The sequence below is a fragment of the Lytechinus variegatus genome, chromosome 12 (assembly GCF_018143015.1).
Source record: "Lytechinus variegatus isolate NC3 chromosome 12, Lvar_3.0, whole genome shotgun sequence".
Taxonomy (NCBI): domain Eukaryota; kingdom Metazoa; phylum Echinodermata; class Echinoidea; order Temnopleuroida; family Toxopneustidae; genus Lytechinus; species Lytechinus variegatus.
Window position 1 is genome coordinate 24,097,179 of NC_054751.1, and position 53,840 is coordinate 24,151,018.

The 53,840-nt window shown below is 37.5% G+C and overlaps 2 protein-coding genes across 3 annotated transcripts; one reads left to right on the forward strand and one right to left on the reverse strand.

Moving 5' to 3' along the window:
- Window positions 1-16,377: 16,377 nt before the first annotated feature.
- Window positions 16,378-37,868, forward strand: LOC121425655 (eukaryotic translation initiation factor 3 subunit A-like). 2 transcript variants are annotated; one of them, XM_041621799.1, is made up of 21 exons: window positions 16,378-16,566; window positions 18,936-19,126; window positions 19,850-19,989; window positions 20,366-20,529; window positions 21,331-21,389; window positions 21,887-22,027; window positions 22,553-22,761; window positions 23,054-23,225; window positions 24,205-24,307; window positions 24,618-24,712; window positions 25,307-25,423; window positions 25,869-26,057; window positions 26,545-26,682; window positions 30,294-30,503; window positions 31,547-31,651; window positions 32,128-32,241; window positions 32,595-32,717; window positions 33,070-33,223; window positions 33,653-33,740; window positions 34,672-34,761; window positions 35,569-37,868. In XM_041621799.1, exons 1-21 carry the CDS (start codon window positions 16,518-16,520, stop codon window positions 36,713-36,715), a joined length of 3,798 nt encoding a protein of 1,265 aa, XP_041477733.1. In that variant the 5' UTR covers window positions 16,378-16,517; the 3' UTR covers window positions 36,716-37,868. The 2 variants fall into 2 exon arrangements, with proteins under 2 accessions (XP_041477733.1, XP_041477732.1); XM_041621798.1 differs by lacking the exon at window positions 24,618-24,712 and having other exon boundaries at window positions 24,205-24,402.
- A 5,054-nt stretch (window positions 37,869-42,922) lies between these two features.
- LOC121424956 (grpE protein homolog 1, mitochondrial-like) lies at window positions 42,923-48,859 on the reverse strand. Its single transcript, XM_041620855.1, has 5 exons — window positions 48,738-48,859; window positions 45,037-45,172; window positions 44,282-44,521; window positions 43,186-43,398; window positions 42,923-43,026 (listed from the first exon to the last, which is right to left on the reverse strand). The coding sequence occupies exons 1-4, from the start codon at window positions 48,842-48,844 to the stop codon at window positions 43,201-43,203; spliced, it is 681 nt and encodes a 226-aa protein (XP_041476789.1). The 5' UTR covers window positions 48,845-48,859; the 3' UTR covers window positions 42,923-43,026; window positions 43,186-43,200.
- Between the last annotated feature and the right edge of the window lie 4,981 nt (window positions 48,860-53,840).

Below are 53,840 nucleotides of genomic sequence, written 5' to 3' on the forward strand. Positions count from 1 at the left end.
ATATCAGTCCATAAAACACGTCATCCCATCGCTTTAAGCAGATTAACGGTTCATTATGGTGAAAATAAGCGGTGTCCCTAAAGATACATCCATTTTTGATCCTTCTTGACTCTGCCCGATATATTTCTTCCCCGTTCACGCTTTATATAGAGCGTATAATGATTTTGTCCCAATGAATTAACCATCTCGGGGCGAAGATCCGACTAATTACAGGTTAATCGTATAGGATTTTCTTCTGTGCAATCGCTTCCTCGCAGTTCTGCTGCAGGATATTCTAGAGTCAAAGGATGACCATCGTACACAGCTATAAAATTACGCCATATTAGAAATAAAGGCCAAGGGGGGTATAATGCCCGATAACCACACTGAGATGCATATCGCAACCTCAAAATGTAACACTTATAAACAAGTATGTGTATGATGTATGCATATCTTTGTTTACAAGTCCATTTACTTTCTATGCATTCCAGTGGAATATTATATGCATACATCCCATGTCTATGTTGACCAACAATATCAAAAATAGTTTCTAACGCCATGTAATTTGAGGACAATTACGATAAATTCGTTTCGTGAAGAACCGAGATATGGAGTTGTGAAAAACTATTACAATTTTTTTTTAACAGAACTCTATTGATTGGCCAGTTATTCCCATAACCTATTTTTCCAAGCAATTCGAACTATTGATTATTTACTTTCATTTTTTTTTACCAGTTCTGATATTGTTACATCGTATATCCCGAGGTATATTTTCCCCCTTTATGTTCCATGAAACAGAAATACCTCTGTCCTTTTCTCCCAGGAGAATCATGCACGTATAACATGCATGGTTTGGTTTTTCTAAACAGCTATTAATAGAACCTGAAATACTCTGAAAAAATATATTTACTACAACTGAACTTAATTTTACTGAATTATGCCGAGCCTTTTAAAAGTGTCTTTGTATTAAAAAAATGAAATATTATCGCGTGGGTCTAATTATCCTTTCGTTGTAATTTTGTTTTTTTAATATTGCTATATTGATCGGTACGAGAAATTTCATTTACATCTCTTTTGAAATCATATAATTAAGGTACGAATGAAAATATAACAGTATATTTGCAAGGGCTTTTTAAAAGAAAGTCAAACCATTTGGGTTATGCATCAAATGCACATATTGTTAGGCCGGCCGATCGGTTTCTTCTCTACTTCAAATCCAAGATAATATCCAGAAAGGAATCATAAATCACCCCCATAAATTATATATTTCAGAATTTTGAGATATTTTGGTCACCTTTTCAATGGTGACTTGATTTGTCGTAAATCCCTATATTTGCATTATACATTTATATTTCGTAACGTCGTTTTGAGGGCATTATTTTTCATAGCCAATTAGTGGAAAACCCTTGTGATCCGTACGTCATAAGATTATCAATATCAAACGTTCTCTGCCTCCCATTCAAACTAGACCCCCTTTCAGACAAGTGAGTTCTAATATCGATAAATGACTTTTGGACATGATTACGAATATTAACATGCGACAAATTTATTTTCGCGTATGAATTTTCTCAAGTACGTTGTATCAATGTCGGACGCATATCGATACGATCGTTTGTCATGGCCCTGGGAAGTCGGGGTGCTAAAGCACCTCAAAACATTTTCCTCGGGTGTGCTTCGTGTGTTATTTTCAATAGGCAGCACACCTGGAAATCTGGTAGGTATGATAATTCTTCTTAACTGTTCATAACTTTTCATGCTCAAAAAGCGTGTTGTAACGTATTTAAATCATTTAATCCATTTTTCTTTTCAGGTTTTGTTTTCGTCGATACGCCGCTCCCCTCATTATATTTCTTCCTGAAAAACAGTGCTCACACTGCGAACATAATTATGTCTTTAAGCTCATAGCAACGCGGCGTTTAGTCACGGTAGATAGAGCGTTGGGATGAATCATGAAAATGGACATTAATTTGCGGAACATTCAATCTTCATTTCATGTCAGCATCACAGGATGACAATCGAACTAAAAAGTGATAAAGCACGAATTCTTCTAACGATTAACCCCTTCCCGACACCATTAAGGGGGTACGGTGTATAAAAAGCTGAAGATCACCGAACCATCCTCGTTTAATTCCTTATCACGAAGTGACACCCATTTTTCACTAAGGGTCAGAATGTAGTGCCTCGTAATGTATTTTCTTCCCCCTGACCTTTAAAGTCTAATCGTAACTCGTAAATCACGACTTTCTCGCCATTTTTCTTGATTTTGGAGAGCGAATCGGTGAGACGTTATAGGCAGTGGGGACGTATGAAAAATTCGCGAATTCAATCCTCAAACATGTTTGATAATTCCTTTTAATAATTTGCAGAGCGCCTTTGTAAAGCAGTATTTCAAAACTGAACAGGCCAAGCCTGCCGTATGAAACAAATTCAACAAAATAAATAAGTAAATCATGATAATGAAGTGACTAAGTGTCGAGAAAACGTAATTGCTGTTTCGCTCTGATAATGTTCCTAGCATCATGAGTATAGCAATAGTCATGTAAGAAAGCAGGATTTAAAGGAAAATAGTCAGCAGATCCCATGTGTTATTTCTCAGATATGTGTTTTCTTTATATCGAATTTTTCTTTGAAATATTGATTTGATTATGTAAATTTCATTAGTCTGTTTTAAATTGCAATGTTTAAGAATTACCAAAATGTTGACACTTCATGCAAACGAAATTAAACAACCCGGTTACTAATATGTTATTTACCAGTTAAAAAAGTTAACACATTTTTAAAAAAAGTTTAATCGGTTGTGAATATCATTAACTTTACCAACTTACTGTTCATATTTTAAAACATTTGTTTTCTATTTCAAACAACATCCGATCAGGGCGCCGTCACACAAATGTTAGCGATTAATCGTTAAATAAAAAAGCCTATCAAGATCATTGTTGCATGTGCATTTTGATCATGCAGTAGACTAACGATGAACCAATCAGAATCGTTGTTTCAATTAGCGATTAATCGCTAACGTTTGTGTTACGAGGCCCAGAAGATCCTAGCAGAAAGGGTTACGGTCAAACGCAACTCTTGAAAATAATTCGTAACTTGATATTCAACCAATCAAAAGGGGACATTTGGGGGCTTGCGCTCGGTTTTTTAACTTGCGTTTACACCCAAATAGTTCTGCAACGGACCTTTAGTCATAATAAACCTGGGCACCGTAACACATTGATCACTAATTTGAAAAAAAAAACAATTCTGATTGGTTCCTAGTAAGTCTACAGAGCAATTTCGCAAACAACGATAATCTTGATTGGCCAATTTCAATTAGCAATTAATCGCTAACCTTTGTGTAACGGGACCCGGGTTGTATTTGACAACCAGAACTTGCAAAGATCAATTATAAAGTTAAAAAAGTGGATATTTCGATAAAGCTTTTAAAAAGAACGGTAAAAAAGGGTAAATTACAATTTAGATATTAATTTTAATTGTATACAACGTTGTTTAGTTGTTTATAACTGTTTGAACAAATATGTTTAATTTATTGAGAATTAAGTATTAGAATTGTTTTTTTTTTAGATTTTATATAGTCTAATCTGTTTACACTGTTAAACATCTTCTGTGAGTTTTATAGAGTAAAAAATTTGTATAAAAATATTACTAGAGAATTCTCTGGTAAAGACAAAAAAAATTGTAGGACAACGAATTCTGATGGTTGCAGTTCTTTTAAAAGAAACTTCTTCCTTGAAAATATTAATGCCGCTCCACTATATTTCGTTATTAGTCTGTATGGATCCTTTTTTAAAAGGTATTCTTTACTTCTGGATTGTTTTTTGTATGTAGGTTCGTGGGCAAGCAGCCAGCTGCAAGTGTCTCTAAGCAAACAGGCATGACAATTGTACAGCATATCTAAATCAGTTATCAGTATCTTCATATTTACATAAAAAATCGATCTCAAATCATACACATGGTCTATTGTTAGTTAATATGAGATAATATGATTCATAAAAAAATGAATTACTATGGCAATGACTCCCGAGACAGTAGGTTTCAATTAAAGATGAGAAAATTCAGTTTCGTGAAAAGGGGGTACATGTGGATTTAAGTCAGTCAAGAAGATTATTACTATTTAAGGAATTGAGCGATTAAGAAACTGTTTTAAATAATCACGATATGACGATATAACGGAATGAAAAATAGTGGTCACAATCCACAGTTTAAGTTGTTAAAGATGTCTTTCAGAAACTCCTTTAAAACTACTTGATACAAAGTTGCACTTAAAAAATATAGATCCTATCAGGAATGCAAATGCATGTTCAGGTGTTTAAATGAAGCATTCATGATTTTATATGAAAACTGTATAAAATCACAAAAGTAGCAGGTGGTTTGTGCGATGCTTAATCGTACTCCTCTTGGAAGAAGTGATGTTATCACACAAAAAATATATATTTACACATTGGCAGACTAAATACGAGAACCGGTACGAATCGGAATGGTTGAACATTATTTTTTTCACTGGTGTCTTCTTTGGCATACTCTCTGTCAGAATAGTGATATTTCTTGCAGACACTAGTCAGAATACATGTATTTTGCAGGCATGTCAAGTGAGAGGGGAGGGGAGTTCAAGATCATAATTACCACTACACTCTAATAAAAGGTTTACTTATTATTGCATGGGTAAAATGGGAACATGCATGCTTGTTGGGTGAAAAGGTATCAAATATTTTGTAAAATTTACGCAATGTTGCGTTGAAATTACCCTTAAAACATGCATTTTGCCCAATATGGGGTAAAAAAAATACCCACTGAAAGATTCATGTTCCATTTCTACCCAATGTTGGGTAAATTTTCACTCAGTATTTTTAGAGTGTATGCAATGCCTTTGTTGTAGTTCAAACAATATATAGACTTGGCCAAATATGATATTCTAGGAGGATAAGATTCTCCCGTATGCTCACAAAGAAGCAGAAGATAAGAAGACCCCGTCTACACAGCATGCTATAGAAAGTATCATTCAAACAAGATATATAGAGACTATAGAAACTTGGGAACCAAGTGCCAATCTGCACCATCAACACCACCACCACGACCCTCGCTTCTAACACAACAACAGTAACTATATACTACTACTTCTACTTCTTCTTCTTCTTCTACTACTACTACTACTACTACTACTATTACTATTAACTTACTATTACCGCTGCTGCTGTTGCTACTACTACTACTACTACTACTTCTATTACTGCTGCTGCTACTGTGCTTCTACTACTTCTACACTAGCTACTACCACTGCTACCACCACTACTACTACCACCACCACCACCACTACCACTACTACTACTACTACGACTTCTACTATTACAAGTAGGGCCTACTACTTCTACTTACACATAAATTTTCCTAGTGGCCATCCGGTCATGGGATTGTAGGTTTCCACCAGTCCAGCAGGCACACAGATGAGGAGTACCAGCATATCAGCAATGCTCAGGTTCAGAAGAAAGTAATTGGTGGAATTTCGCATATCATGCTGGCGCCATATCACCAGGGCAACCAAGATGTTGCCCGTCACCCCTACGCAGAAGAGGGTAGTGAACGTAACGGTAGTAACTGCAAGGGCTGCTGGGGATAGGATGGCGTTGGTTGCATTGCAGGTTACGTTACTCGGATCGTAGAGGTATGAACTGTCATACGAAACTTCCATATTAGTTGTATTAACCCAAACTTCTTCTGTTTTATGGTTGGTCAGTGTATAGGTCCAAAACACGAATTACAACTTTTCTGGCCTGTGCGACAGTCACGCCAGTAACGGTGCAGAAAGTGCCTGCCGGCATGTCTTACCCAAATTTGGTCTGGAATGGTCTACCCCGTTATCGCTTAAATTCAACATTTTCTTTTCATTAAAAAAATATTTGTGATTATTATTTGTTAAATGAAATGGCTGGTAAAGATAAAGATTATCTCCAAGCAAGCATAATATGTACACTAAAGGTAATTTAATATCTAATTGTGACGAGATCGTCCAGTAATTCGGTTCACATATTCTCACGAACCACAGCATATGATACTGTCTTTATGAATAGATTCTCGGCAATGTCACTTTACTGCGTTGTCACTTGGCAGAATATCGAGACAAAATATATTGAGGTAGAAGAGCGGAGACGAGAGGGATGCGCGATATCGCCCAAATCATTGCATTTGTTCACTATATCCCAAAGATGGAGTTGCTGCTTGTTTTTATCGTTGATGTGAAGATCTAAAAAGAGTCAAGAAGCTCTCCTCTCCACTCCACTATCACTCAAAAGTTACACAGCCTCCATATTTACACACCCTGCATCCCACATCAATTTTACACGCCAAAATCAGATTATAACTCTCCATGTCGGGTGACCGTTTGGGGAAGTTTTTTATCTTTCCCGTTTGGAGACGATGAAGATAGCTGAGCAAACTCACTCGATCTCCAGTTGAAATGGAAAATAAAATGTTTGCGGGCAAAGAAGAGCATTGTTGCCTTACCGTCTGCGTTTGGTTGCTAGGATCCAGAGTAAATGATTGATGCTTGAGGATCGCTTTGCGACACAACCTAAAACTCGCAAGGCTCGACTTATCGTCGCGCACTTAACTTTAAGAACTCCTACCTTCCGTTGTTTCATTTCAAGTCCTTTTGGTCAGTTAATTTCCACCGATCTTGGACAGCGATGGTCGATATCCAAGCCAGCTGGATGTATCACCTGATACACGAACCCTGGATTGGGACCCTACCAGGATATATGTTTACGGACCGTAACCCACATAACAGACACACTCACCCTCACGCTCCCACAACACACACACACACACACTGAACCTCGTTGCGCACGCACGCACAAGAATACAATTTTTGTCAAAATTAATCTGAAATCCAAAGTAAGAAAACTGCACAATAGAATATTTGCGATGTGGTGCTGACAAGATTATTGATTTCGCATGTGAATTGATTCCCATTTCTTGAATTTTCGTTCGTGGCATAAAATGTCTGTCAAAATTAACACTCAAAGAATGATCTATTTTGAAAACAGCATGGGAAAAATAGATACGAATCGGAAGAAATTTGGTCGCCGCTTTTTAATGTTCTCATTATGCCGCGCTAACATGTATATCATAATAAAATATTTCTGCAATTGTTTTGAACTATTTAGATAAAATATACATTTCATTGTGCACTTTTAGTAATTTGAATCAATACAAATATAATACATACAAGATCCAAACAGTTACAGATAACCTAATGTGCTCCTGAATTTAAATTATTTTAAGCTCAATAAAGAATATAAAGATATAGGTCTATAAAGCTAAAATCAGTAGACAAAGATTGGAAAAGAGAGGAGGAGGAGTGTTCGAGATAAAGGATAAGGAAGGAGGGAAGAAGAGAGAGAGAGAGTGAGAGGGGGGGGGGGTGGTGGGGGAGAGAGTTTTAGAGACGGACTGGGACCTATATAACATGTATAGGGGGCGGACAAAAAATGTTTCCCCTGTCCCTACACCCACCTGAATTGAACATGCTTCTTCCAATCAAAGAGACGTTTTTAGAAAAATTCTGGATCCGCCCCTGATGTTAACAAACACGTCAACTCAAATTGTTGGTGAAGAAACTTTACATGATAAGCTCTTGCAATTTCAGTAACATTTAAGTGAGGAAGAATAAAGTCTTCGAAAAATAGATGAGAGCACTGTGCGAAGCTCGATTTCATGATAAGCTCTTGCAATTTCAGTAACATTTAAGTGAGGAAGAATAAAGTCTTCGAAAAATAGATGAGAGCACTGTGCGAAGCTCGATTTTGTTATAAGAAATTGTGTCATGCAAATGGGCCTCCGATTCTTTGCATTTGAATTCAATATTTGCGAAATGAATTGATGATCTATTATAGGCCTACTGAGCATCACCCGTGCATCTACGTTGATAATTCATAATTTCAAAAGGCATCTCGTATATTTGCATGTGATCACGAATAAACCATGTGATGAGTGCAAGCTCAGAGATAATGATGCAACATCAGTGACAGATTAACATTTGAATTTGTTTCCTTTACTTAATTGGCATCATTAGATTGATGGCCCAAAGTTCACATGGAAAGCGCGTGTTATACCTTGAAATGGACTTGATTGCCAACTGAGGTCGCTATTTCGCCAGAAATATTTCATATTTCAACTAATTATCTGATTAAGATGTGGAGTTTTCTAAAATATATATTATTATTATCATTATTATTATGGTGAAAATTGTCATTTATTTTGTTTTTCTTCTTGATGAGTTCTTCACCTATTTACAATTGCCTAACCATGCTAACTGTAAATGGGGGAGGGGTGGAAGGGGTGGGGTGTCCCGATTTCTGAGAGTTCAACTATGAACATGGATCCAATAGGCGAATTAGAAAAGTGATGGGAAATAACTATTTTAATACAAACATTACCCTGTGTTTTTTTTTTAATAATAATAATAATAATATATGTAATTTATAGTGCGCCAAATCCACTCATCAAATTTTTCAAATCACTCCCTTGCAAAATTGCTTTGGAGGAACATCATTTGGCAAATTTGTACCATTGATTGACCTCGATATCCTCCATGGAAAGCTCGTGATATCGGTCTTTCAGTCAAGATTCAAGAAATAAGGCTCTAAGCACCCATGGACCTATGAAGCAACAATGTCGACACATGTGTCATTGAGGAAGTCACTGAAATCACGTGAGCTAACAGTGCTCGTATATTATGAAGTATGCTACTTCTAAATATTCCAGTAATGGCTTAGGTAATTATCTTATTATCTCAAATGCCATTCACATCAAATTTTTGCCTCGTAATTGGGTAGAGTGGTAGAAAATAACTGTCTCCATTCTTCTTTTCTACATAAGAGCGACCGGCCCGATTACTTGTCTGACTTGAAACGTCTTTGGTCGCTTTGAAACTTTTTTATACGGAATAATTTGTGATTCAATGTAATATAAAATCATTCTTAAAGATTGTCGAAAGCTTCGATCTCTAAAGAATAAATATTATGTGGATCATATCACCTAAAGAACGACACAATAATTTGTGTTTTAAGAGAAAATATTTATTACGATATAACAATTAAATGAACGAAATTCATTTCGAATATAACCTAATTTTCATTATCATTGATATTTACAAAAATATATCTAATTTACTTTACAATTTTCAGGCTGAAGTGAAGTGTATTCATTTCAAATTTGATGTCTTCTATATTTTGTCGACTTAGTAATAATGTTTACAATTATTTCTTTTTCATTTTTAATGTTTAAGGACTACATCGTATAGGCTATCCAATGATTTATTTATTTATTTATTTATTTTGTTTTATTTATTTTATACTGCAGGGTAGGCCTGTTCTTAAAATTGCTTTACAAAGGCGCCTTGCAGTTTAAAATACATGTCAAGATAACTATAAAATATATCATCAAAAAAAAAACAATCAACGTCAAAAATACAAAATACAAACTATTTAACATCAGAAACAATTAACACCAAAAAATATAGAGTGGGAAGTGACAATTTAAACATACAAGTACATAGCATTGTAAATCAATGGAATATTATTTCGCTCTTTATCAATTCGTATGAAAGGCTTTGCATATTTTTTTTAAAAAACTAACAAGGAGGTACAGGCTTGTGAATTTGAAGGAAGTAAATAAAATGAAAAATAAAAAAATTAAATAATTTGGGTCCGAAATATGCGAAAGATTTTCTTTTATACTCAATTCTAACTTTGGGAAGCTGAAGGGGGCATCGCAAAGAAAACCGTGTCCTGTATTTCACGGGCCGTTTACATACTAAAGGTTTTAGATAATTTGGAACTATACTGATATTTTATACGCTGATCTACTGATTGCCACTTCAGTGACTGCAACAAAGAAATTTGTGACGTATTATAATCTTTTTTCAAAAGCATCCTGGCATATTTATTTTGAAGTTTTTGTATCTTATCTAAATGTATTTTTTCACTGCTTCCCCAAGATGTACTACAGTAATTAATGTAAGGTAAAATCATAGAAAAGTACAGCTTCTTCATGATATTAAAGGACAGTAAATGCTTAATCCGCCTTATACAACCAATGATGCAAATATTGTCTTGAAATTTGAAGTGAAACTCAAAACATCAGCAAATTAAGAAGGGCATTGTGAAAAAAAAGTAATCGCATAAGTCTTTTTTGGTGAAAGGTAGAAATTTCATTAATTTTTAGCATTCTTCCTTGGTACCTGTTTCATTTTTCTTTCAAACCTTACCGTTAGGAGACAAATTATTGGTCTGATACTACAGTCTTCATTAAAAAACAACAACCAAAATGTATATTCAGGAAAAATCGCAAGATGCATAAAATATAACGATTTTTTTTTTACAATACAATTATAATTTATGAAACAATCTAATATCATAATGATGTGATGATAATCATTGAAAACAATGCTGACATAATTTAATTTTTTTAATAATGATAGTAAAAATGATATATTGATCGTCCGTCTCTTTGGAATGTTAAAAACCCTGAATTATTTAACTTACATCTGACCAAATAAATAAGTAAATAAATTATTAGATTCAACCATTTAAATGTTTACTCTACTTTGACGGAATAAATATGCCTTACTGAAATTAAAGGTCGGAGCCGATGCGGATCACCGATTTTAAGACCGACGTCCCATGACAACGTATTCTTGTAGCTCTGTATGCACTCTTATTCTTGATCTATCTACGAACGTGCATTCTCAAAGTAATGGTTGATTACAACGAATTAAGCTGCCCACCCACTTTTTAAGTACTCCCCTTGGTAAATACAGTTGTTACAGCTTGCTTTTAAAGTCATACATTATTCGACTTGTCGCTTTTCATCGATCCATTTTACATGTCTTATAGTCGGAGTCTGGTCGGGATCAATTACAGGGGAGAAGGGGACGGGGAAGGGGGGGGGGCACGCTGGATAGCTTTGGTGATGATATATGATAAGATGGAATATAATTGTTATTTAAAGAAAACTTAGCCTGATATTTTGTTATGTCCTGTGCGAGTAAAATGATATTTTCTTTATATAAAACATGAATTTGAAATGTGTTTGAAATGAACAGGCCTACACTCTAAAAACAAATCAGTAAAAAATGACTAGTTAATAGGGTCAGGTTGGTTCAACTGTTATTCTAGTCATATTTTACTAGAACAGGGTTATTTCTGACTAGAATATATGTCAGAAATGTGAATATCATTGATTGCCATATCAGTTGCTCCCAGCTGACTACTGGTCTAGTCTATTTGACTGATTTGTTTTAAGAGTGTACATATCACTTTTTGATAACCAAAAATAAAGATGATTGATAATTGTATACCAAAAAGATCTTGTAAACACTATCAGGGACTATGCCCTCTTCTATATATTTTAGATGGAGGTTAAAGTAATTCAATTGAATTTCTATGTAGAAAGATGAAGTGTTGGGACTGTGTTTTGGTACCGGCATTAAGCATTAAGTGCATATGAATTATTAACGGACTAAGAGCGCCATATATGGACAAATTATTGAGAGGAAAGCCACATTGGAATCTCAGAGGCATTCATATTGACTTGAATATACAGAATGACTCCCTTCCTCACATACATGTGCATGCTCTACAGAGAAATGTTCAACACAATCGGATAAAGGGATTGATAAAGAAGATCGCTGGCTTTAAAAATGAATCTTTTATAAATACTATTCATATTGTGATTGCATGGGCCCTCAACTGCCTCAATATGCATACTTGGCTGTTGACCATGACTAAATAATTTGACCTCTTTTTCATTTTTTTTTCTGAAAAGGGTAACTTTTATTTGATTTTTATTTTATTTCTGCAATTCAACAAGTTTCATGTTCAGCATTGCATAGCAATAAACATAATGATAAACATATTCTACTGAGCCAAAATAAATTATACTGGGAAAATGTTCTCTTTATTTAAATGTTGAAACGTGTACATATAAACTTAAAATGTGTAGAGGTGGATTAAAGATTGCCCTTAAAATATCGTTAATTGGAATGTGGGAGAACGCCATCTTAAGCTTGAAGATTGAAATTGATGGAGGCCTCGGAATAATTATTTTTCCTAATTTTACATTCGAATTTTACTTTAAGAGTGGGCCTATACCGAGGTCAGATATCAAACTTGTATCCAAAGGTGATTGAATAGGAGGCATATATGACTACAGCGGCATTCCGAAAAGGCCTATTCATTAGTGAGATTGAAAGTGGTTAACTTGATAATTTCTCTGCAGAGGTTTTTCAGACGTGAAATTATACTTTAATAATCAATTTGAACCCGGTTAGTGGAGATTTCTGCAAATTAGTCACAAATTAAACCGGTTTTTAATCGTTTTATTCAACTTTTTACCGTGGCAGTGGGGAGAAAAGGAAAGAGAGAGGGAGAGGATGAGAGAGGGAAGGAGCCAGACAGTATTATAGGGGAAAGGGGGTAAGGAAATTAGGGGTGTGTAATGATTCATAATATGGTAAGCTGATTGGTCGGATAGGCATTGATTCTTGTGTCTGATCGATACACCTATGTAAACAGTCATGGTTGCAGAATGGAATACATTTTGAATAAAATGACATGACGTGGTTCCATAAACATCGTAATTTTGAGAGGTGATGATCCCTAATTGGAACATTTTTCCCGTTCAAAAGCAAAATATGCACACATGAGGCCTGTATTCATGTTTCATTCTAGGATTATACCATGCCTGCAACCAGTGGCGTACCGTGGGTCACGGCATTGGGGGGGCACCAGCAAAAATTTCGGGTCACTTAGGGAGCGCGCGAAGCGCGCTCAGTTGACAGGTATACTGACCTAATATAGATATTTTAAGGACATGCAGTGCCATCAAACGAATATGTATCTCACCGATTAAATAATGCGAGCGCGAAGCGCGAGCTGAAAATTGTTGATATTGAGGGCTAAAAATTGACATTATAAGGAAATTGTTTTGTAATCATGATACTTAACTGTCTCGTTAAACAAACAATGCGAGCGCGAAGCGCGAGCTAAAATTTTTGTATATACTGACCCTAACCTAGGAAATTTTAAGGATTATATTTTAGAATCCATGAAGAGTATAAATATCTCACCATAGTCATCTAATGCTAGTGCCATCCTTTGCTGATTTTGTTAGAATTACATCTAAACACAGTCATGAAGCACCTTTTGTAGTCATGTAATCATGATTATCATACGTATCTTACTAATCAAATACTGCAAGCGCAAAAGCGCGAGCTGAACATTTAGGAAATATAGACCTAAAGAGGGGCATTATATTCTAAGGGTTGTTTGTAGGAATTCTCTAAGACCGGTCTTAGAGAACTAACCAAATGATGCGAGCTCGAAGCGCGAGCTGAAATTTTTGTATATATTGACCTCAAAACATGGATATTTTAAGGACTATAGTTACGAATCCATTAAGTCAGAGTATACATATCTCACCATAGTCATCTAATGCGAGTGCCAAGCGCTTGCTGATTTTGTTAGAATTACATCTAAACACATGGAGCACTTTTTGAAATCATTGTAATCATGATTATCATATGCATCTCACTAATGAAATACTGCGAGCGCGAAGCGCGAGCTGAAAATCTAGGAAATTCAGACATGAAGAGGGGCATTCCAAGGCTTGTTGGTAGGAATTCACTAAGACCCCACGTATTTCACTAACCAAATGATCCGAGCGCGAAGCGCGAGCTAAAATTTGACATTTTAAGGACTGATTTTAGAAGTTCATGAAGAGCAGAAATCTCACCAATCCACTAATGCGAACGTTAGCACGGACAGGAAATGTTTTATATTAAGACCTTAAAATAGGTCAATAACTTTCAGTAGTCATGAAAAAGAAGAATATATCACTACTTAAAACAATAATTACTCTAATTGCGAGGAAATATATTATTTTGTTGTATATTGATTTGAAAACGGGAGGCTTTAGTACAGCAGTTTTATATGTCTCTATAAAAAGTCTATGCGAGCACCAGAAACAATGAAGACACAATTAAGCAAATAATGTTTCATAAAGTTGTGAAAAATGCTTCTTATGTTATATAACATAATATAACACTATGATAAACAACAATTTCTTCTTTCCCCCACTACGTTTCTCTTCCTTTTTCTCCTTTTCCCCGTTTTTTTTTTTGGCCATCCGATTGGGGGGGCACGTGCCCCCCATGCCCCCCGTAGTTACGCCACTGCCTGCAACTGAAAATAAATTCGGTTGCCATTTTGAACTCTTTTAATAGCTATATTAATATAATAGCATTGTGTAATACAGTGGCGTACCGTGGGTCACGGCATTGGGGGGGCACCAGCAAAAAATTTGAGTCACTTAGTAAGCGCGCGAAGCGCGCTGTTGCCAGGTATACTGACCTAGTAGAAACAAGGACAGTACTTGTCATTAAATGAATATGTATCTCACTGATCAAATAATGCGAGCGCGAAGCGCGAGCTGAAAATTTTTGATATTCAGACCTAAACAGGGACATTATAAGCAAGTTTTTGTAATCATGATACGTACCTGTCTCGCTAAACAAACAATGCGAGCGCGAAGCGCGAGCTGAAATTTTGTACATGTATATATTGACCCCAAACAGGGATATTTTAAGGACTATATTTCAGGAATCCATTAAGAGTATACATATCTCACCATAGTCATCTAATTCGAGTGCCAAGTGCTTGCTGATTTGTTCGAATTACATCTAAACACAATGAAGCAATTGTAGTCATTATAATCATGATTAACATACGCATCTCACTAATCAAATATTGCGAGCGCGAAGCGCGAGCTCAAAATTTAGGAAATTCGAACCTGAATTGCTCAAAATTTAGGAAATTCGGACCTGAATAGCGGCATTTTAAGGCTTGTTTTTAGGAATTCACGAAGACCATACGTATTTCACTAACCAAATGAGGCGTGCGCGAAGCGCGAGCTGAAAATTTTTTATATTCAGATTCGAAAAAGGGACATTTAACATGTTTAAGGACTGATTTTAGGAATTCGTGAAGAGCAGACATATCTCTCCAATTCACTAATGCGAACGTAATCACGGACAGTTGATGTTATATATGAAGACTTTAACATGGGGCAATCACTTTAAGTAATCATGAAAAAGATGCATATTTCACATAAAACAATAATAACTCGAAGTGCGAGGAAAAGTATTTGGTGTATATTGACTTGAAAATGGGAGGTTTTAGTACAACAGTAATATATGTCTCGTTAAACAGACAATGCGAGCACTAGGAACAATGAAGACATAGAAAATTATGAAATTGATTTTTATAAAGTTATGAAAAAATATTTCCTATGTAATAGAACATAACATAATTATAATATAATATAACATTATAATGAACAATAATTTCTTCTTTCCCACTACGTTTCTCTTCCTTTCTCCCTCCTTTTCTCCTTTTCCCCGTTTTTTTTTTGGCCAGACGATTGGGGGGGGCACGTGCCCCCCATGCCCCCCCCCCGTAGTTACGCCACTGAGTGTAATACATCGCCATTAATTGTCTATATTTCAGGGAAAAGGAGGGTGCACGGTGCTGGGAGCCTGTTGACCACGTACAAGTACATGAATGACCCTAACGACTGGATATAAGAGTGAAAAAAAGAGAAAAGTATGGAAACTATATCAGCAACATTCCTCTATATTATATCTGATTATCATCACTTAAAATCATTATTGTATCCCTCTTCCTCATTCTCGTCCCCTTTTTAATTACTGTTATGATTAATTATGATAATAATATTATTACTTTCACCATTGTTATCATTTACAAGGATCTTATATCGTTATCACTGTCATTGTTATCAGCATAAACTTTTTCAGTATACACTCTTAATATAACATGCTTTAACAATGTCCACATATCAAAATCGGGTGTAAAATAAGAAAGTTATGACATTTCAAAACATCGCTTATTCGCAATCGCATAATTTTACAAAACAGTTATATCTAGATCCTAGACCGTATACAATATAATTATTCAATACAAGAGTTGCCACAGCTGTTGTTCATGTATAATTTCTTATATGTATATATTGCAAAAAATGTGTATGAAATGAAAGGACAAGTTCACCCCAATAAAAACTTGGCTAAATTATTATTCCTTATAATTCTCCCTCTCTTTTGTTTGGTTTATACCCAAGTGCAATGCATGATAGATAATTAGATATTTTATCATTATTATTATCAACATCATCATTATTATTATTATTATTATCATCATCATCATGATTATCCTTTATAATCATTACATTTGTTATCATATTATAATTCGTTGTTTTTATAAAATAAACTCTCTCATTCCCGACCCGATGGCAGTCGAACTGTTAGTCTCCATTCCAGAGCTCTTCCTGACGTCACTACCCACATGGGGTGACGAGCCGCCATATTGAAGGATTGCGAAGAAAAATTTCCTTGATTCGGCCAAAGAAAAATCCTCGTAGCCACCGATAATTATCATATCAGCCGAGCATCGTAGGCCGAAAATATGCCTACTTACTTCCAGAGGCCCGAGAATGCTCTGAAAAGAGCGAATGGTGAGCTATTTTGATGTGAATTTATTAATTTCCCTTGGTCGTTTCTGTGTTTCATTCATTCGTGTACCGTATGCCGCGCCGGAATGGGTTTGGCTGCAGTACACTGTACAACGCCCGCTGCCCGGCAGCGTCTGTTGACTGCTGGGTTGTGCCGCGCTGGTCAAGACTCAAGTCCCTATTCATTTGTTTCTGACTTGAGCTGTATATGAGCTGATGTGCATGCCATATGTTGTCTCGACTGTTGTGCTGTATCTTGCTCGAAATCATTAGTAGAGCTAGAGTAACAGCTAACATTCCCAAGCATGCCAAGACTAGAGAGTAGTAGAGTGTTGTCTGTTGAATAAGCTTTTCTGCAAATTGTTCTAATGACAAAAAAACATGAAAAAAAAAACCCTATCAAAATTTCTCTTCACAAAATTATAATTTAAGTTGGGCCCTAGAGTTCTAGACCTATTTATTTTTAATTCATTGCAATGTTCATTTTCAAATTCCATCTCAGTAATTCATAAAATCTTGAAATGTATCGCCATGTTTCGCAGCGGAGATTCCACATCCCCTGCCCGTCCTTCGACATAGCGCATCGCACTTAAAAAAAAAAATTGTGCGAGAGCCGCTCAATTGCGCCGCACCGCATGCGATGTGCAACCTGAAAGATGCAGCGGTCATTCGCTCCCGTGTTGCAATCGGAGCCCCCGTGTTGCATCGGAGCCCCCTGTCGAATTTCAAAATTTCAATTTTTTTAAAATTTTTGATTGGAAATTTTGAAGATGCGATCCTAAATTTGCAAGAAAGTTAATTTATTGTCTCGGAACAGAACCAAGGATTTCTTCATTTTTGGCGACCCCTCTTAAATCTGAGCTAAGCCGCCAAGTGTGCATGCTCTGGATATATGGCACATATTCCGCATTTTTTAGGGAAAATGTTGACTCTTTAAAGGGGATTTTTTTTAATTTGGTTAAAATCAGACTTTTGTGGTGGTAAGTGATAGTGCCTATGTATATAGAAATGTGTTTGGTGTTTGACTGTGCTGGCTTGTGAATAGGTTTGCCATGTTGAATATAGGGAGTGTTACTCTAATTGCATAGAATTTTGGTATTTTCTCTGACTCGGTCTCAGAGGCAAGCTCGAGCTTTTTAACAAAAAAGTTGCACTTTGTGCTCCTGATCCTATCCTATCAAATGTACATGAAGATCTAGGCACCTACACTACAGATAAGTTTATTCAAGCTTTGATGAAATCTGAAGGAGAATATGACATGGTATTCATAGTATTATGGGGAGACTATCAAAAGTTGGCTAGGGCACAAAATTTGTAACTTTCAATATCATCATGATTAGAAAAGTACTTGCCACTGTTGGTTTAGGGGTTGTACATTCAGTTACCGAAAGTCCCTGCTGTCTTAATTAGAAAATTTTGGTCCAAACCAAAGTTAACCTGTTAACATGGAGAAATAGAACTTCTTAAAGTCAGTTGCAGAATGAACAAGTTAAACTTGTGCAAGTTGGCTTACTATAACAAGGTGAGTGTAGTATACATGTAGTGCATACATTGTATTTAAGCATTCAATAAAGACGCTTTGTTGCTGATTGCCATTGACTTTGCACAAGATATTATTTTTTTTCACTTGGAGTGTTACCAGGGGAAAAAATTACATTAAAGGGGAATCCAACCTTGGAAATGAACCAAGTGTGTTGAACTTGAAAGATGAAAATAAGAGAATTGAGAGTGGGGAAAGTTTGAAAGAAATCAGACAGGGAGTAAGAAGGTTAGAAAGAAATCGGACAAGAATTTAAGAAAGTAGTGAATGTTTACACAATGTAACTAAAATTATGATTCTTTCATATTGGCTACATCACTTGGCAATGAGATTGTGACAATTTGCAAGGACAACTTTCCCTTTTGTCATTTACTTTTACAGGGTAAAATCAGGAAATTTGTAGTTTTCCCCAGCCTCTGTGCTCTGGGCCATTAGAAAAAAAACAATATGTCTGAAGAATATTATTACATGCCTTTATGAAAGATTTTTTTGAGTGTGTCTTTTGGAAAAAGTGACATTTACATCTCTTTATGTATTGAAAATGCAGGTGTCAAATAACCCACTATCACAATTACATTTTTTAAAGTGGCGGATTCAATATCAGCTCTGCTTTTTTACAACTTTAAAGATTCATATCTTTTTTTACTGTTTTCAAACTTTTGCCCTTTTATTTTAAATTTCCATCAAATCAATTTTCCACTTTGGCAGGGACATAGTTTGTGTAACTACTTTGGTTGCTTCATAATGAATGATAAAGCTATCATTTATCTAACAATGAAATAATCTTTATACTGATAAAGATGAGAATTGATTCTGTTTATTGTCAACTCAGAGTTCATTGATGTCGGCAAGAAGCAGCCAGCCTTGGATGCCCTCTATGATGTCATCAAGAGTAAGCGACATCGAACATGGCAGAAGATACACGAACCAATCATGGAGAAGTATCTGGAGCTCTGCGTTGACCTACGCAAGAGCCACATTGCCAAAGAGGGCCTCTACCAGTACAAGATCATTTGTCAACAGGTAGGCTGCCATACTTTTGTGGCAGAAATGCTTTCGGGGCTCCTGAATGTGTTGAAGATGTTCTGGACGGTTCCATGACATTTGCTTTGACGACAATTGCTCTGCTCTAAATTTCATGCACTAGTCAAATGTCCAACTTCAACCCTTGGTTTTACACTATACCCTACCCTAAACCCCACATAAAACCCTCTTGTAGCCCTAACCCTACATGTACATCTTAGATGAAATTAAGCCCGCAACAATCTTTGCGAGACCAAATGTTGTGCCACTGCTCTTGACACCACTTTCACTGATTTTCTTTGATAATAGAACATTAAGGCACCAATCAAATTTCCTTGATATATATTCAAGTTTTGATTTTGGGTACTGCTGGTTCATTGTAAAAATAAAAAACACCGATCAGCTATTGTTTATTAACTTTTGTTCACATGTGGCAAATTTGTGAACAAATCTGACACCAATTGCTCAATCTGAACTGAATGATAAGCAATTGTTTCATGTGTAATACATCAAGAAATTTCATAGGTGAGGGAGCATTTCGTCAACCTTTGTTGTCCAATAAGTTGTCAGATCTTACACCTTTCCTTGAATTTGATTAGCTGAGAAGCACTGTTACTATGTTTTTTTTTCATTTAAAACAGGACTTGTTGGATGAAATATATGACAAGTCCTCTCGAGAAATGCACTGTTGATTTTAACTCTTTGTGATGTTCTTGTTGTTAGGTGAATGTCAAGTCTTTAGAAGATGTTGTGAGGAAATACTTGAAGCTTGCTGAGGTCAAGACAGAGGAGGCTAGGAAGGCTTCTGAGGCTGTTGTAGGGGTCGATGTTGACGATCTTGATAATCTTACCACGCCAGAAAGGTAAGAAAAGAATTTTCAAAAAATTGTTGTTTCTTACCTTCAGTGTTGGGATAAAGTTTAACGGTTGAAGTTTAGGATTTGACAGTTGGCCCATAGCATGAAGTATTTTATTCAATTCCAAATAAAGTATAAGTCTCAAGATCAGATTTACTTACTTTGATTAATCACAAAGATGTAGTTCATTTGCATTTAATTGTAACTTTATGATGAGCATGCCCGATTTGACTTGATTTTGGGACTAACGCTTGATTTGCAGTTGAATGTAAGATTCTTGCAATGCTCCATTAGTAAGTAAGTGTCAACTGATGTAATCGGCATCCCACCAGTGGGTCCTTTTATTGACTTATTCTCCCGCTGTTTTTTTTTCTTCCTGCAGTCTTCTCCTGAGTGCTGTAAGTGGAGAGGATGCCCAGGCCAGGAGTGACCGTGTGGTGTTGATTCCGTGGGTCAAGTTTCTCTGGGAGTCTTACAGACAGTGCTTGGACCTGCTGAGGAACAACAACAGACTGGAGAAGCTCTACCAGGATGTGGCCCAGGATGGTAGGTCCAGGATCAGGGTCAGAGATGGCACCATGATGCCAAAACTGTGGAATGCTACAGTCGCACCAACGAAACTGACTCCAGACCGTTAAAGGCTGTTATGAATTGCATGTCATGACGCCATCGATCAGTTTGAAGTCAGTTTCTTTTGTGTGACTGAAGCTGAAGAAAGGATATTATTATCAAAGGACAAAAGTTCTTATAGAGTTACATGTAGATTCTTAAAATCAGTCTTGTCAGGTACCAGAAGAGTACAGTTAATGGAGATACTATAGATCCTTGGAGTGGTTCATCTTACAAATAGGATAGTTAAGATAATTTTTCTCTTTACGCTACAAGAAAAATGAGGTGAATTAGCTTTGCCTCCTTGACTAAATTGCTTAATTTTTAGATGGCTACTTCTGCTTAGATTGTGTGAAGATATGACTGTGTCTCTAGTAGATAGACGGAGCAAAAGGTGTTTGAAGTTCTGGTCAAGGGTAGGCCTATCAGCAGTTATTAACATGGGTGCAAGAGTGATCATAATGTAATGTCTCAGTAGTGAATGGCTTCAGTTAGTTCAGATGATTAATCAAGATAGCAACTCAAATGATTTACAATAATATACATTTTTTAAACCAATGTTGTCATTGTCAACTAAACATTGATTACTGTTCGAGATGGTAAACATTTATGAACAGAAGAGATAAAGTAGAGCTACACTTGACACATAAAATATGATTTGAATGTTTAAGGTAGCAGGTTTATTTATAACAAAATATAACCTGACTTAAGATATTTCTCATCTATTCCATTCCACAGCTTTCAGGTTTTGTCAGAAGTATCAGCGGAAGACCGAGTTCCGCAAGTTATGTGATAATGTAAGTATATCCACTGCAATTGAGAAACAACTGAAAGAAATTATAAACTCTGCATGTTGTCATCTGTAGCTGTAGAAGTACAAAATAAGAAAATTAATTGTAATCTCCCCTCCCCCCAAAAAAGCGAAACGCTAGGATTACCAAACAGATATTCTTTGCTTATAAATTACCAAGAAATTACAAATTCCTAAGTGCATGGAATGTAAACATATGTCAACAATTCCACCAGCAATGAATATTAAGTAAGATTAAGGGGATATCTCCCCAAAACACGTGAATAATATTTGTGAAATATATTGTCTTGCTATTATTCTCACTGTCAAGATCTGCTTGAATTGAATTGCTTAACTTCTCATGAAATAAGTTGTCTTGTGATTTTACTGACAAACTGTTATAAGAGCTATTGAAAATCCTTGTATCCGATTGGCTCAGAAAGAATTATTAGTGAAAATTAATGATGGGATGCTTCGTGAAACACTCGACTCTTTGCGTTGCAGTTGCGTAATCATCTGAACTTGATAGAGAAGCATCAGAACCAGTCCACGTCTATCAACCTGAACAACACGGAGAGTCAACAGCTTCACCTGGACACCCGTCTCTTCCAACTTGATACGGCAATCAGTATGGAGCTCTGGCAAGTAAGTTGCATATTGACTGACCTATTGGTTCAATCTCCTAGACCAAATGTAGGGACCCTTAGCTTCCTGTAGCAATACAAGAGAAATGTTACATACCCTGTGCTGGAAATTATGTACCTACTTGTCGTTTACCCTGGTCCAAAGTAATGCCCCCATAAAAAGAATGGTTTGTAAGTCTTCATCAGGAGTCCGATCACTTTCAGTTTTATGTAGGTATTAGTAATGATAATGAGAGTATGCTGATTTATACAGGGCAGAAACCATGTGCATTAGTATTAAAGTGTGGCCTACATTTGAATGCTACACTCACTCACTAGATAGATTTAATATTCTTTCATTAATTTTGATTGAAGACTTGCAAAGAATATTGGTACTTGTTTGGTAATGTGCTGTGTGGGAAAATAGTGTAGGAATATGCTTTTCCTGCAGATTTTATCTGGCTGGAAATCTCAATTTTCGCATTATGCCCCTACACCACTCAAGTTTTGAGTATAAATACATAATTCATTTACTTTCTGTACACAGGAAGCGTACAAAGCTGTGGAGGACATCCACAACCTGATGGGACGTTCCAAGAAGTCTCCAAAGCCCCAGATGATGGCTAACTACTACCACAAGCTTGGTCTGGTCTTCTGGAAGTCTGGTAATGGTCTGTTCCATGCCTGCGCCTTGCATCGCCTTCTTCAGCTCTCTCGGGAACACAGGAAGAATCTCACCACTGAGGAAGTCCAGAAGTAAGTAGTCTTTGACCTGTCATCAACATGATTTCATCCATGTTTGCAACACGGCAAACCCTGATAAGAAAACTCCATGGGAATCAAGTAGAGAATTTTTGATTGTGCATGTTGCTGGTGGATAGCGCTTGAAAGTACATCGATGGAGTGAAGCAACACGAGTCGCTCAGAGCATGTGCAGATGCCTGCTTTCATCTATCCTGGCAAAAGACGTTATTTGTGGGACGTTTGGCATTCTGGATCCTTTATTCAAGTGACTGATATTTCCAATTTCTTTTTATTAATGTTGCAGAATGGCTTCCCGAGTGTTGCTTGCCACCCTATCTGTCCCTATCTCTCCTCCCCGCAATGATATTGGAGACATGCTAGACATGGGTAACACTGCCACAGAGAACCAACGGAAGCTTGCTAATCTTCTTGGTCTCCAGTCCACCCCGACCCGTCGTCAACTCATCAAAGAACTGGTAAGAATTACTATTCTAATTGTATTCAGATTTCATTTTGGGCAAATATGGTTTGAGATTTGTAAGTATTTTGATATCTAAACAAAGAAAAATGCATTTTGTTCAAAATTGAAGGCAATAATATACAATTAATGCACATTTATGAGTGTGTTATGAGGATGCAGCACACTCGAGGGTAGTTACAATTATGCGAAAGCAAGAGGCGCTTGCGCCGAGTGCTTTTGCATAACATTGTGAATGCCCGAGAGTTGCTCGCATCGTCACTAACATCACGAATCTTAAAATGTGCATTAATTGTTTTATAAAACGGATCGGCAAAATGAATTTTTCATGGAAATCTTGTTCAAATCCCTCCAACTTGTGTACGATCGCACAGACGAAGAGATCATAAGACTGTCAATTATGACATCACAGGCGTATCTACTATGCGCGCCTAAGTAAGCACATCAAAATCCTAGCCAGCCTCTTTTACCAGTTTTTACGTGCTATTGGAACTAATGCTGCACAAAAATTGCACAGTGCTGCACAAAAAATGCACGACTGGAAGGTTGCGCATAATTAAAGCATGAACACGTGACTTGAATACGCACTCACCATTGGCTACATCCTTGAACCCATTTTATAATAGTACTTCAATGAGATCTCATTTTCAGGGAAACATTTTGATTTTTCCTCTGTTGAAAATTCTACTGTCTTGTATGGGAATATTTACTGGGTTCAAAGCTATGATTGAAGACCTTTCATTTTGACAACCTGTGACAACGGTTTTGGCCAAATTCACCTTGCACATTCTGCAATCACTTTTACCCTTTTCTCCAATGTGGGTAAGCTTCATTGTATCTTCAAACTAACCCATGCTAGTTCACAATTATACAAATGAAAGAATGTGGTATATAGAATTAGGAATTCAAAGCGTAAGGAGTAGTTTACATCTGAGATTCCTGTTAAATATCTCCCCCCCCCCCTTTGCATGACACAGGTGAAGTACAACGTGGTGCCCCATGTGATTCCTCAGCTGCATGACCTATTCAAGTGGCTCGAGGTAGAGTTCCATCCCCTGCACCTGTCTGATAGAGTGTCTGGTATCCTGGACTACTTGAGGGATAGCAAGGAGGCTGATATGGCTCAGTATGTACCAGCTCTCCAGGACAATGCCATCATGAGACTCCTGAAGCAGGTAAGTCAGAGGTGTGGTCTAGTTAATTAGTCTTAGGACACCTGTTTGATAGAGTGTCTGGAATCTTGGACTACCTGAGGGATAGCAATGAAGCTGATATGGCTCAATATGTACCTGCTCTTCAGGACAATGCCATCATGAGACTCCTGAAGCAGGTAAGTCAGAGGTGTGGTCTAGTTAATTAGTCTTACGACACCTGTCTGATAGGGTGTGTGGTATCCTGGACTACTTGAGGGATAGCAAGGAGGCTGATATGGCTCAGTATGTACCAGCTCTCCAGGACAATGCCATCATGAGACTCCTAAAGCAGGTAAGTTTAGAGCTCTAGGACTGAGCCACAAGGTGTAGGGTTCAAATCCTTCTGCTGCAACACCGAATAATGAAAATTAATTGACCTTTGTGACACCTGTAGAAAAATACTAAGTGGGGCAATGCCATCTGAGACTAGGGGTTGTTCCTAAGATTATGAGCCACAAAGTATAGACTTCAGAATATTACAGCTGGAATTTTGTAAATATGGGAGTTAACTTAGAGGACTCTGAGCCACAATGTACAGGGCCCAAATCCTGCTACAATACCTGAATGTTAATTGACTATTTTGTGTAGGACATGGCTACGTGGCATGGAGAACAATCGTTGCTAAGCAGTTTGGTTTTTTGGCTATGTTACATGACTGGATCTTGTGGTAAGCAATGAATCTGTATATATTCTCTGTATATTTGCTACTCTCATATTTGTTCCATTGGAAAGGTATTTAAATATGTAAGCACTGAAATTTATATCCTGGCTGAGGTGGATTGTATTGTCAGGTCTTTGATCAGCAAATTATCTGATGATTGTATGAAGCGAAAGAGCATCCGTCATTAAAATTCTGTCATAAAAATGTATCTTTTTCTCTCCATAGGTGTCTGAGGTGTATGAAACTATTGAGATGTCACGTATCTACTCCTTGGTTCAGTTCTCATCCCAGTTTCATCTTGAAAGGATGGTGGTTGATGCTGCAAGGAATGGAGTTGTCCAGGTTAACGACACATCTTCTGATCACATCTCTTTGAATTCATTACAAATCTCTTAAAGTTTTCCTTGATTTTTTGTTATAAGGTTTTACCTTTCACTGGAGTTTGAATATAGATTAAATTGTGCTTTCCATGAGCATGTATTAATCCTTATGCTTTAGAAATGGTTGCCATTATGTGCTCAACTTCCAGGTTGGTCATTCAAATCAACCGTCTGTTAATGTTATCATGCTAAGCATATTCTTTTGGAATTATATTCATTCTAAAAAAATATACTTTTTATAAAAGACAAGTTTTCAAATTCACAATGCTCTTAGTCTGTTTATGTTAGTGTGAATAAAGACATAGAATTAAGAAGTATATAGTATCCTGGTTTGGATAGATAGCTAGTTTGCATCAAACCTGGTCACCTTATTGATGATCATACATTTGATACATTTTTGTTCACAGGTTCGTGTGGACCATGCTCGCCAGTGCCTAGTCTTTGGTTCAGACCTGTCCTCTTCTCAGTATGAGCTCCAGGAACCAGAAGGACCTCACATCCAGGACATGCCTTCCCAGCAGATCCGTCATCAGCTCACCCAGATGTCCAGCGCCCTTGTGAAGGCCATGCGCCTCATTGATCATGAGAAGATTGAGGTAGGGTCTCAAAGATTTGCCCATTTGTATAGTGTTTTTGACGAGTGCCCACTACGGTAGAGTCTGCATAAGTCGACCTTCCATAAGTCTATAAATTGTTTAAGTTGGAAGTGTTTTTTAGACCAGAGTATGCAAAACGTATTATTTTAGTTGAATTATGCCCCAGTCGAACAGATTTCTGTGGCACCAAGAGATTTGTTTAAGTAATAATAAGTAATAAATTTAACTTGCTGGCATCAATGTTCAGTTATTATACGAAAATGTTCTTATATTTTGTTTTCCTTTCAATTATTTGGAATGTGATCATGAATATTGCAATTGCTTGACATGTGACCATAAATTCTTGATGAATTGAATTACTGCAGACGTTCCATATTGTTATTTACATACAGTGTAAAGTGAGGAGTAAATTTTTTGTTGCATTATTTTATACTGGGTTTTATTCTTTATCCTCCTGTTTCTCTCCTTCCTGCTTGTATATTAACAGGAAGACCAGGTGAACCGTAAGCACCAGGTCATCCATAACTACCAGCGTACTGCTCGCAAGGACCATGATGCCATCTTGGTTAGGAGACAGATCATTGAGGATAGGAAGGAAAGATTGGAGAATCTTACCGTCCAGAGGGTATGTTCTATAATCTGTTGATGCAAGACTGCCCTTAATACCACATTTTCGTGCATCACATGCACACGAAAATGCCCTTAGCAGGATGCATAACTGCATTTGCATAAGGGTGTTATGCAAAAATGTTTTGCCACTGGTGTTCTTTCTCCGGCACGACGACGATATCTTGTTGTAAATAATTACTGTAACAAATAGCAAAAGGAGATCATTTTGTATCTACAACAGGCATGAGATTTCTCTGCGGATCGGCAGATTTCCGCGGATTTCGAAATTCTTTAAAAAAAAAAAAGCAAAAAAAAAAATTAAAAAACCAAAAAAAAAAAAAAATTGTGTTGTTTCTCGTCCGCGTCCTCTTCCCTTTTTGATTGCAGCATCAATTTCCATGATATTAACTATTTTTATGGCTGCTGAATAGCGAAAAAAAATCACAAGATTACTCTGGGATCTCTCTCGCAACTTCAAAAACAATTGCAAAGTCCGATATCGCCGTAATTCCAAGAAAGAAAAAAATCTGATTTGTTTTTTTATTGGAATTTCGAAGATACCATCATAAATTAACGAGGAAATAAAGTTTGCAAACTCGGATAAGATCACGGATTTCTTCATTTTTAGTGCATTTTCGGGGACCCTGCTTACTGAATCTGAACTAACCCGTGGCGTGCTTTGGAAATATGGCGCAGATAAATCAATTCTAATGACATAATATGTATTTCAGCATGGTTTTTTGGTGAGTGATAGCGCCTGTACTTAGATGTGTGTTACGGTGATTGTGTGCTTGTGACTCTGTTTGGTGAACTGCATGTGTGCTACGATGGTGTGATTGACTGTGCTGGCGTGACATGTGAATTTGTGAAATGCATTAAATTTTCTTGCGAGTTTTCTTAAATGTCAGCAGGCAATGCATCGAATATTCAATGAGGGATTTTATATTCAATATTAATTTTAAAAATGAATTAAAAGCTCCCTGGGTTATGCAGCTGGCAGCTTTCTGCATGCACGTGTGTATACATTTGTTTACATTGAATGCAAGTGATACGGACGTACAGCGTTTTCGAGTTGGATTATCGTGGATTTTACAAGAATTTGTAGGGTGTGTGGTGTAATTTCTTCAACTACAAAATGAAGACTGTTGAATAGAATGACCCTCGTGTTAGTGATATTAACAAGGATGTCTCCAACAAGTTCAAATGACAGTGGTTGGACCATGAAGTTGAGCTTGCATGGTCAGCTACGGTGACTATATTTATCTACAAAATAACCTCTTCAAAACAGTAAAATTTGATGGTAGAATGCATCGAAATGGGGTTTTGCATACCTTAAATTCCAAAATTTTCCCAATGTGGGAAACACCCTCCCCCAGGAGGGCCATGAAGTTCCTCTTTTTTTCAAATTTCTCTGTCTCATGCCTGCTACAAGACAAAAGGTTTGTGTGGAATCTTATCTCAAAATTGACTTTAAAGGAGAATGAAACGTTGAGAGCAAGATAGCTTGTGTAAAAACAGAAAAATATAAGTAACAGATCAACCAAAGTTTGTGAAAAATCAGTCAAATAATGAGAAAGTTATGAGCATTTGAATATTGCGATCACTAATGCTATGGAGATCCTAAAATTGGCAATGCCACAAAGATGTGTGATGTCACTTGTGAACAACTCTCCCCATTACTTAAGTATATATTTCACTTAAATTGCCTCTTTTCATTTGTTTTTTCTACATGTATAGGAGGGCATGTAATACAGACTAGTAAAGAATACATCATGGATAAAGAGTTTATATATAATCATAAGAAAAAGCAAAAAGAAACATTTTTAGGGTATTTTATAGTCCATCAAAGGGATGGTTGTTCACATGTGACATCACACATCCTTGTCACATTGCCAATGGGAGGATCTCCATAGCATTAGTGATTGCAATATCATACCTGCCAACCATTCCGATTTTGGCGGAATTATACCGATTTTTTAACCTCCATTCCGAATTCCTAATTTTTAAACCAAAATTCCGATTTTTGGGTCAATCAATATAGTGTTGAAATTATTGAAACGGCTGTACAATGCGACTAACGCATAAACGGCTGTAAGATACGACTAACGCATACACAACTGGAGCGCACGGCTATGCAAACAGAGAGCGACTGAAAACGGCGCGCAAACATGGCTAAGTGCACAGTTCCATTGCAAATACATGTGAAAATTACGAGCGTACACGCAACAGCCGATATTAGCGTTGACTTCCGGAACAAAATGGCGGCTGACATTGGCTCGCGAAAGTGTCAGTTTTTAGTGAGGACATGTTTTCACAATCCACGAACATCGGAAAAACCGTGAAAAATTCACTTTTTTAGACCCCTTGTTTTCTAACTACGATGTAAAGAATTAACGATGGTGATATATTTGACGCGAAATATGGTGATTTAGGTAAGAAAATTTCACTTTTTATTCGAGGTTTTGCCCATGTCGCCGGATGATTTTGTATTGCGGAGTAAGTGAATGTGTAGTGTACCGGTACATATCTAGAGTGTGTTGGTAATATCATTGGTGAATCTGCCGAACGCTTGCCTAAACTCCCGGCGCGCGCCCGAGTTGCTGCGCCTCAACCTCCCAGTCTCACAAAAACAGAAAATCCAGTGTTTATTTTGTTGAAACAATTCCTCCCATAACGGAACATTAGTTAAATTTCATTTGCAAATGTACAGTGAATGCAGCCTCAATATTTTGGGTTAATACTGCTTGAACTTATGCACTAGATTGTACATGAATGCACATTTGCAAAATAATGAAAATTGTACGCAAAATAATGCAAAAACTGACAAAATAATGGATTAATGATTTTGAATTTTAATAAAATTATATCAACTCCTGGCATAGTATTGAAGGTGAATTTACTTTAAACAATGCAAGGAAATGCCACTTTTCCATGTTTGAAAATGCAAAAAGTCCCTACCGTGGGAGGGGGGACACCCCCCTCCCACACCTTCCCCCCTCTCGGTGCTTCGCACCCTCGTATTTTGGATTCCTATTTTTCATTCTCAAAACTTGGCAGGTATGCAATATTCAAATGCTCATAACTTTCTCATTTGTCCGATTTTTCTCAAACTTTCTTTGTTCTTATTCTTTGAATTTTCTGTTTGGACACAAGCCTACTTGTTTCAAAGGTTTCATTCCCCTTTAAGTAATTTTTTCATGGGTGGTTGAATACAAATTACAGCAAATCTCGAACAAGTTTCTGTCTTTTGCACTGTTCATCAACTTTCTACAAGATTATGTGAAACCATATCTCATACAAGACCCAAATTTTGTTCATTGTCACGCTTTTGAATACAGTGCTGATGTACAAATTATGGCATATTCAGAACATTTATTTTTGTCCTATGCACTTTTTATCAATTATTTCATTAACTAGTAGTAACATAAACTTCAACCCAAGATAAAAACAAAAAGAAATAGATTAAACAGAAATATATAAGAATTTTGAAAAAAAATGGACTTACTGTCCAATCATTTATGCCCCCTTTTGTTGGAATGGTCAAAGACAAAGTGATAATTCCTGTGTTCAACTTGTTCATTGACAATGATAGATTACTGACTTGTCTTTACTTTTTCTTATTTCCAGGAACGTGCAGAGCAGGACATGATTGAGGAGCAACAGAGAGCCCAACGCAACGCCGAACAGCAGCGTCTTGAGCGGGAGGCCACCGAGAGGGCTCGTCGTAAGCAACAGGAAGACATGGAAGAGATACGCAAGAAGCATGCCAAGGAACGCATCAATGCCATCAAGTCATCAAACATTGCATCAAGGGTCTTCTCTATGTATGAAGAAGAGGTTTGTTTCACTCTCAAAAAATACTTTTGGATTGTGGATATATCAAGTCTTTTTCCTGATTTTAGGCCATGACAGTTTCTTATTTTGGGCTTTTTCAGGCTTTATATTGTACAGCACATATGGATGTGTGTTGTGTGTGTATTTGAGTTTTGTCAGACGTGTATCAATCAGATATGATTATTTACGTCTGGGACTGACCTTTAACGTCACCATCCAAAAGACGTGACCAGGGCTCGAACCTCTGCATCAATTGTAACTTCCCCACAGCTTGGATTACAGGCGCATGCCACAATGCCCAGTTGTGGAGCTTTGATAGGTTCTAGCTTTCTTTTTAGGCCCAGTTAGTGAAACAAACGGGCATCCATGAAAATAATGAGATCAGGGGTCCGTAACACAAAGCATAGTAATCATCGTAGAACATTTGTTAAATGATTGATTGCATTATTAACTACAATGTACAATCAATCATGAAAATCAAGCGTACGATTAATCGCTAACCTTTGTGCTACGGGACTCTGGAATCTGTCTTTCTATGTTATGCATAAATTATATTTACCATTTGTGAATGTGATGCCCAAAGATCAGCAATATGCAAACGTACAATAATATGTATTCATGTTTAGTAATACTATGAATATACAGAGTTGACTTTATGGCCATGTTGGATAGGCAAAATAAGCAAAAATAAACCGATGTAAAGTTGTCAGCCTTTCCAGTTACAGAAGCTATCCCAATTTTATTGTAGAATTGCCATATTGTAAGATTGTTACTTTGATAATAACCTTAAAAATTTTGTGGACCATGTTTAGATAATCATCTTCCAAATCTCTATGAAGGTGATAGATCAAGATTTGATGACGACAATGATAACTTTGATAATGATCTAGGACTATGATAATGATTACAGTGACGATGATGATGATTATCATTTTGGTATTGAAGTGTACTTGATAATTCTAAGTGAACTTCAATTGATTTTTTACAATTACAGTGGTAATCAAGATTATTTTTAAATGTGTTATTCTCTCTCTCTTTCTCAATAGGAACTGGAGAAGCTTGATGCTGATCAGATTATGCAGAAGCATGTAGAGCAACTAGAAGCTGAGAAGAAAGAACTTCAAACCAAGCTCAAGTCACAGGAGAAGAAGGTAAATATTTTAGATCCTTCTGTGTTGATCGACTCAATCTTCTGTTCTGTTGCTCTCACCATATCATGTTCGCCTAGCTGATCTTTCTTTCAACCCCATTGGGTGATTTCAAGTCTGGTGTTGGCCTTGGTGTTGGTGTTGAAATTTGGATTGCTTCCCCTAGCTCAAAAACTTCTTCAGAGTTTGTAAAACTGATCCAGATTACAATATTGCACATCTCAACAACTATTGAGTGACTTTTTGGGACCATCTTCATTCTATGTTTGGTGTTATTATCGTGTAAACATCGACCTAACACCAACACCAAAAGGTCAACACTGAACTTGAAATCACCCATTTTATCACTTACTTTTGTTATCATTTTTCTGTAATTCGAATTTCTCTTATTTACAGCTCAATGCCTCTTTTTCTTCGGAATCTTTCTTTCTGTTAGGATTCATATATTCATATGCCTTTTGGCCTTCCCCCCCCCCCAGGTGGATTACTTTGCCCGGGCCAAGCGTATTGAAGAGATACCCCTGCTTGAGGAGGTAGCTTCTGAGCTGACTGTGAAAGATCGTGAGCTCTGGGATCAACTGGAAGAGGAACGGGTAAGTGACCAGCAGAGTTTGACTTTTTGACCTTGAGTATTGACCATCTCTAGTCAAAGCAATTAATGACTTTGTTACTTTTGCCCTGAGGTCAATTTTTTAAATGTAATGACCCTTGACTCAACAATTAACAGAGCTACCACTGTCTGAGCTCAAAAACTTGCTCCTTGCATTCTCATCCCTTTCTCTTCCCTATAAAGCAAATATGTACTGATTACATGAACCTCTGACTTTATAAATAAGATGGGCAACTTTAATGGTTTAAAAGTGGTAATGATTTGGATTCACAATGCAATCTTATGTGCATCATGTAGCTAGGATTAATGAGCATTGCTGACTTTTTGTTGATACAGGTGAAGCAGATGCAGAAGGAGCGTGAGCAGGCGTTGGTGACCAAGCGTCGTTTACTCCGCATCGATGATGACCGTCAAGACTTCCTCAACATGCTCAGACAGACTCGTCTTAACCTCTATCAGGTGAGCCTTCCATGAAACCAATCATGCAGACTTCTGCAGCCCGTTTGCAGCCTATTTTTACATCTCGGCAATGGATTAATGTTGCTGGATATTTCCCTCATTTCAAGGGCTACTTTTGGGCACAATGAGAAACTATGCAGTAAATGCAACTCATTATTCTACTATAAGCAGAATATTGATTTTCTAAATATTTAAAAATATGTGGTGTCTAGGGGCGACTCTAGAAATCGCATGTCACCCTACTCATTCCTATGCTAGTTTTTACGTTATGGCAAACAAATTTTTTTTTCTGACCTATGACAAAATTTTCATAATGCTTACAAACTTATCATTTTGTCGTTGATGTTAACAGGAGAAGCTTGCTGGTTTCCAGGAGAAGGTAAAGGAAGAGAAAGCCAAACGTCTCTTGGAGCGTAAGATCAAACGTAAGGAGGACCGTAGAGCCAAGTGGTTGAAGGAGAAAGCTGAAGAAGAGCAGCAGCGCAAGGATGAAGAGGCAAAGAGAGGTGAGTATTCAGTGAAACCTGCCCCCCGTGATTCCAAGTCCAAGCCTAGTATTCAGTAAAACCCTCCCTATGATTCCAAGTCCAAGCCCAGTATTCAGTAAAACTCGCCCCCGTGATTCCAAGTCCAAGCCAAGTTTTCAGTGAAACCAGCCCCTGAACAGCATTCAAAGGTATTTCTTCTTGAGAAGAGGCCACATTTTCTAAAAATCACATTTCTCTATCAAGTTGTTAATAGAAACCCTTCCAGAAACTGGCTTCACATTTCTAACCAGGCACAATGATTGTTGTTGAGATGTTTAATTGCAAATTCAAGCTAATGATAGGTTTCTGTGGTATGTTTAATTCTTGATTTTAGTTCATTGTCCATTGTTCTGGATGGTTTTTAGAAGATGATATAATCTTTTTGCCTTTTTCTTCTTTGTTTGACAGTACGCGAGCTTGAGCAGCAGCAAGCTGAAGCTGAATACCGGGAACATCTTCGGAAACTTCAGGAGCAGGAGGAAAAGAAAGAAGCTAGGTGAGTTATAATAATAATAATATAGGATATTTATATTGCGCACATATCCACCTTGTTAGGTGTTCAAGGCGCTCCTATATTACCCGGCTAAGCTAGGCGTTCATAACGCACACAGCTTTTTAAGGAATTACTTCCTACCGGTACCCATTTACCTCACCTGGGTTGGGTGCAGCACATTGTGAATCAGTTTCTTGCTGAAGGAAATTACGCCATGGCTGGGATTCGAACCCACGACCCTCTGTTTCAAAGTCCGAAGACTAATCCACTGGGCCACAACGCTCCACATTACAGCAAATCAATCTCTTTCATTTCAGTGTAAAGCTGAACTAATGTGGTTGCAACATTGAATGATTTCATGATCAAGGTGAACTGTCACCATTTCATCGTAGATCTAGATCTGAGTGCTGTTTCATAAACACTTGTTATAGTAACAAATGGCCAATTTCTAAAGCAAATTTACTATCAGCCAATCAGATTGAAGGACTTTAGTAGCTTTTAACTGTTATTGCAAATTTGTTACTGTAACAAGTGTTATGAAACAGGGCAGTGGTTCAACATTGTGAAATCATGAAATCTAATCCGAAGAAGAGCAAAACAGATAAGCACATGTGGGAGAGTGTATAATTATCATTGCTTGGAAAAAACCTGACATTTTGCTCAGATTTAATGCTTGTTTTGTAAATTTTGAGCAATTACATGCTTTCTTCTAGAATCTTTTGGTACATATTTTTTTTTAATTCATACATACAGAAACTTGGGTGGTTTTTTGATTGTATTCTATATAAACTCATTTTGGAACTGTTTCCAGAACTGGCATTTATATTTAAACAACTTCATCCATACCTTGTCAACTACCCTCCTAGAGGGCTTACTATAACTGAGAAGCTTGAGGAATCAAATAACCAATTCTAATCTTGTTTCCTGTCTGCAGGATGAGAGAGATCGAAGAAAAGCAAATGAGGGAGAAAGAAAAAGAGAGAGAGAGGCGTCCTGAACCTGATAGGGGCTGGCGTGATGAAAGGTAAGTTTACTCAACGAACCCCAGTAACCATTATGAGGAATTGTTTTCTTTTTTTTTACAAAATTGTGAATGTTACATGCTTTGGAAAGCTTTTTTTGTAAGATGGCAAGCTTCATCAGACACCAGTAGGTGGTCTAACTGCTTTTTCAGCACAAGAGAGTGCAAGAAATGTATATATGTATATATGTAATATCTTTATGTAAACTGGGTTCCAAAAGGAAGTGATTAAACTTAACAAGGATTAAATTTGAATTAAGTTTGATAATTTCAGAAGATGTTATTACTGCATGTCGTGTCTTGATACGATGGTAATGAAGTTTTGAGTGTACGTGAATTTTAACCTACGTAGTAGATCCTTCTGAGTACTACTTAACCAGGAGACAAACACTTGTTCTCTCTGATACACTCTGGTTCTAATTTATTTTCTTAATTGTGAAGTTAAACTTGGTGTAAGATTGATGCTGATTGATCTGTAAGCATCTTAGATCTGGGGCCTGTTTCATATAGACATGTAAAATGATAAGTGCCTAATTTCTGCAACAACTTCATTAGCCAATGAAATTGATTGATTTCAGTAGCTTTCAACTGCTATTACAAATTTGTTATAGCAAGTTTTATGAAATGGGCCCCTGATATATTTGGATTCGTTATTGTAAGATTATGTTTATTCAGTGCAAGTTTCCCATTGACTCACACATTCATGTTGAATAAATGAAATATTGAACACCCATCCACCAGAGAATTACCCTGAAATTGTTCATGGTTTTTACCGTCATCTTACAATTTCAATTTCATTCATTTTCTTAGGCCAAAAGAGATCTGGCGTCCTGTCACTAAGGAAGGAGGTTGGAGGGATCGTGAGAGGCAACGCGAAGAGATGCGTCGTAGGGAGAGCTCTAATCAGGAACCACAAGAAGAACGGGAGGCTCCGCCTCGGGAGCATCCTGATGCGGAACAGCAGGAAACAGCGCCCCCACCGCCAGAGAGAGAAGAGAGGAAAGTTGAGAAGAGTCGCTTTGCCAGCCGTGACATCCGTTACGAGGAAGGTGGAGAGTTTCACCCAGCGACCAAAGAGCGCGAGGAGAGGCTTGCCCGAGAGGCGGCAGAGGAAGCGGCACGTGGGCAAGGTGCAAGGGATGAGGTAGAGATCCGAAGGCCTGCCAGCCGAGACATCCGTCTTGATGAACCTGATGGCTTCCGTGATAAACACGAGCACTCGTATCAGGATGACCGTAATAGAGGTGAACCGAGCGAAGATAGAGGCCCCTGGAGAAGGTCAGATGGCCCATCTCGGGATCTAGGTCGTCCTGGACGAGACTTTGGTCGCCGCGATGAGGGTCCGAGGTCTTACAGTCGTGATGATGGGCAACGAGGAGGCTTCGGAGGAAGAAGAGATGATGGTCAACCAGCAAGAGATTTTGGCCGGAGAGAAGATCGTTGGGGAAGAGATGGTGGACGCGATGGAGATGACAGAAGTAACTGGAGAGGAGGTGGTGGTCAATCAAGAGGTGGATATGACAGACCTCGTAGGGATGATGATGGAGGAGGAGGAGCATGGAGAAGCAGCCGTGGTGGTGATCGTGGCGGCTATGGCGGTGACCGAGGTGGAGATCGTGGAGGGTATGATCGCGGTGGTGATCGCTATGGTGGCGACCGAGGCGGTGGCCGCTATGGTGACCGTGGGGGTGACCGTTATGGTGATCGTGGAGGTGACAGGTATGGCGGAGACCGAGGTGGTGATCGTGGTGGATGGCGCAATGAAGACCGTGGTCCAAGGTCCGAGCCACGAAAGGATTTCCAACGTCCAATGAGAAACGAGGATAGACCACGAGGGGAGGAACAAACCTGGCGAGGGCGGGGTGGAGATAAAGGTGGCGATCGAGGTGGTAACCAGCCAAGAGCTGAACCTCAACGAGAAACCGAAGAAGATGGGTGGACCACTGTCAGGCGTTAGATTCTGTTAAGATATTTCCAAATTCTGATTTTGTCATTTGGTAGGTTTTTGGATGTTGGCAAGCAAATTCTTTTAAATTCACTCTTTTCTTGACCTTATTTGTCTCTTTCTCTATTCTTTGCATGGATGAAGATAGCTATAAAGGCCAGTTTTATTTTGAGAGAGAAGTTTGTGTTACCTGAACATCATTCCTTGTAATGCAAAGTTTGCATGTAATTTGCCATAAGGAAACCTCTGTGTGTTAATTCCTTTCAGTTATAATTTTTTTTTTAATGTTAAGTTATGTGACTATTCCTCGTTTCTTTCAAAATCAGAAGTAAAGGTTATTCACTCATACTGTAGCAAGTGCTACTAAAAAATTCTAGAAAGAAAAGTTGAAATTTACTACCCCTGTTGGAATTAAAATCATAGAACTTCTACCACATACATACATGGTAATGTTTATGAATTTTCGAATAGATTGACTCTTGGGCTCGTTATTTAATCTATGTCTGTATATAATTATCAACAGTGGAGAAGGTGCAAAATTAATTCCTTTATAATGTTCCCACATAATACCAAAGTCAGAATATCTTTGTGAAACTTATACAATAGCTGAATACAACTTTTCATGTTTTGAATCTTGATAGAAGTAGTATGTGTAATTTTAAGAATCCCCAAAATACTTATACTCTTTAAGTTTTGCATTCTTTTTTTTTCTGTCCATCTGTTATTATAATTAGTATTGCTCTTATGTATGTTGAGAGTCAGAATGTTCATTTCACTACGTGTAATTACCATGGCTTTATCATGGTTATATCTGATTAGGTTTTCAATTATTCAGCACCTGAAGGAGATGCCTTTTTGATTGGCATGCATTTATTGTCATCCTGTTACTTTTTTGCATTTCCATTTATTATTGAAGGAATGGATAGGAAATTTAGACTGCATTAGAAAATCATGAAAATGAAGAGAAGTATTATAATGACTATAAATAATCAATTTTTAACAGCGAAAGCTATCAAGCATTATTTTAGCCATATTGCAGAATTATTGTTGCATTCTAATTTCAGAGTTATTTTACCCATATATCAATAAACATTTCTGGATACTAATTACAATATTTCTTTGAAAGAAAAAGAAGATTAAATAAATAAAAGATAGTAATCAAGTATTGATTCAATGTTGGTTTTGTTTTTTGAATGTGTAATTCAATTGATTTCCACAATAGATTTACATTTGTTCTTTGAATATATCTGGTCGGTGTTTCACAAAGCTGTGGGGGGGGGGTAGTCAACCCCAAAAAAAGTGGTAAGCAGGGGTGGATCCAGAATTTTCCTAGGGGGGGCACATTTTCTTAAGGAAAATTTGACAAGCAAGGGAAAAAAAAGGTAATCACTTGTGTCGGAACAATATATTGCCATTAAAAATATTTGCTGTAACTTTTAAGGGGGGAGCACATTTGTGCAAGGGCATATTTACATAACAGATATTGACTGTCTTTTAAATGGGGGGGGAGCATGAGGCAGATGTGCACCATCCCCCCCCCCCCCCCTCCCTGGATCTGCCACTGGTCCTAAGTTATATTTACAAGCCACTTAACAAACAACTGGTGGTCCTTCCTTAGGCAGCAAATAAACAGTGAAAACTTGGTGTTTTATCATTTACCACAAGAAAGGTTCACCAGTCGTTGGTAAGGTCGCTCATAACTTAAGTTATAAATCACCCACCAGAAAAGTATGTGCTTGTAACTTTGCTTCAGTCAAATCTATTAGGGCCACAAAAGTCTGTTCTCTGCAATGAGGTACATTACATATTATGCATAATCTGATCTGAAAAGTTGCTTTGACACTTTCAAATACTAATGGGAGGCCGACTTTACAGGTTTACGTGTAGTATGTATGCATTGGTTCACTTTTTTTTACTAAAAAACAAAAAATGACCAAAGTCACTACAGAATTGACTTTGGCAAGTTATAGAAAAGGATCACATCTGTAGAAGGGAAGTCCCTCCACCAAAATTGATTTGAAAATTTTCTGTGGAAGTCCAATATGGAATCAGAAAGTTCTTTTTAAATATTTACTCGATTGCACCAAACTGTTTCATGCACATCTCGGCATGTAAATGAGGGAACCAATTACTTTGCTCTGTCTTGTATTTTATGACATTTGCTAGATGGAATGTTAATATACTGGTATTCGAAAAAGGATAGAAATAAAAGACCATATTGATGTAATTAAACCGATGTTGGGAAACCTCTTATTCAATCTCGTCAAATTCTTTCCTCAGAATCTTGGTGTACTTTAAGGCTTAGAAATTCACATTAATATTCACCGACAGTAGCGCTGATCGAAACTTGTACAATTGTTCTAGTTGCACGAGAATGATTGAGCACTTATTTGATATAATTTTGTAACTGAATTCAGCCCATACTGATTCAGAAAAAAAACATTCTCTGCAGTGATGACATCATCAAAGTTGAAATAAGAGGGTTCCCAATCTTGCTCAATGAAGGCAATGGGTGCTATGCATACTCTTGAAATTGCGACAAATAAGTCATAAGAATTTTTATTAGATTGGGGATGGATACGAAAATCATTACTAGCACCAATTTTGTCTGATTATCTATATTACAATATCCCATTGTTCTCCATCGATATTCCTTTGAACTCTTTCCAACCCATTCCCTTTCCCCCCTCTTTTGCCTATTCTCATCTCTCTCGATCTCTCCATATTCCTGCCTCCTATCTTTCCCACTCTCCCACCTCCCGTTATTGCCTCCTTCACTCTCTCTCCTTCCTATATTCCTCTCTTTCATCTCTTACCATTTCCCTCTCCTTTCAATCTTTGTCCTCTCTCCCCCTTTTCTGCCCCACCCTCTCATCACTCCAGTCCACCTGTTTGTTTTTACAAGAGGCCACTCCACAAGCAATACCCTTTCAACAAGCTCATTGATGTTTTGTGTACATATTTTCAGTGTCAAGTTAGAGAAAGATGATTTATACACTAGTACTCCAACTATTTTGAAATAGTTTTCGATATTGAATGACTCGGTGTATTTGCAACTTGCACTGCATGCATGCATGCACATTCAACGTCAACTAGCTTAGGAAAATTCGCACAAGACAACACTGGCATACCAGCACAGAAAAGAGCATGTGTTCATGAATAGTAATAATTTTATCCATTATTTATGAATTACAATACATACTGCCATCTGGGTCTTAATGCCACAATATAAACTTACATGTATCAATGACCAACTGTAACAACACAGCTTTGAGTGAGTCTGGTATCACATTTACTATATTGCAGATCATTGACATTAATGGGACACAAGTAATATGGTATGCAAGTGCCACAGCCAGACTGACCCAATATGTCAAAGACTGTTGGTGAAAAGCTTGGTGTGTATTTACTTGGTCTACTAGCAGGTGATGCTATTCTCAGATTATTTACTATCAAATTGGTCCAGTTGCCATTACTTGGGCTAACTAATTTAATCTAAAGCCAAGTTGGTCTAATTTCCACTCGTGTCTACTTCTTCACACATTATGTGAAAGTTTGGTTCATAAAAAGTTCATATAATCTTATAGGCTCTAGTATAATGGGGTGTAAGACCAAGAAGATAAAATTAGACACAATGGAAAGTGGGCTTTCAAGTGGCAATTAGACCAAATGGTGATATACATACTGGTTATCAACAAAACTACAGTAGGAAAGGAGACCAAATGGGTGTAGACCAAGTGGAAATTCACTAACAACATGTGTACTATAAAATATCAGTCCCGGTCACACAGATATGCTCTGTTCTAATCGAGCTTTAACAGTAAGCCCTGTCACATCTTTCGGAGTGCCATGTGATCAAAGATGAAATTAACACATTGCGACATCAGCCATCACTGCGACATTGTACAAATAGCGAACATGCATGAGTGCGATGGTGCGAGATTTCACATGAGGTGAAAGAAAGATGCTCTGTTCAATGAGGCGTTAGCCGAGTTGAATAGAGTGTTTCTTTCACTGAATGCGAAATCTCACACCATTGCACAAAAAAGAATATTTGCTATCTGTGTTGTACAACGCCTCAGAGTTAAACGGATTTATGAAAAAAACAAGGTTTTCCTGAAGTAATCTATGAAAAGGGAGCAAAAATATGGAAAATGAAAAGCAAAATCCCACAAGCGAACACCTCGGGCAGCATTGCGCATTTAGCCAGCAGGCTATACGCGTCTTGCGCCTGCATTTTTACTGAGCGCAATGAATTGAATCATATTGTGACGTCACCTCCCAAAGCCGTGCAACGGTACATTTTGGGTGGTACGTCTTGTGTGCAACGGTACGAATGTGTGACATTCAGCCTCCCATTTGATCATGTACAACAAGCTAAGTAGGCGTTGTACAATACTGGTTATGACAGGGGCCTCTGGCAGCGCATTGTTAATGTTAGTGCCAATGTTTCTGTGTGGCCAGTACAGGATGGTGTTGAGATGACATCAGCAAGGGTGAACAATGATCTTACCCTACTCAAACCCACTGAACAAGTGATTTGATGGTGGACTAGCATGCATACTATCATAGATCTGGAACCTTCTACAGTGTTACGTGAAGGATGAGGACATCAGCAAATAAAACAGTACGGTAGGGGTACCTACCTGTATAAGGGGGGGATACATGCGGCTCGGGCGATTTCAACACCGAAATGCTCAAGAGTGTCCTTGAAATACCCCATCCAACTAACGCAGGCCGTGAAAAGTAGCCCCCGGACAAAAAAAAAATTGCCCGATACCTCTCTAGATCTCTAGAGAGGAGTATCCAACTTAAACCTACAACTTCTGGAATATCAGAAGATGATTAAATTTAAGCGTAAAATTTCTGGTGAAATTGAATTGATTTGACCATCATCAGCATGAATAACTGTACCATTGTACCCTCACAAATTTGGGGACCATCTCATCAAAGAAAACTTTTCTGGTTTTACAGAACATATCATGATACACTACGACTTAACATATTCCATTGATATCTGTCTTAAACTACTCATTGTCTCTCCTCAGAAGGGGAATTGTACACAAGTTACATATCTATGTTTTCTGTTATTAGCTTAGATCCCATTGGGTCTACGGACCTAGAAGATGGATCTGGTCTTACTACATTCTATTGTTACTTAGCTCCATTCAAATTATAATTTTATTTATCAGTGTTGACAATAGAAAGATAAATATATTCTTAACTGTGGATGATTAGACTTTGGTTCTTCATTAACAAATTAATGTCCAGCTGTGCTCCAACTGTATTCTTCTTAATTACATCTATATGACCATGATCTTGGCAGAGTCCAACAGCAATGTTAAGATATTTGAGGCCAATCTTGAATGCTCTATCAAATACTGTTGATTAAATTCCATTACAGAAATGATGCAAACCAGCAATCCAATCAATTCACAGCTATGGAAAGCCAGCAATGCCATCATCTACAATGCATATGCCTGTTCAAATGTTTTCAAAATATGATGCAGTATTTGGTACCCTGGGGTACCAAATGATAATCCGCCATTTTGTTGAATTATTTATTTTTTTTGCGCTGTACCCTGGGTTACCAAAAATGTGTGCAAGTATATTTTAATGTTTTGTACAGATTTTTTTTTCTTTTTAGTGATCTTATGTAACAATTGATGCATGCAAATGATAACTTTATTCTAATTTTCATGTTCTGTTCTAATCTTCACTGTGCAATAATCAGTTTTGGGACTATAAGCTAATCTTTTGTGTAAGTTAGCTGTCGAAAAGTATACTTAAATTCTTAAGTATAACATAATTTGTTTACTATTATTGGCACTAGATTGTATCAAAGAAATGAAATGATCATTGTCCCCATTCATTGTCATGATTGTCGCACCGAACATACGACCGTGATCACCATGACAACAATGTAACTGTACACTATTACAACACGAGATGGCGCTGCACAACGCCTTACCCCGGGGTACTACGGTACCCCGGTGTACGGCGTGGTGCATCATATGTATGGTCATGCATGAATCATTTGACTTAATATCAGTATGTTCCGCTTTGTTTCCAAAGGGATGATGGGTGTATTTCCTAAATATAGAATTATGACATTGATGACTTTCCATAATTTAGATCGATGTAACTCATAGAACGATTAGACCCTGAGCTCAATCCAACACCAACTCAAACTCTTCTTTCTGATATCTACTGGTGTTGTTGTTCTCGGTTGGCCTGGTATAATCTCTCGACAGCTTGTCTCGTATCATGAAGCCATGTCCACTGTTCATATTGCATTGTTCATTCTCATGACATCACACCAGGGGGGCGTTTCATCAATATTTTCGTCCGACAAGTTGTCAGATCTGACAACTTTCCTGGATTCTGATTGGTTGAGAAGCATTGTTACTATAGTAACTGTCGGATAAAACAGGACTTGTCGGATAAAATGTCTGACAAGTCCTTTCATGACATCTCCACAGGTCAAAGGTCATGTCCTATGAGGCTTTGGTGACCCCTACTAAAGCTGGTCTAAGTGTCCTTTCATGTAACCTATAACCTATTTTCTCTACCACCGCAACGGTTCCTGGCTCCTTGCCTGGAATGGGAATCTCAAACAGAGCTTCGTGAACGTTGGGGTCAAACTTCTCATCGTTAACCGGATTTATCTGTTCCAGCTTGTTCTTGGCAAACACCTGGCAAGGACAGGAGAAATTGGAAAGAAAGAGATAAGGTTGAAAACAAACACTGTATTGAAATTCAAATCAGCCTCTGAAGATATGCATTCTTGAAATGTACCACGTAAAATTTCCCTTGTCAGCTGAAATAAAATGCAGTTTTCAAGGAGTAAGTGGTCCAGTTTGATGGTCTGAAATTGAAAATCTGTATTCATTGTGGCCCAGTGGAATAATCTCCAGACTAGGAAACAGAGGGACCTAGGTTCAAATCCTAACCATGGCATAATTTCCTTCAAGAACTTGACCCACAAATGAGCTGCACTCAACCCGAGCAAGGTATATGGGTACCTGCAGGAAGTACTTCCTCAAAAAGCTCTGAGCACCGAAATCGATAGCCTAGCTTACCCGGGTAATATAGGAGCGCCTTGAACATCTAACAAGGTGGACAGGTGTGCTATTACAAATACCTTATTATTACAAATATTATCATTATACATGTATGTTACAATGCAATCTGCTAAATGCTATACTGAACTTTTATGATAATTTGACAATTTTCCAGATATGTGCACCTGGCAATATGCATGCTTACTATTAAAAAGATTCAAATTTAATGTTTCTTTCTTAGGAACTTGTTACCCATTTCAAAGTTATTAAAAAATGAAAAAACAAATGAAATAGAATACTTGGGATCCAGAGTGCACTAATCAGTTGTTGCTATGTCAGTCTGGCAATTTGCAGTACATGTTCTGCTTGATCTTTGTTCGAAAAGTATGCATGAAATTTGAATGTGTTGGTGAACATGACTATTCATCATCTTAAGGCTTGAAAAAGATCTGCAATTTGGATCTAAATTTCTCAAGACAGCTAAAGCTTTATCAACATAGTTTAGCTACAATACCTTTTGTAGTTGTGACTCTGTCATGATAAGGCCTTCATAAAGATTCTTGAGGTGAATATTAGCATCCGCTCCATCCACAGCATCCTTAGGAACACTGGTTGTTGCTTTACCCAGGATATCAGCAACCTCCAAAAGATCCTTGCAGAATCCAGAGATGGAGTAGAGCTTGGAGTCGTTCAGCTGCTTGGTGAATCTCATTCGGACGTTCTCTGTCTCGGCTAGGGCGCGTTTATACTTATCCTGTCAATGTGAAAGAAATTATTAGATTCAAAATATCAGTTAAAATCAAACAATTTTACCACTATGGTGTATCACTTTCGATGATACAATATTGCTTGGCTTCATGTGTAATAATCTCTCCAGTCCAATACAATTATAGTCACCTAATTCTTCAAAAGAAATGTTTATTTTACTGATTGGTAATGTTCCAGGTCACAGTAAATAGCCTAGCACTGTGTAGTAATCAGAGTATGACGATGTGCCAATGATTTTGGAATTCAGAAATAAACTTCAGCTGACTCTTTCAAAGTCTACCTTCTTTAAGACAAATATTTGCCAAAGACAAACAGATTTCTGTGACCCAAAAGATTAATTTCGGCAAAGCTACCTGTAAAACAATTCCTGACTGTGCCTTTAAAATTCATTTACCAACCGACACCATCTGAGAAAAGAACATAAAAGCCTAACATAATCATGCTTTGAATTGATAAAAATAGACAGTAACTTCTTTCCCATAGAGACAAAACAATTCTTACGGTAAAATCAGCTACTTGAGCCGTGAGTTTCTCCTTCTCTTCTGTCAACTTTTGTTCCAGTTCACTCAGCTTAGTCTCCTCTCCAGCTTTACTTCCATTTTCCTTGTTAGCTTCTTTTGTTTCTGCAAACACTGCCCTATATGTCACAAACAAAAAAGAAAATATTGCGATTTCATTACAAGAAGAAATTACATGAAGAAATCTCAATCAAAGTCACATGTTTAGAATAAATGAAAGTAGGACCTTTTTCCCTTTCTCCATGATATTTATATCAAAAGAAACTACATGAAATTAGATTAAAACTTTCAGTTTATTGTTCCAATGAAAATCCTTCCAAAATCCATGCTGGTACTCTGGTATTATGCTTGCATCCCTCCAAGTGCCACACCCCTGCATATGAATGAATCAGCCCAGATCAGCCGATTCCAAAGTCTAAAGCCCAAAGATGTAAACAACTCATTCATGAACTATTCTTTGAGACTGACCCCAGGTGGAGCATTTCTTGAACAATTTCATCCCTTGCCCACACCATGTTCCCGCCCCCACTTGTGGCACTGCCCACGATTCTACACATGTATTTCAAAAAAATATTTTGCAAAATATTTAATTTGAAATACCTTTTAAAATTACGATTTTTTATCATTTGAACCTACATGTATAACTGGGTCTATTTTTGGAGACTAGTCGAGAAAGTACCGGTGAAGACGGGCGCATGTTGGAATGTAGTTTTCATTGTGTGAGGCAAGGTTGCATTATTGTTTTGAAACATGAAAGGAATTCTCCAGCTCCCACCCTTATCTTTCTCCCTCTCTCTCTCCCTCACACACACACACACACACACACACACACACACACAGATGGGGGAGGGGTCAATTTATTTCTGAAGTCATGACCTCTCCTGATAAGGGAACACGTGCCTTCTTCTATGTTTCCCCAAAAGTTTCATTGGCTATCCGAAGGTCCAATCAGCTCAAGTGAGCTGGGTTGTGTGTTTTCTTATTGTTTTGTGCACGCAGACAATGGCCGGCCGGCCAGCTGTGTATAGCTAGCTCATCTTTCGGCGCGCCTTCGGACTAGACTGCATACATGCACTGGACGTCGCTGGTAAAGCTAAGGTATTGAATACTTTTTGAGATCAGAGAAAAGTTTGCCTCGCTCAGAAAAAAAGGTGCAGACTTTCAAAAGGGGCACATTATATGTCAGAAAAAGGGCACATTTATGAGAAAAGGCCGTAATTTTTAGCAAAAAGAAGAAGGGCATGACGGCCAGTAATGGGGGCATCGACGGCCATGGCCGTCGATTATTTCGAGGCCTGCAACTGGGTATACAACTCACATTTTAATAGTTCATTAAAATGCAACCTTTTATACCAAAAATACAAATTTTCATACAGTTGCAATCTATTTTTCATTAGTACAGTAGAGGCGCATGGCCAATGTTGGAGACTGTCTCCAAGGTGGGAGACTATCTCCAATATCAAAGACTTATAAATGCAAAGAATTAAGGTATCCAATTTCAGAGACAGTCTCCAGTTTTGGAGATCAATTTCCTTTGTTTACATTTGCTGCAAAAGAATTACCTTGGCGGCAAATAAAAATGTGATAAGCAGATTCCTCATGAAAAATTACCCTTTCCACCATCTACTTTTGTTTTGATAAGGATTTTTGTTGTCAATCACACACAAAACAAATGGGCTTCTGAACTTAGTGAGACAAAATTTTGGATGGTAAAAATCATGATTTTGTTGGTGTTGTTTCTTTTGTCCTTTTGCAAAGCAAATCTCCAATGTGGGGGATTGTCTCCATATTGGAGAGTCTCCCATATGGGCCGTGCGCCTCTACTGTAGTAAGGTGCTGATCATTATCTTTTATTCACCTGAGCACTCAAAAAGTTGATTTAACATATTTTTGTGTAAGCCCTTTATTGGTGGAAAATAAAAGTTCAAGATTGTCATTTTTCAATTTCTATTTTTAATTCAGAAAAAATAATTGAAAGAATTCAATTTACTTAAGTCGTTAAGAACCAAAAAAGAGAGAAGAAAAGTTCTGTCTCATTCGATCTCCTGTCAAAATTGAAAACAAAATGGCCCATCGATACTGAGAACAAACTGCGACATTGAGGTCTTACTTTTCCTTTTTTTGGAGGGTCCAGTTTGTGCCACGATGTCAGGATTCTGTGTCCCGAAAGACCTTCATCCACATTATCGAAGTGCAAAATTTATTTTTCCCCTTTTTATCTAAAGTGCTATTGCGACCCCATTCTACCCCATTTTGGAGAGTATATGTCTGCCATATTTTACACAGACGAGTCCTGGGCTGCGGCCTGTTTCGTGGGCCCGAGCTCACTGGGTTAAATATATCATAAACCTAGCCTTTTTCGAACATTTTAAATTTTTATCAAATTTCTTGTCATACACAGAATTAGGCTCGCTATCATGCAGCCACCATTGGGGGTTAAAATGCAAAATCCCCCGATGGGGCTCATCGATTTTTGTCTTATTTCAAAAATATATAAAAAGAACTGTACCAAAATAATGATTATTATTCCGTTTTGGCCTGAAATGCACTAAAACAGGGAAAAATAAACTTATAAAGGGGAAAAACAGTTACTTACTTTGGCTGTTGTGCAACTTCACTTCCTAGTTTTATCTGACCTTAATACATAAATGTTAAACATATCAATTATTGCCATTGAGTCCCTGTACAGATCGAGCTAGAACTTCGGTCTCTGTATTTGGTGAGTGGAACAGAGACTCAGTGGAACCAATATGAATATCACACAGAAACCGAACCATTAAAGTTTTGCCTTTACTTTAGTTTAGTCGCAATTCTCTAGGCTAATATTAGACCAAAAGCTTCGGTCTCTGTTATCATGGTTATGTTGCTTGTTGGTTGTTCAGCTGAACTCCGTTGGCTTCACTCACCAAATACAGAGACCGAAGTTCTAGCGCTATCTGTACAGGGGACTCAATGGCCATGTGTTTATGTAGTTAAGATCGGACAAAACGGGGAAGTGAATTTGCGTGACAGCCGAGGTAAGTCACTGTTTTTGTTCCTTTTAACTTGATTTTTCTCAGTTTTTTGGCAATTAATGCCAAGAGGGAATATTAATTTGCATTTTGGTTGCAATAACTATCAATTTTTTTATTCATTAAAGACAAAAATTGAAGAGCCCCGACGGGGGGATTTTGCATTGCAAGTCCCCTAATGGTGGCTGCACGATAGCGAGCCGTCTGTGTACGAGGAGAAATAAAAAAAAATTAAAAAAAAACTCCTCGAAACAGACGGCTGCCAGCTGTCTAGCCTCTAGGCTAATTTACACCAAACAAGTTTTGGTCTATGTTCATCATATTCATTGAATGAGTGCATTTGCCATTGAAAACTGCATGCGCGGTGAGTGGTGCATAGCTTAGCTTTCGGACCCCCTTCCATACATGATGAAGTGCACCTAAACAAATTACATTATGCAATATGCATTGCCTATTGCCGCGCCAGTGACGTAACTTCACCCGGCCGGCCACGGGGATGCCTATATCCGTGTCGCGCGGTGTGGGCTCTCGCCCATCGGTGGCATGCATGGGGAGACGCAGAGCTCAGACTCGACTGCGCGTGGATCTAATTGAATTTCTTCCCCCTAAAAAGCAAAAAAATATTTCGTAGTAAATATAAATGTTATACTAATGACAATATTATGTATGTTACCTTGTGAAACTAAACTGCCGCCAGGAAATGGCGTTAAGTGACGATAGTCGTAAATTTGCACAGCGAGATCGAAAGGCCATGGTGGCTGCCATTTTGTTTTGTAACATGTGAGCAAACCTGCTGTGGCGCCGGAACTATAGCTTTATGTATTAATTGCATGCGGACTAATATCCTAAAATGATGTTTAAGTTATTCGCCCCACTGCACTGAATTTGCCGACTAGAATAACTTGCTTTGTTGCCAATTTAGATGAGAAAAACAACAAAGTAGTGTACATATTTCCGTAAAAGTACATCGGTCATGTCGGTAAAATACCGTAAAAAAATGGGACCATGTCAATCAGGCCTATCAGTATATCATAGTGGATGTAATGGCTGTGTAGCATGATGATAAGAATAATAATTCGAAAGCAGAGGCTGCGCAAATAAACGCGGAAAGAAGAGAAATAGAAGATAAAGAGGAAAATGGGAGATTTGGAGAGAAAAAAAAGGAATGAGAGAAAATAAAACAAGAAAGGGAAGAAAATCGTAAGATCGAGTTGATAAATAGAATTAAGTCACTATTACTAGGATAAAGAACAACTACAGTAGATCATCCCTCTCATCAGGCTGTGCGAGGCGGACTGAAGCACGAAATGACCCGAAAGGTTTTTTTTATTTTCTAAATCATATTTCCCCAATTCTTTTTCTTTCACTTTTGTTGTTATTAGGTTTCCTCTATTTTTTTCTCTCCTCTCCAACTTCACCTAAAAGAGAAGGAGAAAATGCGAGCGAGCGTGAGCTTGAAAAGTTTCACATCAGTTTTCCTATCTTGAAAAGTGCGTCCCTTAGAAAAGTCATTTTTTTTAAATCTCCAATTAAGGTCTTGTGCAATTTTTCAACTTCTCCCCGAATGTCGAAAAGTAAAAACAAAGCAAAACAAACAAAACAGTCTTAGTGAAACTAATCAGTGTGCCCGCATGGCATAACTAGGAGAGATCGAGATAGAGAGGGAGAGGGGGCGATATAATTAATGAAGTATATGTTGTTGTTGTTATTTTGAATAGGCAAACTAGTGAGTTTTGACTATTGTTGCCTTATAAATATGCTTTTCTTTTTTTTCAAAATATGATAATTTCTTTGTTCAAATTATGTCAGTTTGAAAAGTAAAAGAAAGAAAGGAAAGAAAAGTTCTCAGGAAATTGTGCAAGACCACCTCTCCTGCCCTGTATTAGTACGTTATCCTGACAAGCCCGCTCGAGGTGCATTTCGCGAGGGCGTCTCAGGAGTACAAAAAAAATTGTATTCCCTATGTCTCTCAAACGTGAGCAGGGGGCGCTCTATCCAATACCTCGTAGAACTTGATTTAAATTCCGAAGGTGCAAATTTATGTCAAATCGATCGGAACCATATCAACATTATCATTTTTTTTAAAGCGAAAACATTTATAGTAGAGTAAATACTGACATTCAAGGGCCATGTGATAAAGTGAAAGTGACAATAAAGGTGCACACATAGATTAATTCGGTGAAAACATCATAAAAATTACCCCCGAAAAATATGAATAATTATATACACTTTGCTCAGCAAGGTATTATGGTCACGAAAATAATAATTTGCTAAAGTTTAGTTCTCTTTAGTCTTGACTACACCCTGTTATGATGGTTGCCATCCTGGCAGCCAATTTGAAATCTATGAGTCCTTTTGAAATATCTGATTAGAGCACTTTGTGTCTTAAGTGTGAGATTCTCCACTTTACGTTCCGCATCAGGGATATTGATAGATTTTAGAGAAGCTATATATAAAGGCGCCACTGCATGTATTTTGCAGCCCCACCCCCCCCCCGGCTCAAGTTCGGAGTGATATAATAGTCTCCAAACTATTACAGCACCGTAGAGCTATACCCATAACATGCATAAGACAATGTATCCCAGCATTTACCCCCCCCCCCCTCAAAAAATGCCCTCATCAAGATTTTAAAGACTATACTCCCACCGTAGTTTTTTTTAAGCATTTGATTCAGATGCCGGCTGGGGGGGGGGTGTCGCTCATATTTCCTGAACATAGGCCTAATATTTTGCTCTTTTTTGCAATTTATGCGCCCACTTGAATTGTCGCCTGAAGAGTAGGGAAAGGCGGGGTAAGTTGTGACACTTTGCTTTTTGCATGTTAGAATTGATGTGATTAATAATCTTGTAGAAATATGTCCCTTGCCTTGAAATTTAATTCTTCGGAAATATCTTTCACCTATATATAACTTTCCACCCCACACTGAAAGTCATTGTCATCTTTGAAAAAAAGAGATGTCAAATGACTCAACTTGCCCCATCTGTGGGGTATATAAGTTAAGCCACAAGACTATGTACAAAATGTATTCGGGAAGAACCTATAAATATTAACATCCTCAAAGAGGAAATAAACAGTCATGTAAATTTGCTCTTGTCTGCCTGCATATCGATGGCTTTTTAAGGTTTTTTTTATATATACTTACAATACGGAATTACCATGGCTCAACTTGCCCCATTTTGGCTGGCTCAACTTACCCCAGTCCTAACTTAATGCGATGATTTAATATCCACACATTTCTTATGCATCCATCATGTAAAAAACTGTGACAACACTCCTTTCATAAACATATCCTCCAATTAGCCGCCTAAGAGTAATGCGGATAATTCAATAAAAATTGCGTTCACAAACTCCGAAATAAGCCGCATCATAGAGCACCCGTCCTGAAAAAGGCGGATAATCGTCATGACAACTGGACACGCCCCCTCCGATGCGGTTGTGTTGGAAAAGGGTGATCTTGTGACCGCACCATGGCAATTATCCGCATTATTTGGAAATGCGTTCATAAACTCAAAATCTTGTCCCGATGCTGCTATTATGCGGATAATAGCAGCATCAAAATAATGCGGATAACTCTGGTCCTCCAATATTTTACGACCAAATTATGCTGCTATTAGCCGCATAATTGGGTTTATGAAAGGGGTAGAATGAAGATCCATACCTGGACTAACAATGTTGTTCTTATGTCTTTATTGTATTTAAAGCCGTGTGCGTGTAAAAAGCACTTATCTATTTCGCACCCTTTTTTACTTTTTTTTGCTGAAATTTCTATTTTACCCTCTAAAAAAGTACTTTTTCTTTCAAAGTTGAAAACAATGTGGTGGGGTTAGGGGTTATGCAATGGGTCATCAATACATGCACCACCACACCTGACTCATTCATTATTAGCCTGGGGGTGGTGGCTCAACTTGCCCCTATGTTCAACTTACCCCGCCTTCCCCTATACACACAATTCTTTTAAATAACCCTGATGCTGTAAACACCGAACCCCGATCATTAATGATAACGATATATTTTCGAGGAGATAAAAAAAAATATGAGGAGAATCTGAGCGACATAATAGGCGTTGCAATAATTGCCCTTTAAACCTTGGAGTGGGAGAGGGGGAGTCTTACATAGGATTTTCTCTGCTTTCCTCATTTTTTTTTCTTTTGAGTGTTAATACGTTGTACCCACTAGATAAAAAAAACCTTTTGCTTAATTCATTATGTTACTCGAATTATGCAAATTATATGTTTTTTAATTGGACTTGGAGCCTCGCATCTCGTATTATGAAAAAAAAGAAAGATGCAAACGACCAAGACCATGCTGAAATGTTCAAATTCAATAGATATTTAGTATATCTATGATAAATTCAATAAGTTCCCAAGGTATGATGGTTGTTATGCCTATATAACACATTTCCAATGCAAAATATACGCCTTTTTAAAGATGAAGTCTGCCCCAGAAAAATGTTGATCCCCATAAAATAGAGAAAAATCAAACAAGCATGTATGCATATACCACTGAATATGTCATCGAAATCGGATATAAAATAAAATTATGACATTTTAATGGTTATAGGCACAACTCAGTGATATTATGCACTAAATAAGAGAGTCGATGATTTCCCTTACTCACTATTCATTTTGTTTTGTTATTCTTGAATTGTACTTTTCAATTGTTACAGATTGATAATAATGACCATCTTGACTGAACTATATACAAATAATAATAGTTCCACGTTATGTTCAGGAAGGAATAAAACTATGTTTTACATGAAAATGGGGAAAAAAGGGGAAAATATATAATATTGCATTTAATGAAATGTACAAAGAAAGAGTGAGTGAGTGGTGTCCCCAGTCCCCTAATTTGCATATCGACCAGGATGTGCAGATAACTGTTGGTGAAATCAAGCGAAAATTCAAAATGTCTTAGCTTTTTTTTACATCCAATTTTGATGAAATTTTCAGTGTTATGCTTGTTGGATATTTTCATTTTTACTCAAAACTGTTTGTTTGGGTGGACCTGTCCTTTAATGTTATTCAGGGACTCGTTTCGTAAAGAGTTACAACCATAACTTTGACTTTAACTATAAAATTATTGGGATTGGATGATGAGACCTGATGTTTCCAATTAATTTTGTGGTGTATTTTTTTTTACCTAATTGCTAAGAAAGCATGAATGCTTGCAAGCAAGCAACCAGAGGAGCGACGGCTGAAGGTCCTCTGATAGGGACCTGATAATCACATACTAAAGGATTGCCCTTAGGCCCCTATTACCCATAGCGCACCAAGCGGAATCGAACCCGGGTCACTGGAATCCGAAATCCCCGCTCTATACCGGCTGAGCTATCGCACCTCCTCTGTTCACCTCTTAATTTGTCTATTTCCAAAGGTCTCTTTACTTGATTAATAATCGATTAGTTTAGAACATTACAAAATTTATGATATTTACGGAAAAAAATTGAAACTAGGCTTAAAACTTGTTTTCATTTATGTTATTTTAGAATAAATATTTTTTTTTTCATCTTCGATGCTGGGCCAAATAAGGCTATTTGCTCTTTTGTGTTGGCCCCTCGTTTTTTTTTTTTTTTGTTGTTGTGACAATATTTTACTCTGTAAAAAGAGCTAAAATGTTTTAAGCACGTTAATTGTTAAGCCCGTCACTCTAACAACTAATGTTTAAACAACTGTTTAAACTTTTAAACAAGTTGTTTAAAAAGTTCAAATAACTCGAGATTCACAGGCTTAAACAACATGCTATTGTTTTAGATATTTTTTAATGTGTACTCCCAGGT

Bases quoted from the DNA above. Each gene is read 5' to 3' on its own strand.
- LOC121424956 (XM_041620855.1), bottom strand. From the start codon at position 48,844: ATGTTACAAAACAAAATGGCAGCCACCATGGCCTTTCGATCTCGCTGT. The intron at 45,173-48,737 runs GTAACATACATA...TGTGACATATAG, and splicing joins CGGCAGTTTAGTTTCACAAG to GGCAGTGTTTGCAGAAACAA. The intron at 43,399-44,281 runs GTATTGTAGCTA...TGTCCTTGCCAG, and splicing joins CAGAGTCACAACTACAAAAG to GTGTTTGCCAAGAACAAGCT.
- LOC121425655 (XM_041621798.1), top strand. From the start codon at position 16,518: ATGCCTACTTACTTCCAGAGGCCCGAGAATGCTCTGAAAAGAGCGAAT. The intron at 25,424-25,868 runs GTTAACGACACA...TTTTGTTCACAG, and splicing joins CAAGGAATGGAGTTGTCCAG to GTTCGTGTGGACCATGCTCG. The intron at 26,683-30,293 runs GTATGTTCTATA...TCTTATTTCCAG, and splicing joins AGAATCTTACCGTCCAGAGG to GAACGTGCAGAGCAGGACAT.